The sequence below is a fragment of the Triticum urartu genome, chromosome 1 (assembly GCF_003073215.2).
Source record: "Triticum urartu cultivar G1812 chromosome 1, Tu2.1, whole genome shotgun sequence".
NCBI lineage: Eukaryota > Viridiplantae > Streptophyta > Magnoliopsida > Poales > Poaceae > Triticum > Triticum urartu.
Genome location: NC_053022.1, coordinates 496,137,387 through 496,208,928, shown reverse-complemented (window position 1 = coordinate 496,208,928; position 71,542 = coordinate 496,137,387). Strand labels below are relative to the sequence as shown.

The window sequence follows — 71,542 nt, the reverse complement described above, 5'->3', positions numbered from 1 at the left end:
CACGGCTCCTGTGTTTTGGTGCCTTACGTTCCGCTTTACCGGCTAAGGTAGCACCAGGAGAACTACTGCGATTGTGCCCTGGTTCATCCGGACGAGCACCTCAGTAGAGAAAGCCGAAAACTGACTGTCATGATATAGCGTGAGACTGGTCAACCACTCGATGACCTGTTGGAATGTTAGAATTCCTCCGCCTTAACGAAGGGCCGTTTTCCGGCCAGGCATGTATGCACCCCGGGATCGGGAGAGTGCGGAGCCACCAGGGGCTATCTAGTAGCCCCACTGTCAAACTCCTATGGCTAAGTGAAAGTGCTAAAGCATTATAGTCCGGTTGCCTCGCTCGCTCCGCTATCACCTCCTTAATAGGACCAAGACGTTGGGTTAAGTGTGAACGCATGTTTTTTGCGAGCACCTCCGCATTATATGCGTGGGGGTTGAAGCCGACAGCTGCAATCTTTCAGGTTATACACATGTATACATAAACGGCCGCCCAGGAGGCATCATATTACTTTCAGGCAAAAGTATAAAAATAGCCTTATAAAAATTCATAAAAGCGTTTCTCTTACAATGAGATTACATATCACTCAAACATAATATTTTTTGAGCACTGGGTCTCTATGAAACGAGCACCCTCAAGGACTTCTTCAAAGTAGTGCTCAGCAGCCATTCGACCTATGGTCGAATCCCGCGCCGCAACAGTGGTAGCATCCATCTCCGCCCAGTATGCTTTAACACGGGCAAAGGCCATCCGTGAGCCCTCTATGCACGCCGGCCTCTTCATCGCATTAATGCGCGGCACCACGTCAAGGAACTGCTGCACCAAGCTGAAATAGTTGTTCGGTTTCGGCCTTTTCGGCCATAGCTGATCCACAACAGACCTCATGGCGAGTCCGGACAACCTATTCAGTTCGACCCATTCGGCTAGTTGGTCAGTCAGTGAAAGCGGACGCTCGGGAGAATGGAATTGTGTCCAAAACAGCTGGTCCACTTCACGGTCCGTCTGACCCTGGAAGTACTTGGCCGCATCGGCAGCGCTCGCCGCCAAATCCATATACACATCCTCCGAACTCCACAGCCGATCCAGAGAGGCATACCGTGGATCTCCGAACTTCCTCCGCAACATAAAGGACTTCCCAGCTACAATATCCCCAGCTTCCCGCAGCTCCTCCTTCGCCCTCATAGCAGAACGGATGTCTTTTCTCGTCGCAGCAGCCTTCTCAAGGTCCGATGCCTTTGCTAGGTTTTCCTTTTCATGAACCCGGCAATGGTCGGCGGCGGCTTTTAATTCTATGGCCATCTTGGACATCTTATCTCGGCTCTCGCCATGCGCGGCCTTCTCGGCTTTCAACTCTTCGGTCGCCTTCAAAGCAGCCGCATTATCAAACCTCGCTTGTTCCTTGGCTCAGGCAAGTTCTGCCCGCAAGGCTTCCACAGTGCCAGCTCCATCTGCAGTCACAACATATTAAAGATACTGGCATCATGATGCTCTTACTATGTGGCGTTTACTAGATAATGACACTTACCCTGTGCCTCGTCAAGCCTTTTGTTAACAAGCTCGATGTCGGCGTCTGCCGCATCCAACTGCCATTTTAAATGGGCAAACTCGCTAGTCCGGCTAGCCACCGGAGCTTCCATCACCTGCACATAGAGGCGGTATGGTTATTACCTGGGAATATGATCCTCTGTTCGTCGTCGTTTCCGACGACAACCAGAGTCTCAGGGGCTACTATCTACACAGGGCACACCTAGCATGTGCAGGACTATCATACATTATTTTACATACCTCAAAGCCTGTCAGTAGACTCATAAAAGCTTCATGCAATCCGCTTTCGGCAGACGAGATTCTCTCCATCACCGTATTCATCAGCACACGGTGTTCATTTGAGATGGCTGCTCGCCCCACCAACTCCCTCAGAACATCCGATCGCACACCAGATGGTGCCGGACTCTTTTTTTCGCTCTCTTCGGGAGCCGGACACTAGGAGCTTCGGGGGTCAATGGGATTATCTTCTGGCCTCACCGGACTCAGAGAGGCCCTCCGCGATGACACTTCGGGGTCGCCCGCTTCCGGAGCGGAGGAGTCCGGAGGAGGCATTTCGCTCTCCATCATCTCTGGAAGAAGATCCCCCGAAGACGAGCTCATTTGAGAGGGGCTAAGACCCGAACTGCAAAGATATATGCGGTGGTTATTTTCTCAAAAGAAAACGATGGCATACATGTACTATTAAAGTATTTCGGGTCACTTACGACTCGCTGGAGAATTGATCCCCCCACAGACTTTGTGCGGCAAAAGCACCCCCCGAGGTAAGACCCTCTGTGGGAGACATCTTCTCCCGTTTGGAAGCTTCGGCTTCCGAATCCCTGGGCGCAGTCCTTTTCCTCCTCCGGTCGTCTTCCTTCATGGAGACGCTCGCTCCCTCGGTTAGAATGGGCAGCATTGGGGGCCCGCGTCCGCCTGTATTATCCTCCCCCAGTATCTTCCTTCGAGGGCTTCGGGCAAGGTGCGACCTGGAGCATCTTTTCCAATACCGGATTGTCCAAACCCTCAGGGAGGGGGGCCGAACACCGAATCAACTTCGCCTTTGTTAGCCAGTCCTGGTCAAAAAGTGAATTCTCAGAAATAACTTCGTAACAAATGAGAGATAGTATGTTCGGCCGGAAGATTCCTTACCTGTTCGGCGACGCCGTTGCTGCTCAGGCCCACTTCCTCGGTGATTTCCGGACACTCTACCTGAGGTCCGAAGAACGACTTGTACATCTCCTCGTGCGTCAGGCCGAGGAAATTTTGAATGACACGCGGTCCCTCGGGATTGAACTCCCACAAGCGAAGAGGCCGGCGTTTGCAAGGCTGGACTTGACGAACCAGCATAACTTGTATTACCGCAACCAAACTAAAATCTCCATTGAAGAGATCTCGAATGCGGCTTTGCAGCACAGGCACGTCCTTGGCTGGACCCCAGCTCAGACCTCTGCTGATCCATGACATCAGTTGTGGTGGAGGGCCCGAGCGGAAAACAGGGGCGGCCGCCCACTTGGCACTTCTGGGAGCCGTGATGTAGAACCACTCATGTTGCCACAATTCAGACACCTCTGGAATGGAACCTTTGGGCCATGGAGCTCCCGTCATCTTGCATATTGAGGCACCTCCACACGCTGCGTGTTGCCCCTGGATCATCTTTGGCTTTACTTCAAAGGTCTTGAGCCACAGGCCAAAGTGAGGGGTAACCCGGAGGAAGGCCTCACACACGACAATAAATGTCGTGATAAGGAGAAAGGAGTCCGGAGTTAGATCATGGAAATCTAGCCCGTAATAAAACATCAAACCCCTGACGAAAGGATCCAGAGCAAGGCCTAGACCTCTGAGGAAGTGGGAGACAAACACGACGTTCTCATTGGGTTCGGGGGAGGGTATGGCCTGCCCTCGGGCAGGCAGCCGATGCAAAATCTCGGCGGTCAGATATCTGGCCTCCCTCAACTTTTTGATGTCTTCTTCCGTGATGGAGGAAGGCACCCATCGGCCTTGAAGGCTAGATCCGGACATGATTGAAGGTTCGGAGCACCTGACCTAAACTTTGAGTGTTTGAGCTTGAGGTGGGGGGAAGAATTCGATTGAGCACGGGAGGGAAGAAATAAAGGCCTTGTCCCTTTATAAAGAAGGTGAATATCAAGTGTCCTCTCCGTGGCCGTTTGGACTTGCCTATAGTCTAGGAGTCCTAGAAGCGGTTGGGTTACCCACGCCCGTATTGATGAGAATCCCGGAATAAGGGGACACGATCTCTGCTTTAACAAGATGTGCCAAAGAAACCGCCTCACATGACACGCTGAGGTGGGACAATAAAACGATTCGAATAAAGGCTTGGCCGTGGTGCGTCACACTACGGGATACGTCAGCAGATTAGATTTGTGTAAATATTATTCTCTCTATGGCAATATGTGGAAACTTATTTTGCAGAGCCGGACACTATCTTTGTGTTCAAAATCTTCTATGAAGTACTTGGAGGAGGAACCCGCCTTGCAATGCCGAAGTCAATCTGCGCGCCGGACTCATCGTCATTGAAGCCTGGTTCAGGGGCTACTGAGGGAGTCCTGGATTAGGGGGTGTCCGGATGGCCGGACTATACCTTCAGCCGGACTCCTGGACTATGAAGATACAAGATTGAAGACTTCGTCCCGTGTCCGGAAGGGACTTTCCTTGGCGTGGAAGGCAAGCTTGGCGATACGGATATGTAGATCTCCTACCATTGTAACCGACTTTGTGTAACCCTAACCCTCTCCAGTGTCTATATAAACCGGAGGGTTTTAGTCCGTAGGACAACATACAGAACAACAATCATACCATATGCTAGCTTCTAGGGTTTAGCCTCTCCGATCTCGTGGTAGATCTACTCTTGTACTACCCATATTATCAATATTAATCAAGCAGGACGTAGGGTTTTACCTCCATCAAGAGGGCCCGAACCTGGGTAAAACTTCGTGTCCCTTGCCTCTTGTTACCATCCAGCTTAGACGCACAGTTCGGGACCCCCTACCTGAGATCCGCCGGTTTTGACACTGACAACGCCCCTGCTGGTTCCTCCCCTCGTGTCCCCGAGCTCGCAGACCCCGCGCGCCCCTGCGGGTAAGTTCGCCGGAGACCCACCAGGCCGATGCTCCCCTGCCTCATCCTCGGCGCCTCGTCCCTGAGCTCCGAGTTTGCCTGCCTTGCCTCCTCCCTCTCCACTCCCTGTTTTTCCTTCCTCACCTCACATGTCCCTTCCCCTCTTTCTCTAACAGGAGCCCCGACGCTGATGCCATGACTGCGCCGCTGCTGTCGAGATCCCTCACCCTGGACTTATCCATTTTTGGCGTGCGCTCGCGCGGCCGTCAACCGCGTCGCCGGAGGTCCTCGTCGGCTCCCCATGCTGTTCCTGCAAGGCCTGCAACTGTTTTTGGCCTACTTTTCCTCGGCCTCGACCAAGAACGAGCATTGCTGCTGCCTGCTCGATTCGCACGCACGCACGACTTCCACGTTGACCGGGTCTCCGCGCGTGGCCAGACGGCCATGCCAGGCCCAGCCGCTGGCTTGAACCCCTTTTGTTGGCCGCCAAGACCGCCTGGGGCTGCCTTGTTCTGGTTCACCAGGTTCTGCACCGAAACATCTTCACGGTCAACTAAGTTTTGCTGTCCCGACCAGGACCATCAAGTACCACGACGTCCGTCGATCGCCATGTACCCCTTCGGATACGCAAGTCCCTCGGAGGTCCACCGATGTCTAGTATGTCTCAAGACCCGGATCGACAAGTACCACGACGACAAGTGTGACCCTTCGGATGCGCCAAGTTCGTCTACACAAAAACGCCTCATGTCGGCAAGACCCACAAGTCAGACCCCGAACGATCGACGTCTCGTGGACCGTGTACAACTACCGTCTCCCCGAAGACGTTGGAGTCATCAAGTACCTCTCTGAAATGAACGTGAACGACTACCGCCGCAAGAACGGGACCGGAAAGTCCAAAGACCCCAAGTACCACAACACCGATGACATGAACGTCTACGGAAACTTGTGCAACGATAAACATGTACCACTACCGTCGCCGAGATCGCGAGAACCTCTACTGTCGACCCTAGAGCGTGCGAGAACGACTACTTCCACTACCGCCGTCGCGAGAACGTCTACTTCCTCTACCGTGCACCGAATGAGAACTATCCCGCTTGCACGCTTCGAAGGTATAACCTCGAGACAACATCCGTGAACCAATGCTTGCGATGTTTGAGATGCTCGTGTTTGCACCGTGTCCAAATTGCCACTCGTTTTCTTTGTCGGCAACTCGTGGGACACCCGGAATCCGGGAGCGCCCCACCATCTTTTGCACGCATCCGCACACTTCTCCTTTGCATCGGTATCTCAATTGAGTTACCGGAACCGGAACGCTGCCGTGGCACCGTTTTTGTTATCGTTGCCGTGGCACCCCTTTCCTTTCCACCACGGTGACAAATGCTTCATAATGCTCTTGTCAACTTTTAATAAAAAAATTCATAAACTTGTTCCTGTCATCCGCATCATGATAACAACAATTAAAATGTTTAAAATTGTTGTTGCACCAAATTGCTAATGCATACGGGGATTTACCGGATTTGTTGTTGGTTATATTCGGCCCCATTTAAATTATTTAGACGGTATAGTTTTGTTATGCTTCACTTCTTGCCATGCTAACCAACACTTAATTTTGTTGGGTACATAAACGTGATGGGTTTCGTAGTAATTTCAAAAAATTTCCTACGCACACGCAAGATCATGGTGATGCATAGAACCGAGAGGGGAGAGTATGATCTACGTACCCTTGTAGATCGACAACGGAAGCGTTTGGTTGATGTAGTCGTACGTCTCCACGGCCCGACCGATCAAGCACCGAAACTACGGCACCTCCGAGTTCTAGCACACGCTCAGCTCGATGACGATCCCCGGAATCCGATCCAGCAAAGTGTCGGGGAAGAGTTCCGTCAGCACGACGGCGTGGTGATGATCTTGATGTACTACCGTCGCAGGGCTTCGCCTAAGCACCACTACAATATTATCGAGGACTATGGTGGAAGGGGGCACCGCACACGGCTAAGAATATGATCACGTGGATCAACTTGTGTCTCTAGGGGGTGCCCCTGCCTCCGTATATAAAGGTTCAAGGGAGGGGGGCCGGCCGGCCAGGAGAGGCGCGCCAGGAGGGAGTAGGACTCCCCCCCTTTCCTAGTTGGAATAGGATTCGTGAGGTGGGAAAAGAGAGAGAGAGAAGGGGGGGGGGCGACGGCCCCCTCTCTCCTTGTCCTATTCGGACTAGGGGTGGAGGGGCGCGCGGCCCAGCCCTGGCTGCCTCTTCTCTTCTTCCACTAAGGCCCACTAAGGCCCATATACCTCCCGGGGGGTTCCGGTAACCTCCCGGTACTCCGGTAAAATCCCGATTTCACCCGGAACACTTCCGATATCCAAACATAGGCTTCCGATATATCAATCTTTATGTCTCGACCATTTCGAGACTCCTCGTCATGTCCGTGATCACATCCGGGACTCCGAACAACCTTCGGTACATCAAAATGCATAAACTCATAATATAAATGTCATCGTAACCTTAAGCGTGCGGACCCTGCGGGTTCGAGAACAATGTAGACATGACCGAGACACGTCTCCGGTCAATAACCAATAGCGGAACCTGGATGCTCATATTGGTTCCTACATATTCTACGAAGATCTTTTATTGGTCAGACCGCATAACAACATACGTTGTTCCCTTTGTCATCGGTATGTTACTTTCCCGAGATTCGATCGTCGGTATCCAATACCTAGTTCAATCTCGTTACTGGCAAGTCTCTTTACTCGTTCCGTAATACATCATCCCGCAACTAACTCATTAGTTGCAATGCTTGCAAGGCTTCAGTGATGTGCATTTACCGAGAGGGCCCAGAGATACCTCTCCGACAATCGGAGTGACAAATCCTAATCTCGAAATACGCCAACCCAACATGTACCTTTGGAGACACCTGTAGAGCTCCTTTATAATCACCCAATTAGGTTGTGACGTTTGGTAGCACACAAAGTGTTCCTCCGGCAAACGGGAGTTGCATAATCTCATAGTCATAGGAACATGTATAAGTCATGAAGAAAGCAATAGCAACATACTAAACGATCGGGTGCTAAGCTAATGGAATGGGTCATGTCAATCAGATCATTCAACTAATGATGTGATCCCGTTAATCAAATGACAACTCTTTGTCCATGGTTAGGAAACATAACCATCTTTGATTAACGAGCTAGTCAAGTAGAGGCATACTAGTGACACTCTGTTTGTCTATGTATTCACACATGTATTATGTTTCCGGTTAATACAATTCTAGCATGAATAATAAACTTTTATCATGATATAAGGAAATAAATAATAACTTTATTATTGCCTCTAGGGCATATTTCCTTCAGTCTCCCACTTGCACTAGAGTCAATAATCTAGTTTCACATCGCCATGTGATTTAATAGCAATAGTTCACATCACCATATGATTAACACCCATAGTCCACATCGATATGTGACCAACACCCAAAGGGTTTACTAGAGTCAGTAATCTAGTTCACATCGCTATGTGATTAACACCCAAAGAGTACTAAGGTGTGATCATGTTTTGCTTGTGAGATAATTTTAGTCACCGGGTCTGTTATATTCAGATCCGTAAGTATTTTGCAAATATTTATGTCAACGATGCTCTGCACAGAGCTACTCTAGCTAATTGCTCCCACTTTCAATAGGTATCTAGACTTAGATTCATCTAGATTAGTGTCAAAACTTGCATCGGCGTAACCCTTTACGATGAACCTTTTTTCACTTCCATAATCGAGAAACATATCCTTATTCCACTAAGGATAATTTTGACCGCTGTCCAGTGATCTACTCCTAGATCACTATTGTACTCAGTGGTATGGTATACAATAGATCTGGTACACAGCATGGCATACTTTATAGAACCTATGACCAAGGCATAGGGAATGACATTCATTCTCTTTCTATCTTCTGCCGTGGTCGGGCTTTGAGTCCTACTCAATTTCACACCTTGTAACATAGGCAAGAAACTCTTTCTTTGACTGTTCCATTTTGAACTACTTCAAAATCTTGTCAAGGTATGTATTTATTGAAAAACCTTATCAAGCGTCTTGATCTATCTCTATAGATCTTGATGCTCAATATGTAAGCAACTTCACCGAGGTCTTTCTTTGAAAAACTCCTTTCAAACACTCCTTTATGCTTTGCAGAATAATTCTACATTATTTCCGATCAACAATATGTCATTCACATATACTTATCAGAAATGCTGTAGTGCTCCCACTCACTTTTTTGTAAATACAGGCTTCTCCAAAAGTCTGTATAAAACCAAATGCTTTGATCACACTATCAAAGCGTTTATTCCAACTCCGAGAGGCTTGCACCAGTCCATAAATGGATCGCTGGAGCTTGCACACTTTGTTAGCTCCCTTTGGATTGACAAAACCTTCCGGTTGCATCATATACAACTCTTCTCCCAGAAATCTATTCAGGAATGCAGTTTTGACATCCATCTGCCAAATTTCATAATCATAAAATGCGGTAATTGCTAACATGATTCGGACAGACTTAAGCATCGCTACGGGTGAGAAGGTCTCATCGTAGTCAACCCCTTGAACTTGTCGAAACCCTTTTGCGACAAGTCGAGCTTTGTAGACAGTAATATTACCGTCGGCGTCAGTCTTCTTCTTGAAGATCCATTTATTCTCAATTGCTTGTCGATCATTGGGCAAGTCAACCAAAGTCCATACTTTGTTCTCATACATGGATCCCATCTCAGATTTCATGGCCTCAAGCCATTTTGCGGAATCTGGGCTCATCATCGCTTCCTCATAGTTTGCAAGTTCGTCATGGTCTAGTAACATGACTTCCAGAAAAGGATTACCATACTACTCTGGTGCGGATCTCACTCTGGTTTACCTAAGAGATTCGGTAGTAACTTGATCTGAAGTTACATGATCATCATCATTAGCTTCCTCACTAATTGGTGTAGTAGTCACAAGAACAGATTTCTGTGATGAACTATTTTCCAATAAGGGAGAAGGTACAATTACCTTATCAAGTTTTCTACTTTCCTCCCACTCACTTCTTTCGATAAAAACTCCTTCTCTAGAAAGGATCCATTTTTAGCAACGAATGTCTTGCCTTCGGATCTGTGATAGAAGGTGTACCCAATAGTCTCCTTTGGGTATCCTATGAAGACATATTTCTCTGATTTGGGTTTGAGCTTATCAGGATGAAACTTTTTCATATAAGCATCACAATCCCAAACTTTAAGAAACGACAACTTTGGTTTCTTGCCAAACCACAGTTCAGATTGTGTCGTCTCAACGGACTTAGATGGTGCCCTTTTAAACGTGAATGCAGCTGTCTTTAATGCATAACCCCAAAACGATAGTGGTAGATCGGTAAGAGATATCATAGATCGCACCATATCTAATAAAGTACGGTTATGATGTTCGGACACACCATTACACTGTGGTGTTCCAGGTGGCGTGAGTAGTGAAACTATTTCACATTGTTTTTAACTGAAGGCCAAACTCGTAACTCAAATATTTTACTTCTGCGATCATATCGTAGAAACTTTTTATTTTGTTACGATGATTCTCCACTTCACTCTGAAATTCTTTGAACTTTTCAAATGTTTCAGACTTGTGTTTCATCAAGTAGATATACCCATATCTGCTCAAATCATCTGTGAAGTTCAGAAAATAACGATACTTGCCGTGAGCCGTAACACTCATCGGACCACATACATCAGTATGTATTATTTCTAATAAGTCAGTTGCTTGCTCCGGAGAACGGAGTCTTAGTCATCTTGCCCATGAGGCATGGTTCGCAAGCATCAAGTGATTCATAATCAAGTGATTCCAAAATCCCATCAGCATGGAGTTTCTTCATGCGCTTTACACCAATATGACCTAAACGGCAGTGCTACAAATAAGTTGCACTATCATTATTAACTTTGCATCTTTTGGCTTCAATATTATGAATATGTGTATCACTACAATCGAGATCCAACAAACCATTTTCCTTGGTGTGTATGACCATAGAAGGTTTTATTCATGTAAACAGAACAACAATTGTTCTCTAACTTAAATGAATAACCGTATTGCAATAAACATGATCAAATCATATTCATGCTCGACACAAACACCAAATAACACTTATTTAGGTTCAACACTAATCTCGAAAGTATAGGGAGTCTGCGGTGATGATCATATCAATCTTGGAACCACTTCCAACACACATCATCACTTCACCCTTAACTAGTCTTTGTTTATTCTGCAACTCCCGTTTCGAGTTACTAATCTTAGCAACTGAACTAGTATCAAATACTGAGGGGTTTCTATAAACACTAGTAAAGTACACATCAATAACATGTATATCAAATATACTTATGTTCACTTTGCCATCCTTCTTATCTGCCAATCACTTGGGGTAGTTCCGCTTCCAGTGACCAGTCCCTTTGCAGTAGAAACACTTAGTCTCAGGCTTAGGACCAGACTTGGGCTTCTTCACTTTAGCAGCAACTTGCTTGCCGTTCTTCTTGAAGTTCTCCTTCTTCCCTTTGCCCTTTTATTGAAACTAGTGGTCTTGTCTACCATCAACACTTGATGCTCTTTCTTGATTTCTACCTTCATCGATTTCATCATCATGAAAAGCTCGGGAGTCGTTTTCGTCATCCCTTGCATACTATAGTTCATCACAAAGTTCTACTAACTTGGTGATGGTGACTAGAGAATTCTGTCAATCACTATCTTATCTGGAAGATTAACTCCCACTTGATTCAAGCGATTGTAGTACTCAGACAATCTGAGCACATGCTCACTAGTTGAGCGATTCTCCTCCATCTTTTGGCTATAGAACTTGTTGGAGACTTCATATCTCTCAACTCGAGTATTTGCTTGAAATATTAACTTCAACTCCTGGAACATCTCATATGGTCCATGACGTTCAAAACGTCTTTGAAGTCCCGATTCTAAGCCATTAAGCATGGTGCACTAAACTATCAAGTAGTCATCATATTGAGCTAGCCAAACGTTCATAGCGTATGCATCTGCTCCTGCAATAGGTCCGTCACCTAGCGGTGCATCAAGGACATAATTCTTTTGTGCAGCAATGAGGAAAAACCTCAGATCACGGATCCAATCCGCATCATTGCTACTAACATCTTTCAACACAATTTTCTCTAGGAACATATCAAAATAAACACAGGGAAGCAACAATGCGAGCTATTGATCTACAACATAATTTGCAAAATACTACCAGGACTAAGTTCACGATAAATTTAAGTTCAATTAATCATATTACTTAAGAACTCCCACTTTAGATAGACATCCCTCTAATCCTCTAAGTGATTACGTGATCCAAATCAACTAAACCATGTCCGATCATCACATGAGATGGAGTAGTTTCATTGGTGAACATCGCTATGTTGATCATATCTGCTATATGATTCACGCTCGACCTTTCGGTCTCTTATCTGTATATGCTTGGCTCGTCAAGTATAACCTGAGTATTCCGCGTGTGCAACTGTTTTGCACCCGTTGTATTTGAACGTAGAGCCTATCACACCCGATCATCACGTAGTGTCTCAGCACGAAGAACTTTCGCAACGGTGCATACTCAAGGAGAACACTTCTTGATAATTAGTGAGAGATCATCTTATAATGCTACCGTCAATCAAAGCAAGATAAGATGCATAAAAGATAAACATCACATGCAATCAATATAAGTCATATGATATGGCCACCACCATCTTGTGCTTGTGATCTCCATCTTCGAAGCACCGTCATGATCACCATCGTCACCGGCGCGACACCTTGATCTCCATCATAGCATCGTTGTCGTCTCGCCAATCTTATGCTTCCACGACTATCGCTACCGCTTAGTGATAAAGTAAAGCATTACAGCGCGATTGCATTGCATACAATAAAGCGACAACCATATGGCTCCTGCCAGTTGTTGATAACTCGGTTACAAAACATGATCATATCATACAATAAAATTTAGCATCATGTCTTGACCATATCACATCACAACATGCCCTGCAAAAACAAGTTAGACATCCTCTACTTTGTTGTTGCATGTTTTACATGGCTGCTACGGGCTTAAGCAAGAACCAATCTTACCTACGCATCAAAACGACAACGATAGTTTGTCAAGTTGGTGCTGTTTTAACCTTCACAAGGACCGGGCGTAGCCACACTCGGTTCAACTAAAGTTGGAGAAACTGTCACCCGCAAGCCACCTATGTGCAAAGCACGTCGGGAGAACTAGTCTCGCGTAAGCGTACGCGTAATGTCGGTCTGGGCCGCTTCGTCCAACAATACCGCCGAACCAAAGTATGACATGCTGGTAAGCAGTATGACTTATATCGCCCACAGCTCACTTGTGTTCTACTCGTGCATATAACATCAACATATAAAACCTAGGCTCTGATACCACTGATGGGTTCCGTAGTAATTTCAAAAAAATTCGTACGCACACGCAAGATCATGGTGATGCATAGCAACGAGAGGGAAGAGTATGATCTACGTACCCTTGTAGATCGACAACGGAAGCGTTTGGTTGATGTAGTCGTACGTCTCCACGGCCTGACCGATCAAGCACCGAAACTACGGCACCTCCGAGTTATAGCACACGTTCAGCTCGATGACGATCCCCGGACTCCGATCCAGCAAAGTGTCGGGGAAGAGTTCTGTCAGCACGATGGCGTGGTGACGATCTTGATGTACTACCGTCGCAGGGCTTCACCTAAGCACCGCTACAATATTATCGAGGACTATGGTGGAAGGGGGCACCGCACACGGCTAAGAATATGATCACGTGGATCAACTTGTGTCTCTAGGGGGTGCCCCTGCCTCCGTATATAAAGGTTCAAGGGAGGGGGGCCGGCCGGCCAGGAGAGGCGCGCCAGGAGGAGTCCTACTCCCTCTGGGAGTAGGACTCCCCCCGTTTCCTAGTTGGAATAGGATTCGTGAGGTGGGAAAAGAGAGAGAGAGAAGGAGGGGGGCACCGCCCGCCTCTCTCCTTGTCCTATTCGGACTAGGGGTGGAGGGGCGCGCGGCCTAGCCCTGGCTGCCTCTTCTCTTCTTCCACTAAGGCACACTAAGGCCCATATACCTCCCGGGGGGTTCCGGTAACCTCCCGGTACTCCGGTAAAATCCCGATTTCACCCGGAACACTTCCGATATCCAAACATAGGCTTCCAATATATCAATCTTTATGTCTCGACCATTTCGAGACTCCTCGTCATGTCCGTGATCACATCCGGGACTCCGAACAACCTTCGGTACATCAAAATGCATAAACTCATAATATAACTGTCATCGTAACCTTAAGCATGCGGACCCTACGGGTTCGAGAACAATGTAGACATGATCGAGACACATCTCCGGTCAATAACCAATAGCGGAACCTGGATGCTCATATTGGTTCCTACATATTCTACGAAGATCTTTTATTGGTCAGACCGCATAACAACATACGTTGTTCCCTTTGTCATCGGTATGTTACTTGCCCGAGATTCGATCGTCGGTATCCAATACCTAGTTCAATCTCGTTACCGGCAAGTCTCTTTACTCGTTCCGTAATACATCATCCCACAACTAACTCATTAGTTGCAATGCTTGCAAGGCTTCAGTGATGTGCATTTACCGAGAGGGCCCAGAGATACCTCTCCGACAATCGGAGTGACAAATCCTAATCTCGAAATACGCCAACCCAACATGTACCTTTGGAGACACCTGTAGAGCTCCTTTATAATCACCTAGTTACGTTGTGACGTTTGGTAGCACACAAAGTGTTCCTCCAGCAAACGGGAGTTGCATAATCTCATGGTCATAGGAACATGTATAAGTCATGAAGAAAGCAATAGCAACATACTAAACGATCGGGTGCTAAGCTAATGGAATGGGTCATGTTAATCAGATCATTCAACTAATGATGTGATCCCGTTAATCAAATGACAACTCTTTTTCCATGGTTAGGAAACATAACCATCTTTGATTAACGAGCTAGTCAAGTAGAGGCATACTAGTGACACTCTGTTTGTCTATGTATTCACACATGTATTATGTTTCCGGTTAATACAATTCTAGCATGAATAATAAACTTTTATCATGATATAAGGAAATAAATAATAACTTTATTATTGCCTCTAGGGCATATTTCCTTCAAAACGAGAGAGAACTAAATAAGTCATGTGGTGTTTTCTTCAAAATGCAACTCCGTTGCATATTGAGCTCCACTTAATTTGTAGAATTGTTTGTGCATTTTGCCATGCCATGCTTCATTAAACCGGTCATGCATCATACTCAATTGTGCATCATGCCATGTTGATGTGGTGGTTGTTTACTATGTTGTTTGCTTCTTCCGGTGTGCTTCTTCGGGTTGGTTCCGATAACGTCGCGTTTGTGAGGATCCGTTCGATGTCATCTGTTTGTCTTCTTCATGGACTCGTTCTTCTTCCTTGCGGGATCTCAGGCAAGATGACCATACCCTCGAAATCACTTCTATCTTTGCTTGCTAGTTGCTCGCTCTTTTGCTTTGCCTATGCCGCAATACCTACCACATGCTTTACCATGCCTCCCATATTGCCATGTCAAGCCTCTAACCCACCTTGTCCTAGCAAACTGTTGTGTGGCTATGTTACCGCTTTGCTCAGCCCCTCATATAGCGTTTCTAGTTGCATGTGAAGATTGGAGTTTGTTCCTTGTTGGAACATGGATTTGTTGGGATATCACAATATCTCTTATTTAACTAATGCATCTATATACTTGGTAAAGGGTGGAAGGCTCGGCCTTATGCCTGGTATTTTGTTCCACTCTTGCCGCCCTAGTTTCTGTCATACCGGTGTTATGTTCCTTGATTTTGCGTTCCTTACACGGTTGGGTTATAATGGGAACCCCTTGACAGTTCGCCTTAAATAAAACTCCTCTAGCAAGGTCCAACCTTGGTTTTACCATTCGCCTACCTACCACCATATACCTTCCCTTGGGTTCTACAGACTCAAGGGTCATCTTATTTTAAACCCCCCCCCCCCCGGGTCAGTGCTCCTCTGAGTGTTGGTCCGAAACGGGCAGCCTGCGGGGCCACCTCAGGGCAACTCGAGGGTTGGTTTTACTCGTAGCTTGACCTATCCGGTGTGCCTTGAGAACGAGATACGTGCGACTCCTATCGGGATTTGTCGGCACATCGGGCGGCTTTGCTGGTCTTGTTTTACCATTGTCGAAATGTCTTGCAACCGGGATTCCGAGTCTGATCGGGTCTTCCTGGGAGAAGGAATATCCTCCGTTGACAGTGAGAGCTTGTGATGGGCTTAGTTGGGACACCCCTGCAGGGTTTTGAACTTTCGAAAGCCGTGCCCGCGGTTATGGGCAGATGGGAATTTGTTAATGTCCGGTTGTAGAAAACCTAAAACTTATCTTAATTAAAATGCATCAACCGTGTGTGTAGCTGTGATGGTCTCTTTCCGGCGGTGTCCGGGAAGTAAACACGGTGTTGGAGTTATGCTTGAACGTAAGTAGTCTAGGATCACTTCTTGATCATAGATTCTCGAACGTGCTTTGCCTTCTCTTCTCGCTCTCATTTGCGTAAGTTAGCCACCATATATGCTAGTGCTTGCTGCAGCTCCACCTCATACCTTTTCCCTACCCATAAGCTTAAATAGTCTTGATCGCGAGGGTGTGAGATTCCCGAGTCCCCGTGACTCACAGATTACTTCCAAAACCAGTTTGCAGGTGCCGATGATAACCGTGCAAGTGATGTAACCGAGATCAAGGAGGAGCTCGATGAAGATTATGTTTGTTGTGTTGTTTCGTTTCAGTTGATCAGTAGTGGAGCCCAGTCGGGGCGATCGGGGATCTGTAGCATTAGGGGTGGTCTTCTTTTATTTTGGTTCCGTAGTCGGACCTTGATTGTATCTGGATGTTGTAATGCTATATTCATGTATTGTGTGAAGTGGCGATTGTAAGCCAACTCTGTACCTCTTTCTTATTCAGTACATGGGATGTGTAAAGATTACCCCTCTTGCGACATTGCCTACAATGTGGTTATGCCTCTAAGTCGTGCTCCGACACGTGGGAGATATAGCCGCATCGTGGGTGTTACAGCAGATTCCTCCATCTCCTCGTCCGAGTCCCGAGCATCGTCAAAGTCTTGCACCATGTCTGCGGTCCCGGTACCATGCTCGTCGGTGCGACGACGAACCTCGGCTCTGGCACGTTGGGCAGACTCACCATGTAATGTCCAGACCGTGTAACCAGGCGTAAAACCAAACTTCTGCAGGTCTTTACTCATTTCAAGCTCGTCCCTCTTTTTATAGTTGTCGCAACGGGAACAGGGGCACCAGCTAAATTCCTGGCCATTTGCAAATGCGGTTCTAGCAAACCCCTTGGTTTTTGTTAACCATTCCTCGGTCCAAACTTTCTGACTAGTGTAACCGGTGTAGATCCATGCACGATCACTCATATTGACTTCCTACTGGACACACAAGCAATATATACATAATTAAGCAAAGCATATCCATCAGTTAATGGAGTTTGTTATTTTTATTACGTCCATGCAACCTACATGCTAATAGGTAAAGATAGGTCCTAATCCCACCCTAGTATGTGTAGATCGGGTTCGTTTTCCCATATGCTCAGCTCTGGATCCGATGCAGAATTTCGTCAGTGCCTCCCTGTTGTTCTCCGGGTACACATACTCGGGTTGTCCATGGATAACGTTGGACAATTCGAAAGAATCACCATTATAAATATGTAAATGCATGCATATTTATAGATGTAACCCTTTTGAATGGGAGACGCATAGTGGTTACGCATACTGATGATTGACACCTATAGCTAGCAAGTTTCATCGGGAGATGTCATTTGTGCTCACCAATGAACGTAGGGGCGGAGCTCGTCGAACACTAGACCCTCGCAGCGACGAAATAACTGCACATTCAAATCCAAAGATGAGTAACATAGCAATTTTGTTTCTTCCTCAACCTAACTAAATATTGACAACAGGATGAGCGGGTTAGGGGGTCCTTGGCGTCGATGGAACCCTAAATAGCAAGTATCATCGGTGCGAGATACATGTGGCGCTCAGCGTTGAACACTAGATCCACATTCCACAAGTGAAGTCGGTGCCCGGCGTCCCGCAACAATAGTTCTGGTGGCCGATGACGGTCGAACACCATCGCGAATTTGTTTGGCAGCCTCTGCGATGAGGATTAAAGCCAAGTTTTGAAATTTCAAACAACCAAACCGAATTGAGTCAGTTTGGGTGTTTCAAGTTTCAACACTTGCCTTTTAATCATCATCGCAGAGGCTGCCAGACAAATTCGCGATGGTGTTCGACCGCCATCGACACCGAGAACATTTGCTTTGGGACGCTGGACGTCGGCGTCACTTGTGGGACATGGATGTAGTGTTCCACACTGATGGCCACATGTATCTCGCACCGACGATATACTTGCTATTTAGGGTTCCATCGACACCGAGGAACCCCCTAATTAAACCGCTCATCCCTGGGCGCCCCCTTTTCCTACTTCTTTTTTCATCTTCAACTTCTACTTCTTTTTTTCATCATCTTCTTCTTGTACTACTTATTGTTCTTTTTTCTTCTTCTTCCTCTTCTTCTCTTTCTTTTTCTTTCATTTTTCTTGATTATTCTTAAAAACAGGAAAAAAAACCTAAACAAAACTATAAACTAAATGTAACCTAAAATAAACTAAATTAACCTAAACTAACCTAAATAACCTAAACTAACCTAAACTAAACTAACCTAATTAACCTAAACTAAACAAAAATAAACTAAATCTAAAAATAAGAAGAAGAAAACTCACCACGATGAGGGGCAGGGCGGCGACGGGGCGGGGCCGGGCTGGGCGGTGCGGTGCGGCCGGGTGGCGGCGGCTCGGGACGGGGGCGGGGCGGTGTGGGGCGGTCAGCAACTCGGTACGGCGGCGGCGGCGCGGCCGGGCGGCGACGGCTCGGGATGGGGTCGGGGCGGTGCGGGACTGCCCGCGACGGGGGTGGCGCGGGGCGGCGGCGGCTCATGCATGGGGCTGGGGCGGGGTGGCCGGCGATGGGGGTGGCGCGGGGCGGCCGGTGACGGGGGTGGCGGCGCGGGTTAGGGGCGGCGGCAGGGGTGAGGGGTGGTGGTGGCTCGGGAAGGGGACGGACAAATCAGAGAGGGGGGCACGGGCGCGGGCGCGGCCCCTTTTCTGCAAGTAGGTCACACCTCTTTGTCGTCTGCTAGCAGACAGCAAAGAGTGTACCTAGTGGGTGGGGCCGGGGAAACGGACAACCTAACGTCCATTTTCTTTGCTATCCACTAGCGGACGGCAAAGAAGTTTTGCCGTCCGCCAGCCGACGGCAAAGAAAATGGCTGTTAGGTCGTCCTCGTAAGCCCGCCACCCATCCTCTTTGCTATCCACTAGCGGACGGCAAAGATATGCTGATGGCAAAGCCTTCCATTGCCGTCCGCTGCCTCTTTGCCGTCCATTTTCCGGTGGCTGATGGCAAAGCCTTTCTTTGCCATCCGCTAGCTGACGGCAAAGTGTCGGCAGACGGCAAATCTGCTGATTCCGGTAGTGTAGACCTATGTTTTTGCGTATGCATTTGACTGATATGCTTAAAATGAATCCTTATGCTAAATATATGAAGGAAATTGTTACAAATAAAAGAAAGATACCGGAAGCTGAAATTTCCACCATGCTTGCTAATTACAGTTTTAAGGGTGGAATGCCAAAGAAACTTGGAGATCCAGGAGTACCAACTATACCATGCTCCATTAAAAGAAACTATGTTAAAACTGCTTTATGTGATCTTGGAGCCGGTGTTAGTGTTATGCCTCTCTCTTTATATCATAGACTTGATTTGAATAAGTTGACACCTACTGAAATATCTTTGCAAATGGCTGACAAATCAACTGCTATACCTGTCGGTATTTGTGAGGATGTGCCTGTTGTGGTTGCAAACGTTACTATTTTAACGGACTTTGTTATTCTTGATATTCTCGAGGACGATAGTATGTCTATTATTCTTGGAAGACCCTTTTTGAATACTGCAGGGGCTGTTATTGATTGCACCAAAGGCAATGTCACTTTTCATGTTAATGGTAATGAGCATACGGTACACTTTCCGAGGAAACAACCTCAAGTCCACAGTATCAATTCTATTGGAAAAATTTCAACAATTACTATTGGAGGTTTTGAATTTCCTCTTCCTACTGTCAAGAAGAAATATGATATTCTTATTGTTGGGGACGTGCATATCCCCGTTGAGGTAACCTAGTGCTATTCGAAAATTCTCCGGTTTCATGCAATTCAGAATGAGTTTGTTAACAAGACTTGATCAACCTTGTTAGTGGATTCCTTTTGATGAGCATGAGATGGATGAAGTTAGAAAACACAACTCTCTATACCCTCCTTTTACTTTCTGTTATTTATATTAAATAAAGCAAAAATAGTATTTCATGTCTATTTTTTGAATCATCCATGCAATGAAAAATACCCCGAAAATAAAAGTTCTCCAAATGCCCTGAAAATTAAATATGATTTTTTCTAGAATATTTGAGAATATCTGGCACTGAGAACACAACAGGGGGAGCAAGCACCTGGCCACGAGGGTCCAGGGCGCACCCCCTGCCTCGTGGGCCCATGGTGGCTCCCCTCCACTTATTCCAGCTACCACACACACCTTCTTCCTCCCAAAAAAATCACCATCCAGCTCAAGCACGAGTTCTAGCTCATCTTGCTGCCATTTTCGATCTCCTAGCTCAAAGCTCCATTCACAAAACCGTTTTGGGGGATTGTTCTTTGATATGTGACTCCTTCAATGGTCCAATTAGTTTTTGTTCTAGTGCTTTATTCATTGCAAATTTTTGCTGCTTAGGTGACCTTGTTCTTGAGCTTGCATGTCAAATTTATATGGTCAAAAATAGTTTTAATGCATGATATATCCTCTAGCAACTTGTAGGAGTAGTTGCTATCAATTTTGTTGAGTTTGGTTCACTTTTATTTTGAGTTACTAAAAATTTCAGAAATTTTTCAGAGAAAGAAATATGTTTAGGAAAATGTACCAAGGTGGTTCTTCAAGGAAGTAAGGACCCAGACCCGCAATACGCGATGCGAACGAGGAACCACCAAGAGAAGCTCAAGTGCGGCCTTGTGAATGGCCGTCAGAGGATTTCATGGTCCAAGCAGGAATCAGGCAATTGCCGCTGCATCTCAGTACGACCCTAGCTACAACTTTGGATATCCGCCAGGCCAGCCGTGGCCATAGACCAACTTAGGCCAAAATCCTAAACTTGGGGGAGTACGTATCTCTCACCGACATTACATTCATGCTCACACACTCATGCTAGTTGTCGGTGCTCATACTTTTTCATTGTAATATCCATGCTAGTTTATTTCCCTTTTTTATGCTTTCTTCTAATGTGTTTGATAAACTTTAGAAAAAACCAAAAAAATTAGTTGTAGCTTTTAGTTAGTTTACTTTCCATGCCTGTAGTAGTAATAATTAAAAGAAAACCCAAAAAGATTTCTTGTTCTTCTTTTGCTTGTTGGGAGCTTTCCCGTGTAAATAGTTTTGTTTCTTTTCTTTGGGGGTCGAGAGGAGAAGACCATAATGAAAATGTTGAGTGGCTCTTATATGCATTATTGTTGATCTAACAAAGAGCCCATATTACATTGTCTTCTCTCTTGAATTGAATGCTCGCAGATTCCAGCTTAGTCCAATGCAAGTGCACTATTATTATTATCCACACCATTCGGTCGTGCAAGTGAAAGACAATAATGATGATTATATGATGAACTTATTGAGATGAGAAAAGCTGGTATGAACTCAACCTCTCTTGTTTTTGTAAATATGATTAGTTCATCGTTCCTGATTCAGCCTATTATGAATAAACATGTTTGCAATGACAATTAGAGATTATAGTTGCTTATGCCATGCTTAATTAGCTAGGAGCTTATAATGGTTTACCTTGCGTGCCAACATGCTATTAAAATGGTTGTGATGTGGTATGATAGGGTGGTATCCTCTTTTGAATGATTCGAGTGGCTTGACTTGGCACATGTTCACACATGTAGTTGAAACAAAATCAACATAGCCTCTATGATATTTATGTTCATGGTGCATTATATCCTACTCATGCTTGCATTCTGTGTTGATTAATTTTAATGCATGTTCATGACTGTTGTCGCTCTCTAGCTGGTCGCTTCCCAGTCTTTTTCTAGCCTTCACTTGTACTAAGCGGGAATACTGCTTGTGCATCCAATTCCATAAACCCCAAAGTTATTCCATATGAGTCCACTATACCTACCTATATACGGTATCTACCTGCCTTTCCAAGTAAATTTGTATGTGCCAAACACTAAACCTTTAAATAAACATTCTGTTTTGTATGCTCGAATAGCTCATGTATCAACTAGGGATGTCTGTATCTTCCATGCTAGGTGGGTTATTCTCAAGAGGAGTGGACTCCACTCCTCACTCACGAGAAAATGGCTGGTCAGCGGGATGCCCAGTCCCATGCTTTATGCAAATCAAATCAAAATAACTACAAACAAAACTCCCCCGGGACTCTTGTTAGTTGGAGGCACTCGTTGTTTCGAGCAAGCCATGGATTGATGCTTGTTGGTGGAGGGGGAGGGGGTATAAACTTTACCATTCTCTTTGGGAACTGCCTATAATGTGTGTAGCATGGAAGATATCGAGATCTCTCGGTTGTTATGTTGACAATGAAAGTATAACGCTCAAAATATTATTCATATCTCTTTCAAAACCGAGCTCTGGCACCTCTACAAATCCCCGCTTCCCTCTGCGAAGGGCCTATCTATTTACTTTTATGTTGAGTCATCATCCTCTTATTAAAAAGCACCAGTTGGAGAGCACCGCTATCATTTGCATCCATTACTGTTAGTTTACATTGAGTATGACTTGACTGGATCTCTTTTACCATGAATCATAATGTCTAGTCAGTCCTTGATCTTTAAAGGTGCTATGCATTTATGTTTTGTGGTCTCAGAAAGGGCTAGCAAGATACCATCTTGTTATATCATATTATGATTATTTTGAGAAAGTGTCGTCATCCGAGATTTATTATTATTGCTCGCTAGTTGATTATGCCATTGATATGAGTAAACATGAGACCTAAGTGTTATTGTGAATATGGTTAGTTCATAATATTTGCTGAAAATTTGAATGCTGGCTTTACATATTTACAACAACAAGAGCAAACAGAGTTTGTAAAAGTTTTTCTTTATCACTTTCAGTTTATCAACTGAATTGCTTGAGGACAAGCAAGGGTTTAAGCTTGGGGGAGTTGATACGTCTCCGTCGTATCTACTTTTCCAAACACTTTTGCCCTTGTTTTGGACTCTAACTTGCATGATTTGAATGGAACTAACCCGGACTGACGCTGTTTTCAGCAGAATTGCCATGGTGTTATTTTTGTGCAGAAATAAAAGTTCTCGGAATGACCTGAAAATCAACGGAGAATTATTTTGGAATATATAAAAAATACTAGAAGAAAGATCCACGTCAGGGGGGCCCACACCCTGTCCACGAGGGTGGGGGCGCGCCCTATCCCCATGGGCGCGCCCCTGCCTCGTGGGCCCCCTAACACTCCACCGACCTCAACCTTGACTCCATATATTCACTTTCGGGGAGGAAAAAAATCACAGAGAAGGATTCATCGTGTTTTATGATATGAAGCCGCCGCCAAGCCCTAAACTCTCTCGGGAGGGCTGATCTGGAGTCCGTTCGGGGCTCCGGAGAGGGGAATCCGTCGCCATCGTCATCATCAACCTTCCTCCATCACCAATTTCATGATGCTCACCGCCGTGCGTGAGTAATTCCATCGTTGGCTTGCTGGACGGTGATGGGTTGGATGAGATTTATCATGTAATCAAGTTAGTTTTGTTAGGGTTTGATCCCTAGTATCCACTATGTTCTGAGATTGATGTTGCTATGACTTTGCTATGCTTAATGCTTGTCACTAGGGCCCGAGTGCCATGATTTCAGATCTGAACCTATTATGTTTTCATCAATATATGAGAGTTCTTGATCCTAGCTTGCAAGTCTATAGTCACCTATTATGTGTTATGATTCGTTAACCCCGAAGTGACAATAATCGGGATACTTACCGGTGATGACTGTAGTTTGAGGAGTTCATGTATTCACTATGTGTTAATGCTTTGGTCCGGTACTCTATTAAAAGGAGGCCTTAATATCCCTTAGTTTCCATTAGGACCCCGCTGCCACAGGAGGGTAGGACAAAAGATGTCATGCAAGTTCTTTTCCATAAGCACGTATGACTATATTCGGAATACATGCCTACATTATATTGATGAACTGGGGCTAGTTCTGTGTCACCCTATGTTATGACTGTTACATGATCGATCGCATCCGGCATAATTCTCCATTACCGATCCAATGCCTACGAGCTTTTCCTATATTGTTCTTCGCTTATTTAATTTTCCGCTGCTACTGTTACAATCACTACAAAACCCAAAAATGTTACTTTTTCTACCATTACGTTTGCTATCGTTACCACTACTATCATATTACTTTGCTACAGATATTAAGTTTCCAGGTGTGGTTGAATTGACAACTCAGCTGCTAATAATTGAGAATATTCTTTGGCTCCCCTTGCGTCGAGTCAATAAATTTGGGTTGAATACTCTACCCTCGAAAACTGTTGCGATCCCCTATACTTGTGGGTTATCAGTGATCCGTCATTCTTTTCTTCAGTGGCTGCTATGGTGGTGCCGGAGGCAGGTGACGGGCTCAGAGATGCTCTACTATCTTTTCAGTTTTGTCATGTCGGTCCTTAGGTCACTTGTACTTTGTTCTTTATGATATGAATGAGACATGTATTATCATGCAAAAAAAAAGTCACTAGCTTGATGGGCCCAACGTGAGCAACCACGTTCCCGCAAAAAAAGTGAGCAACCACGTTGGCCTCTCTATTAGTAACATAATAAAGTAACTGAAAGCTAGTGAACTCGTGCGAAATTGTAGAGTTGCATAAGTTAACAATAGCTCGAGTATCGCTCTTGAGCATAATATGATCAAATCCTAGGTCAGCACTCAATAGCCAGCTGGGGACCATCTCTGTTGCATAAGTTTTCATTTTACGTATGTTCAGAAAAAATTCATTTTACGTGCGTTGGGTATGAACTCATGCCATCTCTATGTGCTCTCACTGGCATTCCAGCATGGTTGCGAACTGCCAGCCCCGTACCCCCATGTCTTGCTTGCTCTGAAACATTGTGCATCAACATTTTTTAAGGGTTTGTGCATCAACATCTAGTTTGAGCACATTCTGGTCAGGTGGCTGCCATCTTTATGTTGTTTTGGGCATTTTTGCTTTCTTCTCACTTCCCATGTTTGCAATACCAATTGCCCATTTAACAGACTATATTGCACTCATACATTTCTTTCACCGTGTCTTCTAGCATTTCTTCACTCCACACAACCCAACAACCACATAGAATAACACCCAACTTGTACCCTTTTGCACAGACTTATGGTCGATCAAGTCAAACTCCACAAATCGTTCCAGCGAGCTCCCTCCACCACCATCAATGTGGGCAATGGTGCCGCCCCCCTTATCTATGAAGCATACGCAAAGAAAAGCATCGAGGTGAGGGAGGCACTTCAGGCTAGTTTGGTTCGCTCCCTGGGCTCCTTGCCTAGAAAATTTCCATGCCTGGTGTCGGCCTGGTGAGGTGAACTTTTTGTGCCTGTCCAGGCTAGCCTGGCATCCGGGTGTTTGGTTTGTCCCTGGCATGCTGCTGCCCTGCTGTGCGTCATATAGCAATTAAAAAACCTTAAGTGGGAGCCAGGCATGCTGCGGCATGGTCCAGGCGAAAGAATTGGACGCTTGGGACCAGGCTAATCCCACTGCCTGGGTCATGCATGTTTTCCTCTCTTTTTTTTATTCCACTTGACCAGGCTAATCACAACTCTCCACCAGCCAGACCAGGCATGCACTCTTTCTCTCAGGACACAAACAAAACAAGTACCAGGCATATTTCAGGCAGCGTCCAGGCTAGGCGTGAGATGGCATGGATGCGAGGCAAACATCCTCTTCATGCGGGTGCTTGGGTCTCCAAGATCAAGATCACCGTCAACTTCTCCATGGTTCACCTCTAGCAATTCATTGCCCTTTCGTCTCTCATCTGGGATTTCCATCTCAATGAGCATGGCGAAGATGACATTTGGAAACTCACAGAGCGTGGTCTATACTCGGCGGCAACTGCTTACTCGGCACAATTTATGGGCACCTTGTACTCTCCTATGGATCACATGGTTTGGAAGGTGTGGGCTCCGCCCAAAGTCAAATTCTTTGCTTGGTTGGCCATCCAAGATAGAATTTGGACCGTCGACCACTTGGCCAAGTGTGGGTGGCCAAATTGCGGCCTTTGCCCTCTTTGTAAGAGAGAACAAGAGTCTGGAATACACCTCTTCTTCAATTGTCGTCTCACCCTCCGTCTTTCGAACCTCGCTAATGAGTGGCCGCACTTGGAAAACATTGACACCTCCTCTTGGCACCTAGAGAGCTCCATCAAAGATTGGTGCATCAACCTTTCTGGCAACAATACCCCAAACGTAAAGCAATGGCATCACTCACAATGCTCATTAGTTGGACCATTTGGAACAAGATAAATGCACACATGCTCCGTCAAAAGAGCAAGCCACTGACCATCTTGCTCAAGGCCATCAAAGACGAGACCAAGTTTTGGGTCTCGGCGGGTGCAAAAAAAATTGGGAGCCATTGTACCCAGGAAGTATTTTCATGCTTATTGTCGGCGGGCCTCGTGGCCTTGTAATACAAACTCTATTCTCTTCTTAATTAATAGATGAGGCAAATATTTTGCCTCTGTTTCAAGAAAAAACTGCCCAACTGTTTGTGTGCAAATCTGGGACTTTGACTGGTGTAAGCTCCCTTTAGCTCTTCCCAAAACAACCGATCGAAAGTGCATTTCGAAAAAGCGTGTACAATGGTCTCATCTTCTCCGCATGCTTCATGAAAGGGAATCCTCTCAATATGTCAAAGAACGGCCTGAGACGGTACAAACTTGTAAATCACCCTCTACCATAAGTTTCTCACTTTGGGGACCTGTAAATGCCATAACTCCTTCCACACCTTGCCCATGCCAGTGCCTAAGCTGCTTGGTTGATCATCGTGTAATTGATTAGCAACCAGGAGCTTATAGGCAGACCGAACTGTAAAGTTATATAATTTCTCGGCATTCCATGCACATGAATCTTCCATTGCAATATTAGTTGGTATCTTGCAGATGGCATCAACATCCGGTGTGACTAAGTTCTCAATGACACTATCTCTGTCCAACCCCAACTCTTCGGATCAATTAATTCTTCAACTAAAACAACATTAGCATTCGGGATCTTCACTAGGGGAGATATTGATTCACACTTATGCATGCCCTCGTGAGGCATGGCTCCGTGGTCCTTAGTAGGCATGACAAGATTTGAACCAGTGGCATTTTACCAAAATGAAACACTCTACTAAGTTTCGCCGCATGCCTTCTCTAAATTGGTGTTCAATACCAATGTGCACAATTCATCTCTTCTTTTCCTCGTAAATTATCTTTCTATTCTTTCCATGTAGAATCCTCCTGTTTTTTTTAATATTCACCAATGAGGGGAAAGGCTCCTCACACGGATATATTTCACAGATTACACGGAATCACACCAAAGACAGACGCAAGGGAGATTTAAGCCTATGCGACCATAGAGTTAGGTCAAAGCAAATATTATGGATAGTCGATGAAACGTCAGCATCAACATCTTGAAAAACTTTCTGATTTCTTGCGCCCCATATTTTCATTAAAATCCTCCTATCATTTCTTATTTTTGTCTCATATAATCAAAAGAATTGTACACATATTTTCTTGACAAAAAAGCACATCGAGAATATTTTACTATACCCGAGAACAAATAAGGCCTTGTACGACGCAAAGTGCTTATGGAATGCTTAGTACAATAAACAAAGTTTTGCTTAAGCACTGGTGCTTATCTTTATAGGAGGAGAGATGTCTAATTGCGCATATACCCTCTACAAATAAGTACTCCCTCCGTCCCATAATATAATAACATTTTTTACACTGATGTAGTGTCAACGCTTTTATATTATGGGACGGAGGGAGTACATATGCTTAAAAAATGGTTTCTTTCACTAAGCACTCACATTGTACAAGGTTATGTACTCCAATGATAGTTGAAGGTTATATACTCCCATGATAGTTGATGAATGGTTGAACGTTTTTTTCCAAAAAAAAAAGACTAGGCAAGGACATATGCCCGTACATTACAAAGAGGTCCCCCGCATAAAAAAATATAGAAAATATTGTGCACCCTAGATTTTTTTTTGAGCGGTCGAAGCACTTTATTATTCATTCAAAAAATGTTGGAAGAAATTACAATAAGGTCTGGTCTATTGCCTCGCAAAACCTAAAGTAGCAGAAGCTCTTGCCAGGTTTGTGTGCTTCAACATTTGACTCTCCTTTCTCATGAATGATTTGAACTGATTCAAAACCTTCACGTTTCGCCTTGATTCAAAACATTTGTGCAGCCCACGTTAAGACGAAGCTGACGCATCGCGGAATGGGCCCCTGCCCAGCCCAGCCCAGCCCAGCCCTCGTAGTCTAACCCGACTTGCTGGTCCGACGCAGTCAGCCGGCTGCCTCCCTGGTTCGAGTCCGACGCGCACGCCTCCGCCCCGCAAACACAGCTCGTGCCCGTCCGTCCCGGCGGCTCTCTCAAACCCACACTCCCCACCTTCTTGCGGCACAAGCCGGAGCCGACGATCCCCCCGCCCGCGCCGCCGTCGACGCGGCCTCTTCCGCTCGCCGGGATCGGTAAGCGCCCCCGTCCCCCCGCCCCATCGCGCTCACCGCTACAGTCTGTCGTAGAATCGCTCGCTGCGCGGTTGAAATTCGGCCGAAACCTTGTTCGTCCCCCTCCTATGTTAGGTCCGCTCCTGGAGCCACCAGCGGCAACTAGCCGTATCTGTAGCGTTGCAGTGTAGACCGCATCCTGGTACCAGGGGAATTCCAGGTTTTCACATAGGCAGGCAGCGTTTTTTCTTAAAGCTGTAGGCAGGTAGCTTCATTAGCAAATGTGCAACAGACCTCGGATTGGTTTGCAATACAAGGTTCACTAATCACTAGGCATCTTACAACTCCGCCAAAATGCCTCGCGTAGTACATCTGTCTGAAATCTGAACGATTCCTGCATATGCTTGTTCCCCGATGCAGTGATGCTTGTCCTGCTTATTCTTAACATGATTGTCGTGATCTCTTTTTTTCAGGAGAGAACTGTATAAACGGTTCGGTGATTGAAGCGACTTAAGTCTTAACCATGAGTAGCATAGGAACCGGGTATGATCTGTCCGTCACCACTTTCTCCCCGGACGGCCGTGTCTTCCAGGTCGAGTATGCTGGCAAGGCCGTCGACAACAGCGGGTGTGACCTAGCTCCCTCCCCTGTTTTCCTGACCTTCTCTGTCTGTGCAACTTCATGATGAAACTTTGGATGATTCTGTGTAGGACGATTGTTGGGATCAAGTGCAAAGATGGAGTTGTCCTCGTAAGTGGTTATTTGCTGTATTTCCTTTTACCCGGATGGGGTGGTACTCTGTGCTTCTTTTGTGTGATAACCTTTTAATATATTGGTCTATAGGGTGTGGAGAAGCTGATAACATCGAAGATGATACTTGCCGGGTCGAATCGGAGACTTCACTCTGTTCACCGGAACTCTGGCTTGGTAATCTCTCTTCCTTTTTTGTTACGTACAGGCTGGTCTCTCTCTGCGAATGCACCAATTATTTAGGATATATATCCTGCAGTGTTCCCTTTCATGTCTCTTTATAATTGCCTTTCTTCTTACTGTAATGGATTGCATTTGGTAATGAAGTTAATTCCTGTTCTCTTTTTCAGGCTGTGGCTGGGTTAGCAGCAGACGGTAGGCAGGTGGTCTCCAGAGCAAAGTCAGAAGCTGCCAATTATGAAAAGTGAGAATTAGTGAGACTTTTGATTTTCATACCAAATGTTTGTAGAACTGTAACCTAAAGCTGTAATCCACCAGGGTATACGGAGAACCCATGCCTGTGAAGGAATTAGCTGATCGTGTAGCTAGCTACGTTCATCTGTGTACACTCTACTGGTGGCTCAGGTAAGGCAGTTAAGATGTTCTTCTTGTTCAAGAAGGTGGTTGCCTCCAACATGTTACGTGATAGTTTGATACACTTTATACTCCTGTCTCAGGCCTTTTGGCTGTGGAGTTATTCTTGGAGGTTATGATAGGGATGGGCCACAGCTCTACATGATCGAACCTTCAGGGCTCTCATATGTGAGTTCTCAATCTAAGACATGGTAGTTCTTCTATTTTGCCATTATTTATTAGGACCGAGCAAGGTATAAGTTGGCTAGATAACACATATTTATATTTCCTGTCAGTGACCGGGCAAGTTTAATTTCATAGTAAACAGATAACTTTATGTACATGGATTAAGATGTGCAGTGCTGCTTTTAGTAGCAGTAGACGCATTTGGAATTTATGACTTAATGGTTGAATTTTGACAGAAATATTTTGGTGCTGCTCTGGGTAAAGGAAGACAGGCTGCAAAAACGTAAGCCAATCAAGTTTTCACTAATTTTTTTCTGTTGTATGATTCCTGTAGTGGCCATTTTCTGTTTTGTTGCAAACCACTAGCACGGCTAAAGCATGGCACATTCATGAATCGTTTTTATAAATACCATTTTAATTTTTCAAAGTAGATCTTTAGGAATAAGGAAGTAAACATGCTGTTGATATTCTTAAAGCTGCTCATCAAATGATCATCCACATTTAGCGTTTATGCAGGTAGTAGTTTAGCCGTTCCATATTCAACGGGCGAAATACTTATTGCTTATGTTAGGTTTGCCACTAGCAGAACACAGCTTAGGTGGTGTTTTATTGCTTACCACAGTTTGCTACATACGAGTTAGGCAGGTTTGGGTTAAGCTCGTATTTATTTCTTTGACAAATTTTGATGCGCCACATTTTCTTAAAACTGCATCAGTGCACCCTACACGTCAGATACATCTATTGTGAAATCTTGGCACACCTGTGATGAAAAGTTTGCTGAGCAATAAATTGTGACTTGTCACACTTCTCGCACAAAATTTAGGAAAAAAAAAAGCACTGCAACTAACCAAACAGACCCTCAGTTTAGCATTTTGATAAATAACCACTTCTTTACAGCCATAACAGAAATATTGTACCAGAACTGGTATGTGTAATCCTTTGAATTGTCTAGCTTCCGCAGTTAAGGCCCACAATACCAAACTGACCATTGATGTTAACGTACTTTAGATCATAGATGCACATCATTTACATAGTCTAAATACATTGACCGTTTATCTCTTTGTCCTTTTATTGGTCTTTCCGTTGATTTAGTTTTCAGTGGAAGAGTTGTTAATTAACTAAAACTTGATCTGTATTTACTTTCCCCTTGCAGCTTTGTAGCCATTGATGTGTATGTTTTCAGATACATTATGACATTGAGAGCTTTATATTACAAAGAACTTGTGCGATTCAAAATTTTGTAGAATGTCCCTTTTTACTGTTCGCAGCGGCTGTCAAATGCATCTGCACAAAATACTTATGATGATGTTTACTATGTATTTTTATTGGCCACAAACAGTGGTTCTCCATTCTAATTGATCTATCTTAATCTTGTCATACAGGGAGATAGAGAAATTGAAGCTTTCTGAGCTAACCTGCAGGGAAGGCATTGTTGAGGTTGCCAAGATGTATGTCCTAAATCTTTTGCCATCCTACTGCAAGTTTCATCTTTAGGATATACCACCTAGATTTCTGTCATGAATGGCCTGAAAGCTTGTTAGTCATGTACATTTACTTGCTCAAGCATGAAGATGGCCAGTAATTACTAGTCACAACAAATATTGATTTTCTCTCAGAAGGAACAACATTGCTGATCCTCCATATCATGGTTTTACTCCCACAAGGAGTATTTGTGGCTGCAATACTCTAGTACAAATTGCCATACCCGAAATAATTACTAGGCTGACTTTTTTTCCTGTACATGTAGAATTTATGGTGTACACGATGAAGCGAAAGACAAATCTTTTGAGCTGGAACTGAGCTGGGTGTGCGATGAATCTAACCGTCAGCATGAGAAGGTGATAAACGGCCACTCATAAAAAAAATACCCCCTCCCTTGGAACTCCACAGCTACCGTACATAGGCCACAGAGTTGCCCTTTGTTGAATTCCTTGCTAACTTTTCATACCTCGTGTAGGTTCCAAATGATCTTCTGGAGCAGGCCAAGGCAGCAGCGCAGGCAGCGTTGGAAGAGATGGACGCCGACTAAGAAGAGACCATGAGCTCTGCTCCCCATTTACTTTCACATGCTCGCGTAACAGATACCGGACTGGAGCGGTTCGTTTTCAGTGCAAAAAACTACCTTCAGGCGTTGTTGCTTACGGTTCCATGATTCCATCCCAGTTGAGGTAGCAAGCAGGTTCTCGTGTTTTGGGGGGTTGTAGCGAATCGTGTTCTGCTTGCTGTTGGTCACACACTGAATCTTAATCCATTGAAATCCGAACATGTTTGTCACAGATCTTAATCCATTGAAGATTTCAGTTTTACTCCTTTAACCGGCACCTAGCTGATCTCCTAAACCAGTTAGAGGAGTAAATTTTTTTACTCCGCCTGTTTTACTCCTCTAACTGGCACCTAGCTGATCTCCTAAACCAGTTAGAGGAGCAAAAAAATTTACTCCGCCTGGAGGCGGCCGAGTATCCCCTCGCCCTCCCTTTGATGCTGAATTCGCCGCCGCGGCTGCGTCCCAGCCCCCCGTCCCTGTGGAAGGTGGCGAAGCTCCTGCACATCTCTCATTGTTCGTCTCAAAGAACAGGCGGCGATGAGGGTGGCGTGGAGGTTTAAATGAAGTCGGAGCAGCGGAGCCGCCGCAGCGGTGACACTGGCATGGGCAGCGCCAAGCCGTCCATGGAGGGGCGCGGGTCATACAATGCGCTTCCATGGGTGTCGTAGGTAAATCTGAAAATGATTTCATGCTTGAACCATACTCGTACATGTATCTCTCAGAATCATACTTGAACTATACCCGTTTAATGCCATTTTCAGCCCAACCAAAACTAAACCCTCTATTTTTTTCCACCTAAACTAATTTAAACTCAATACATAACCGTGAGTTTAAACCCAATACATAACTATGTGTTTGCTTCAATGTATATATGATTGCACAAATCGACATGTTAAGAAGCAAATGACATAGAAAAGGCATAAGTGTATCTACAACAGTTTGGGAATAAAGTTATCGTTGAGATACAATCAACACACAATAAGAGTCAAAAAGACAATGCCCACAACTGAAAAGCTTACTGGCAAGTGTATTAAAACCAATTGCTTAGCAAAAGCACAAGCAAATACATTCGATTTGCATGTGGTGTTTCCTCATAATACAGAATTACATAGTGTATCGCAGCATGTACGCGGATCAAAGATACTCGTTATCGATGCGTCCTTACTTATTGCACATAACCAATGCCCAGAAACCGGTTTGGACCCATAGTTTATAGCCGTTAATAACCAAATTGTTTAAGCCCATAACCAACTATATCCAAATTGGTTTCTTCACATGCCCAAACCAAAACCAAACTAAAAAAGATTCGGCCTAATAAAACCTGAACCAATCAAACCCAAAGTAAGAACCAAACCGTTTCACCCAGTTTTTTAATAACCATTCTCAGGTTTAGTCGTAGGAGCTCAGGGACCGGGAGTGTCCTCGCTGCGAGACAGACTCTTGCCCAGGCCTTCGACTGCAATCTTTCTGGCCTGCTTGATAACCCATCAGTTCCGGTTAGTGTGATTGGCAGGTTTGTTCGAAGTGCCATGAACCTGGCAAGTCTTGTTGAGGATTTTATCAAGTGTGGTAAGACCATCCCTGTTCGCTTTAAAGGGCTTCTTTTTCTGGCCAGTCCTTGGATTGCTAAATCTAGCGTTGACAGCTGCGTCATCAACATCACTGCCGCTGGTTTTGTGCCGACGCTTGTTGTTCTTGTTGCGCCTAGGCCTTCTGTTTCTGTCGCGTACTTCCGAGGTGCCGACCTCATTGCTCTGAGTGCTACGAGCCAGCCAGCTATCGTCGCTCGTGTGGTATCGGGTCATCAAAGAGGTAAGGGCTGCCATGGTTCTCGTCTTATCTTGTTCAAACTGTCGTGCAAGCCACTCGTCTCGGATGCTATGCCTGAAAGCAGCGATCGCTTCTGCGTCAGGACAATCTACTATTTGATTCTTTTTAGTTAAGAACCAATTACAGAATTTTCTAGCGGACTCGCGAGGCTACTGAATGATGTGGCTTAGGTCATCGGCATCTGGGGGGCGAACATAGGTACCTCGGAAGTTCGTCCTAAAGGCGTCCTCGAGCTGCTACGAGCTCCCGATAGAGTTTTCGGGCAAGCTATTGAGACAATACCTTGCCAGTCCTTTAAGTTTCAGCGGTAGGTACTTGATGGCACGCACATCATCTCCTTGAGCCATATGGATGTGGAGAAGTCTTCAACCCACACAGCCGGGTCAGTAGTTCCATCGCACTGTTCGATATTAACGGGTTTAAACCCTTAAGGGAACTGGTGCTCCATGACCTCGTCCGTGAAACATATTGGGTGAGCAGGCCCTCGAAAACGAGCCGCTTCATGCTAGATATCCATTGGCATCCGAGCATGTGTCTGCTCTCGAGCCTTCCCATGCATGTCCAACCAGGCCTCATAGCTGACCTGCCCAGCAGGGCGCATGTCCTCTTGATCCATATGTGGATCTAAAGCTGGGGCAGGGTTTGCCGTTAATCTCCTTCGCAAATCGTATGACTCAGGGTATTGGAGTGGGTCCTGGCCTTCATGGCGAGGTATTGTGAGGGGATTTCTATTTTCCCCTGTTGGCATGTCCCGTCCCCGAGGAGGACGGCCTGGTTGATCAACTCGTTCGTGCTTGAATGGCACGTTTTCGGCGACTTCGTCATCGAATGCTGGAAGTAAACACCGTCATGGGTAGGATTTAACTTGTTCCTCACTCCGTGAATCAAAGTTTTGTTCGACTTCGAGGACCTCTCTACCCACTTATCATTGAGCGTGTTTTGATCAACTTGAAGTTGTTGATGTTTCTTTTTCAAGCTTCGAGCGGCTGCAATGAATCGCCGTCGAAACCTTTCTTGCTCGAATGGGTCCTCAGGGACGATGAAATCTGGCGGGGTCTGAGACTGACCTCCTCCTCGGATTCGGGGAGATAGTTACTTTCCTCCTCATCCTCGGGATCTTCGGGGTTCTCATCATCGGACATCCTTGTATGCCCGTTAAGTTGGTCAGGTGTGGCATTATCACCGTCACCCTGATCCTCAACGTCATTCGGGGGGGGGCATTATCCGTGGCATCTGTATTTTTTTTGGCTCTGCTTGCCCCTACCAACGCCCCTGGATCACCTACGTCGGCGCTTGGGAGAGTCTTTTTGCTTTTTCCCATCCTTCTTGGGGGTGTCTACCATATAAACATCATAGGTAGAGGTTGTGGGCCAGTTGCCGGTATGGGATATGGCCATTGGTGAGTTTGCTCCTGATGTGCCAACGACATCCTCATCCATGTCGGTTGCCTCATCGGAGGCGTAGTTCAGTGCGTCGGTTAAATCTTCGACCGTAGCGACTGGGTGGGTGGTGGGTGAGACGTAAATTTCCCTATCATCGGCTTTACATCCGATTTGGTCGTAGACTGAGGACGAAATTATGAGATTCCGAATTTGGTCTAGCATCTCGTTTAAGTGCGAGAGATCTGCTGGGTTCATCACTTGACTGTAGGTCGGGCTAACTTGCAGTATGCTCAGTGGACCGCTTGACGCAACCTCGGAGCTTTGGCCATCCATGGTTAATTCCTGGTCTGCTGGCGAAGAGATCGGATCCGAGCTTAACACCGGTTCCAAGGGCGGACTTGGCTCGAGGTCGAGACCCGATGAGATAGTAGTCGGATCGACACTTCAGGTTGGGCCCGATGTGACGATGATCGGATCCGCACTTGGAGTTGAGTCTGGTGCGAGATCTGGCCCGAGGCTTGGGTTAGAGGTCGACTCTGGGTTAAGGCCACGGTGCCTGAAGGGTTCTCGAGCCGAGCGTGATCGCCACGGGAGTCAGCGGTATATTCCAAACTCCCAAACATAATGACTTGGTTCGGGACGAAGCTCTCGACATGGTCCAAATGGCCGGTCGAGTTGGCATGGAGAACGACGCTGCCGAATGTAAAAAGCAGGACTGGGGACGAAGATGTCACCACAACCAATATTGTTGTTGATCTGAAGACGAGACATTGATCCTTTTTGACCACACAGCGGGACCTGCATGGGCCACCAATGTCGGTACTAAAACCGGATGATCTCGGATAGGGGGTCTCGAACTGTGGATATAGGAACAATGGGTAACAGGAGATAAGGGAGACGATGTTTACCCAGGTTCCCTCTCGAAGAGGTAAAACCCTACGTCCTACTCTGATTATATTGATGTGCTTGAGTATCGAGTACAAGATGGTCTACCTCGAGATCGTATATTGTGTTCTAAACCCTAAGGCTTGTAATCGTGTCTCTACAAACTAAACCCCTCAGCTTATATAGGCACCGACGGTATCTAGGTTACATATGGTCGGTTGCCGACTAGGAATAAACACGTTGACCATTAGAGTTGTCCTTGAAGTATACGCCAAGTCTTTGACGGCTTTCGTCTTGATCACACCATGATTCAAAGCTTCTGGAGTCCTTCCTTATGGAGGTTGGCGGGCTGTAAGCTCGGCCCATGGACTATGGGTCGCCTAGGTTGGTACCCCCTAGTGTAGGACACCGTCAGTAGCAACTTCTAATTTTTCAACTAAAGTGTATCAAATATGGTAGTTTATATATTTGACGAAGTCTATGGTTTGTGCTCTTATTTGTGCAAAATAAATCCAAACATATGGGAGCATGGCGATAAAAATGGACGTTGATACGACATTTGAATTATATAGAACATTTTTTTTGCGGGGTAAGTTTCTCCTTATTGAGCACATAATTTATTGCTCATTGCTTAACACACAAATTGGAGCTTAAGTTTTTGCTTGATGCCATTTAAGTAGCCTACTACATTGAGGGGCAGGTTGGAAGAAAGAAATATTTGCTTATGTTCATCAAGCAATCTCTGTGTTTTTTTCGTTATTTCCTTATATGTTCATCAAGCAATCCCTGTGTTTTTTCGTTGTCGATAGATTCCGCTTGCATTGTGTACAGAAAGGTCGATTGGTACTGTATACATCAAGCTCCCCCGTGAGTCTAGCATGTTTTGGTTTACTATGTTTGCTCGGGTGAGCGCGCTGCCTCGTCGGCTTGCCATCTCCCCTTTTCCTCGGTAGTAAGTGCCACCTCATCTCGCCGTGCAACAAAACAAGCCCGAGAAAACGCCGAGACCCACCCACCCCCACCCCCGCCACCACCCACTTCCCTTCCTCGGACTCCGCGCTACTCCGGTCTCTTTCTCGCGGCGCCAGGTGGTGGCGCCGGGCCCATGCCGCCACGCGCACGCGGGCACCACGGCCGTCCGATCCGCGGCCGACGCGCGGGATGCGGCCACCCCCGCGACCTCCGACCAGAGAGGAGCCCCGGCCCCGATTAATAAACCAGTCGCCGCGCACCCGTCCCACACCCACACAGTGGGCGGCGCCCTCTCCTTCTCTTCGTTTCGACCAAACCGCCGTCAGAGAGATCGCTCGCTCGCTGTCGGCGGCGGCGGCGGCCACTCTCCGTTCCTCTCCCTTCGTCCCGAGAGGCTCAGGTAGCGTCTCCATCCTCGGCTCCTCTCCCTCCCGAGTCCCGACGCATGCATGCCCGCACGGCCCCGCCGAGCCGCGCCCATTTCTCGATTGAGGGTGGACTCCGCGCGGCCTCGCGGCGAACCGGAACACGTTTTCTTATCTTCTCCCCGTCCGTCCCGAGAGGACGCGTGATCGGGGCTTCCCCGTCGGGCCGGATACTGCTTTCTCCCCTCTCCATTCCGATGGCCTAAGGACGGGCATTCATATTGACCGCCAGGGCATGTAAAGACCATGTCAAATTCTAGGGCTCCGATAACCACGGAACTTAGGATTCATATACAGAGGGGGAGTGAGTGGGCGAATAGATAGGAACTTCTGAAAAAAAAAAAGAATGTTGGCCATGAGTGTTGAGTGTTGACACAAGTTCATGGATTGGAACTCCGGGCTCTGTTCCTACTTATTATAGGTAGAAAGTGAAAGTTTTTGCGCTACTTATTTGTACCAAGATAAAAAAAACCTTTGCTATAGATGGACTCATCTCATTTGCTGTACATAGGTGGACTGATTTCAATGAAAATTTGGTTCTTGAAATGTACTTTCCCAATGCTACCTGTACACCCATTTTCGTTGTGCAACAAATAAATAATACAACCAACTATTTACATCAGCTAGGAAAAAGGAAAAACTGTTTTCAACAGTCTGCCAAGTGCCAATCCATAATGACAGAGGGGTAACTAGCTGTTTCTTCACCTTATACTTAAGAAAGGTAGCATCTGCAACAAAGCCAGACCTCCAAGCTCTAAAAGCCGTCCTGGAACCTTTCGAAATGTGGCCATTGCGCTGCTTCCAAATGTGCGAGGGAGCCAAATTACATTCTCCTTGAAGCAAGGACCAGCTAAATGTCAACAAGCCCACAGGATTGAAATGGCTAAGCTCCCTAGGGCTCAAGCAACAGGGAGGCAGGTCCATACCATTGTGCTGAAACTGCACTGGAAGAATAGGTGCTGCCAATCCTCTTTAGCTCTGAAAGGGCATATCATAAATGATCATCACCAGACACATGCTAATGCCTACGTTTTAGCATATCCCTGGTGTAAATTCTATCATTGAGGATCAGCCAGGCAAATGCTTTATGTTTTAATTTGCCAAATTCGGCTCTAAATCTGTTTTATTTTTTTTCTTTGATATTTTCACCAGGAGGGAGTGAATCCCCACCTGAATATATTTCAAAGAAGCTCGTGTGCAGAGTGCTAGCGAGAGGATAGATAGTCCCGCCACAAACCGCAAGGGCTTTTTCATCAGCTGCTTTTAGCCTTTTTTACCACTGAGTGAGGTCATCGACTATGTTCCTTGATACATCCACCGCAGATAGTGAGAGCTGCCGAAACACGTTAGCATTCCTGGCATCCAAGATTTACCACAGTATAACTAGGAAGGACGAAAAGAGTGAGCGTGGCAGGCAGACCCAGTGGAGTGCACGTTTCCCATATTCGTTTGAAGGGGGAGACACAGGGTGGATTGCTAGCAGCTGCCAGATGCGTGACGCAAGAGGGCATCGGACTATGTGCCTCCACTTCTTTTCTTTTTCATGATGCATCTCCACTTCTTGGCTGATATTCACCTGAACTTCCATACCGTTCGTGCTAATCTAGTACTGATGGCAGGCCCCAATCCTGGTCCTTCAATTATCAAGTATTCCTATCTTCCAAGTTCTTCCCTTGCTCGTCCTCACTCTTGTAAGAGCAATCCACAGTGGCGGTGGCAGAGAAAAGATATAATTTGGGTCAGACATATACTTTAAATAAGAGAAACACTTTAAATGTGAGCATAACAGCTATATTGTCCTAGCGGTAAAGGTTTTGTGTCCCAAGCCCATCAACCCATGCTTTCTTTCTCATTTTCATATCATGCATTCCTCCAATAGCTGCAAGAAACAAGGAAATGCTGAATTGACGAATCGAACAGACGACCTCCCATTTCAAACACAAATGAGACTTTGTTTTGACGAAAAGACAGCCCTAGGGCTGTATTTCATTGATGAAGTAGGATCATAAGAGGTTCAAATACAAATGCGCCAGCTTACTTATGTTCAATTACAAATGTGGCGGCTGCTAATCCACCAAATGAACCAGTCAAGCACCCCACGGTTGGTCGTTGTGACTTCGGTTGGCCAGTTTCCTACAGCGCCAGCTTACATATGTTCAATTTCCATTTTGTTGTGACTCTAGTCCTGCTGGGCCCCCTCCCTCTGTGACCGGCAATCGATGGAAAGAGTATAGTGTCACTGATTTAGTTTGGATGGCAATATTAATCTGCATGGCTTGAGTTGTGCTTGTGTGTTGATATTGAATTCATAAAACTAATATAAGCCAACTTATTACATCTCATATGGCTCTTGCATTTGGTGGCTACTCTACCCTTGATACTTGTTATTATAGTAAGTTTACATATATATTTTTTAGTGTTTCTTGGTGTCCTAGCAATTCTTCCATTATCAATGCTACTGATATATACTACTGTTTTACCCTTGTACCAATGGTTCAATGCTACGTCTTGTTTAGTACTCAGAAGGAAATGCTTCATCTAGTTGATAACTGCAATGATCCAATGTACTCCCTCCGTTCCTAAATATTTGTCTTTCTAGAGGTTTTAAATGGTGACTACATACGGAACAAAATGAGTGAATCTACACTCTAAAATATGTCTATATACATCCGTATGTGGTGACCATTTGAAATCTCTAGAAAGACAAATATTTAGGAACGGAGGGAATAGTTCTCAAAGGGCACCCATCAATTCTTGTAGTTCACTATAGGTGGTTTCTGTTTTGCTTTGGAAAAGATCAAAGGAGTAACAAAAGCAGGTGAGATTTTAGCTTGGTGTTTTACTTTCATGCTGGTTGTAGAGTCACATGCAGTACTTTTTTCAAGGATGCAACCATGCTTCAGGATTCACCAAGCGCTGCTTACTCCTTTGTGATTTTGTAACTGTATAGTCCACTAAGGTTTTTCCTTCCTTGTGCAGGAATTCTTGGTTGATTTAACATGGACAGGGCTAGGAATTTCATGCCTGGCCCTAATCAGGAGCTTCTGGATGCCAAGCCATTAAGATCTTTAGCTCCAATGTTCCCTGCACCCATGGGAGTCAACATTAACCAGTCAAGCACCCCACCGTTGGTCGTTGTGACTCCGGTTGGCCAGTTTCCTACAGGATTTGGTGCTGGGAGCCTTCCTGCCGTTGGATCACTCGCCACCTTCAGTGCTACTGCGAATGCTTTTTCGCCTGCAGGCACAAGTGCTAATGTGCCCATTGATGTTACCCCTGTCTCAGCATACAAGACGAGATCATCTGGGGTTACACCACGTAATGATGACGGCGAACCTTATTCGGTTAGTCAGACTTCGGCATCTGAACGTCAGACTAAGAGGTCAGCTGGTTTGGCTGCTGAGGGTTCAAATGGAGTTAAGGTCAAGCGCCCTAAGCCTATCTACAGGAATCATGTTTCTGGCAAGCTGCTTGCTTTTCTGCCCACTTCAGATAGTACTCCCAGGGAGGCTGTGGAAGCAGTTCATATGACCTTTGAGGCACTCAGGCGTAGACATCTTCAGATGGATGAAACGCTAGATGCTAGCAGACGTGCAGACCTGAAAGCTGGCGCTATCATGCTGGCCAGTGATATCAGGGCCAATGTGGGAAAGAGGGTAGGGACTGTTCCTGGTGTTGAAATAGGCGATATTTTCTATTTCAGGATGGAGCTATGCATCATCGGGTTGCACGCGCCTAGCATGAGTGGCATTGATTACATGAGTGCTAACTTTGGAAATGGCGAGGATTCTGTAGCAATATGTATTGTCGCGGCAGGTGGTTATGAGAATGATGATGATGACACAGACACGCTGGTGTACAGTGGTTCAGGGGGTAACAGTAGGAATACCGAGGAGAGGCATGACCAGAAGCTTGAGAGGGGCAACCTTGCTCTCGAGAGGAGTTTGCACAGGAAGAATGAGATAAGGGTCGTGCGGGGATTCAGAGATCCAGCTACGATAACTGGCAAAATCTACATATACGATGGCCTCTATAAAATCCAAGAGTCCTGGAAGGAGAGAACAAAGTTTGGCATCAACTGCTTCAAGTACAGGCTGCAGCGTGAACCTGGACAGCGTGATGGAGCTGCGATATGGAAGAGGACGCAGCGATGGATACAAAATGCATCAACAAGAGGCAGGGTTATACAACATGACCTATCATCTGGGGCTGAAACGTTCCCAGTTTGTGTCGTCAATGAGATAGACCATGAGAAAGGACCTGGGCATTTTACCTATACTACTGAGGTCAAATACCCGAGACCCCTCAGCTCCATGAAAGCCTTGCAGGGTTGCGGTTGCCAGAGTGTTTGCCTACCCGGTGATGCAAACTGTGCTTGTGGGCAACATAATGGAGGTGATCTACCGTACAGCTCAGCAGGAGTGTTGGTGTGCCGCAAGCCAGTAATATATGAATGTGGTGAAGCTTGCCATTGCAGCCTGAATTGTCGGAACAGAGTGTGCCAAAAGGGGATCAGGTACCACTTTGAGGTCTTCAGGACCACAAATCGAGGCTGGGGTCTTCGCTGTTGGGATCCTATTCGTGCTGGTGCATTTATTTGCGAGTATGCTGGGGAGGTTATTGATGAGCTTCAAGTTAATTTGGATGATAGTGAAGATGATTACATTTTTCAGACCATGTGTCCTGGTGAGAAGACGCTAAAATGGAACTCTGGGCCTGAATTGATAGGCAAGGAAAGCACATATGTATCACCTGATGAATTTCAGCCGCTGCCCATCAAGATAAGTGCAAAACAGATTGGAAATGTCTCGCGTTTCATGAACCACAGTTGCTCCCCAAATGCCTTCTGGCAACCAGTGCAATACGACCATGGAGATGACAAGCACCCACGTATAATGTTCTTTGCACTTAATCACATCCCTCCCATGACGGAGTTAACTTATGACTATGGTGTGGTTGGAGCCGGGACCAGTCGGAGCAAGACCTGCCTGTGTGGATCATTAACCTGTCGCGGGTTATTTTGATTCACATTAGGGCTCATGTATATTGTGGTGGATCAACATGCAGGCCAATATGCTAGGTATCTTCTCTGCCAGATTGGGTTTATGTATTGCCGGTGTGTTCATCCATTTACTGTATTACTCAAGTATGCATCTATTGCACCTGATGCTGAATCGCTATATTTCTGGAGTGACTAGTCATGTGATCTACTAGCATAGTACTGTAGCAATTTGCACGTTTGTATCATCGAATTTGGCATTTTATCTTCCTCTAGCACTAATATTCTTGTTCGAACAAACTGCTGTAGTTACTTGGCACCGCATATGTATGATGATGATAGGCAAGCGCAGCTCTTGGTAGTCTTGAAATGCTGCACATCACATGCTATTTACCCATAGCTAAGCTGCATCTGTGTTTATACGTGATACAGCAGAAGAAAGGCTTCGCTTTCTGCGTCTCTAAAGTATTTAAAGCTAGATGTTAGTATGTTTATCACCTTTTAGCTTTACTTGTGGGTCTATATACCATCTTATTTGTTTGGATAGGAACATATACCATCTTTTGAGCATTTGCTCTACTCACTACCTGTCTGCTCACCTTGCAGATGTTTGTGCTGCTACCGATTCTACCAATGTTAGATTGGCTCCTGGGAAGATGATTAATAATCGGTCGTTCGGAACCGCGAAGACTTTAAGCTATCTTCGAGCTGTAGAATGCCCATGTCGTGTCAATGCCGCACTTGGCCTCTGTTCTGCCGGATGGTGGCTTTGTGCCCACCATTTGTTCGGATACTTGGTGGATGCGTGTGTCGATGCATGTCCTGCTGCTAATCTGTCTTCCCTTCTCCTTGCCATCCGTTCCTGTGTAGGCTAGCGTCAGTTCTTAACTGGACCCCTGGCTGTTAGCTGCGACTTGTCAAGACCCGGTGCTGTAAAAACATGTGGCTTAGCCTCGTCTCGCGTTCGGCTCAGATTTTTACCTGTGTCCTGTTCCGTTCACCGTCCCAAATTCTATATTTTCCGCGTCTCCATCCTCGCTAGGGAGCCAGCTAAAACATATGGAAGCCTGGATGGAACGCCAAATAGGTAAGCGGTCCATTGAGCGTTCCGTAAGCAATGACCTAAGCGTATGGAAAGAGTACTTACCAGTTACCACTTACTACCAGGGGAGGTATTAACAACATAACCAGGCTGCGCCGCCGCACCGTGTGCTAAGTGGGAGCACGTGGCCACACTTTAGTGCAATTGGCTGCGTCCTACAAACCTGTCTCTACTTTATATGATCGTCAGTCACCAGTGGACAAAGGTCTTACCTCCTTTGATGTAACCTTCTAATAAAATGTTATGCCGGCCGAATCCAGATGAATCCATCGGAGGCGAAACGCGGACTGGATCCAAGCAGATCCACAGAAGACCAACATTGATCGAATCCTGGGAGGGATCCACTGGAGACGAAACACAGATTGGATCCAAACAGATCCATCGAAGACCAAAGTCGACCAAATCCTAGGAGAGATCCGTCAGAGACACACATTCACATTCCCTCCATCGGCGCTAGACACACCGCTGGGACGGGATGATATCTGAAAGACATTATTTCTACTATGGAAAGTCATCGTCGCCTCGCAGCCCCCCAAAAGATGCTAAAACTACCTAAAACAAGAATGTGATCCCTCCCACCGGCAAGGGACCGGGTTCCTCCGCACCTCCAAGAACCAAGGGCCATCGGAGGCGGGGCGGACCAAAACCCTAGTCACCTTATTATGTTGCCCCGTGTGGAGAAAGGGAACAGTCCTAGGTGTTTATACTTTCGAAGAACCTCAAAACAATAATCTTCTTATTTTAGAAGGCTTGTATTTCTTTTCACCGTCAAATGCACACGCAAAGTATGATCAAGAATGGGGAAAAGAATATACTTTTTTTAGTAAAGGTCACTTTTATTAATTCATAACGTCACATTAAAAACATATAAGCAAAGTGATTGCACACTCAGTCTCTGCATTGTTAGGATGCACACAACTGCCACATTTTTAGAAAATACTTTTATTTCTCCTGACATTTGCGCTGACTAGGGATGCACATAACCTTTAAAAGTACGAGTATCAAGATTTTTATCTTAATCGGTCGAGTAGTGCACACATTCGCCTGATATTCATGAAAATAAGTAGGAAAACGTGCATCAGATGATCAGAGTCAATTATAGCAAACTGAACTTGGTGGTCAGGTTGTACAGCTAGCCAACTATACTTTGTCTGTTTGATATTGCTTTTACCATGCTTGCCCGCTTGGTAGATAGTCAACTATTACATGGGTAAGTACTATGTATGCGAAAAATGTTCTTTAAAACGGAAATGTTAACACCCACATGTGTGGACGTTGACTATCTTGACCACACGCATCCATCACCGTCCAGTACTATATGCACGAATCTTGACATAATCTGGCTGATTTTCTGTGCCACGTAGGACAAGGCGTGTGTGTGGTGTGTGACATAGTTCGCCCACACATCCGTTTTACCACACGGAAGGGCCGGTGTGTGGGCGTTTAGCAGTTCACCCACACACCAGTTTTCAGTCACGCACAAGGGCTGGTGTGTGGGCATTTGCCATCTCGCCCACACGCCCGTCTCCTCTCCCACACGTAAGCTGCTAGTTGCCATGTGTTTTTGCAGCGCACATGACAACTGCCTCTAGTGTGCTTTATAAGCAGGTGGCAACTCTTTTTTTTTACCCGAGTTGCCATATGTTTTTGCAGGGTACACGACAACTGCCTAGTGTGCACGTAAGCAGATGGCAACTGTTTTTTACCGAGTTGCCATGTGTTTTTGCATGGTACATAGCAACTGCCCCAACGTGCACGTACATGGCAACTGCCCTAACGTGCACGTAAGCAGATGGCAACTCTTCCTTTTTACATGGCAACTGCCCTAGCATGCTTGTGAGCACATGACAACTCTCTCAACTGCCTAGTGTTAGTATGTGGCAACTCCTAAAGTTATGAAATCATGGCAACTACATTAGATCAGACTATACATGGCAATTGCAGTTGAGCAACCATGGCAACTGCAGTTGTCCGACATGGCAACCGTAGTTCAGCGACATGGCAACTGCAGATAAACGAACATGGACGAGGGTCTGGACCATGACAACTGCGAGCGCGCGGTGGGCGTCACGCGTCGCGTGCGGGACCAGAAGGGTACGAGGCCTGACATACGGGCGTGTGGGCGTTATCAACTTCGGCCACACGCACGCGTGTGAGAGGGTTCAGGAGGAAAAAAAAGATGTGTGTGGGCATTAGTTGTTTTGCCCACACGTAGATGTGTGGGCTGGTTGCTGTCCATGTCACACGAGGAGTGTGGCACAACTACCCGATACACCACACGTGTGACAGTTATCGGGACCCTAAAAAAATATTTACTCCCTTCGATTTGTTGCTGACTTAGTACAATTATTATGGATAAAAGCGAGTATTAGTTTACCACAAGAATGCAATAAGTTGCATTTGATGGCGAAATAATCGACCGGCCTTTTTTATAACAAGCAGACGGTTGTTGTTGTTGTTGTTGTTGCGGGTGAAGCAGACGATTGTTCAAAGGTAAAGTGAAAGAAGTTGTGCCGATTTGTCCAGTCTTGAGCTTTGAAAGTTCCATAGTGTTACAACAAGCAGATACGTCCTCGGGCTCTTTACCCTCTCTTGCGACGATGAATCTGTCAAGGGCACATGTTTAAGGAGCGGCGGCTTTGATAAAAAATAATCAATCAGGGCACCCATCCGCTACAGAATGATCTGCGCACGAGGCCACACAAGTCATGAGATGGCCTACATCTATATATACCGCTTGCCACTCTTGAACTAGAGCACACATCTGACCTGCTCACTTGGCTGTGCACCGGAGAGCAACCGGCCAGACCAAACCGAGAGCGCGTTGGCATCATGGCCGCCGCAGACGCCGCCGGTGACCTCGGCCGGGCCGATTTCGACGTGATCGTGGTGGGCGCGGGCATCATGGGCAGCTGCGCGGCGCACGCGGCGGCGTCCCGCGGCGCCCGGACCCTCCTCCTCGAGCGCTTCGACCTGCTCCACGACCTCGGCTCCTCGCACGGCCACTCCCGCACCATCCGCGACGCCTACCCGAAGGCGCGCTACCCGCCCATGGTCCGCCTCGCCCGCCGCCTCTGGGGCGACGCCCAGGCCGACGCCGGCTACCGCGTGCTCACCCCGTCGCCGCACCTCGCCATGGGCCCGCGCAGCAACGCCGCGCTCCTCGCCGCCGTCGGGAACGGGGGCGGCGCGGAGGTGGATCTGGCCGGGAGGTGGGGCGGCGGCGTGTTCCGCGTCCCCGACGGGTGGGTGACGGCCGTGAGCGAGCTCGGCGGCGGCGTGCTGGACGCCACCAAGGCCGTCGCCATGTTCCAGGCGCTGGCCGTCAAGAAGGGCGCCGTCGTCAGGGACAACAAGGAGGTCGTCGGCATCGTCAAGGAGGAGGGAGGGGCCGGTGTCCGGGTGACGACGAGCGACGGCGAGGAGTTCCACGGCGCCAAATGCATCGTCACCGTCGGCGCATGGACGAGCAAGCTGGTCGGGTCCGTCGCCGGCCTGGAGCTGCCCATCCAGCCGCTGCACATGCTCACCCTGTACTGGAAGATCAGGCCAGGCCACGAGCACGAGCTCACTGCGGCGGCCGGGTTCCCGACGTTCTCCAGCTACGGGGACCCCCACGTGTACAGCACGCCGTCGCTGGAGCTCCCGGGCCTCATCAAAATCAACTACGACGGCGGGCCGCCGTGCGACCCCAACAGCCGGGACTGGGTCTCCGGTGGTGGCGACGCCGCCGATCGGGTCGCGCGGTGGATCGAGGAGTTCATGCCGGGACACGTGGTGACCGACGGCGGGCCGGTCGTTCGGCAGTCATGCATGTACTCCATGACTCCGGACAAAGACTTCGTGATCGACTTCCTCGGCGGGGAGTTCGGCCAGGACGTGGTGCTCGGGGCCGGGTTCTCTGGGCATGGGTTCAAGATGGGGCCGGCGGTGGGGATGATCCTCGCCGAGCTGGCCATCGACGGCGAGGCCAGGACCGCGGCAGAGGCCGGGGTTGAGCTCCGGCACTTTAAAATCAACCAGTTTAAGGGCAATCCCATGGGTAACAGCAAGGATGATTAAATCAGTTTGCTAATTCAATTATGTGAGGCTTTCATAAATCTCAGTTATACCTAAATAAGATTACATTCCGAGTGATCTCATACTTCTAATTATCTCAAAATGTGTGCTTCAACTTCATCGAAATTATTATGGTCGTTACATTTTCTAGCTTCATCCATTAGCATTTTGACCCCAAAAAAGTTCATTGCATTTTAGTGTGACTTGCGGAACTTTTTTGGTTAAGATCTTTATTGGTTATGCAAATAATTCTCACAAAGTTAAAATCATAATGACTGCATTAGTATTCTACATAATATTTAGAAACTATATATTCAATTTTACAGCAATGTGTGAGGTATAGTATAGTTATTATTAGTAAGTTTAAACTACTCTTGACACCCACAAAAAAAGTAGTGTGTATAATTTAAGAACAAGAATGCTACACGAGCGGAGGATTACGAACAAAATTGACTTACAACACTACCGGAAAACGGGCATACACCGACGGCCAAAGCTATGCCTACGGCTGCCGTTGGCCTAGTTCGAGATATGCCGACAGCCCAGTCCTGTCCGTCGGCTTAAACTGGCCGTCGGGTTACGTGGACCTATGCCGACGGCCGCCGTCGGCACAGAACGGCCGTCGACCTAGCCACAGACATGCCGACAGCAGCCGTCGACATAAATCGACCGTCGGTATAACTGTGGGCCCGGCGACCCCGCCCGTGACTAGTGGCTAACGCCGTCAAACCTATGCCGACGGTCTGGACGGGCGGCCGTCGGCATATCTCCGCATGCCACGTCACCGATCCGCGGCGTAGGTATGCCGACGGTAGCCGTCGACATATCTGCCACGTCACCGATCCGCGGCACGGCGCCCACCAGAACTCTGCCGTATCTATGCCGACGGCTTTGCCGTCGGCATAGCTATTTTTTTACATACTTTTTTGCATATGTTTTAATGCTTTTTTACATACGTTTTTTTGCATATGTTTTTATGCTTTTAAAAAAATATGTGTTCATGCTTTTTTATGTATTATATGAATATATATGTAGTTTGTAATTTTTTCCATAGATTATGAATATATATATATATATAGTTTGTATTTTTTTCGAGCACATTAATAATATGCTGTCATGTTCTTTTGAATATAGGTCCTTAAATTTTATTAAAATCAAAAACAGCTATGCGATAGAAGTTGAGTGGCGGTTGCAAACGCCCGGCACCCGTCTCCGGAGTGTGACCCCCTCACGTCTGCGGTGTGCCCCCTCACGGACGGCGCCGCCGCCAGCATTTGGAGGGCGGAAACAGCCGCATCGGGTCTATACGGAGGGGACGTTGCTCTCAAGTGTTTCTATGAGATGACCTAACACAACCGGGTGGTGCGGGGGCCCTGGGGGTAGCAATGCCACCGGAGCGTCGCACCGGGCCCTCATACTTGCGGGGTGGTGTGGTGGCATGTCCGAAGAGGCGGCACGCGTCTCCGGGGCGTGCCCCTCACGGACGGCGATGACACGGTAGTAGACGTTCTGCGGTAACGATGCGGCGTGAATATTAAATACTCGGAGCGCGTAAAATCATGAGTTTTTTTGCACGACGTGGGCACATGTGCTATAGGAACGATGGTATTTTTTCATAATTTTTGGTGATGGAGAAGTATCCGAAAAATTCCCTCTACGCGGATTGCCCTTCGCGCGTCTACGGCTGTGGCCGGCGGCCTCCGGGGGCTAGCATGCCGCCAAATCTTGCGTAGGCGGCCTCTCACAAGTCTGGAAGTGTTGTGGCGGTTGCAAACGCCCGGCACGCGTGTCCGGGGTGTGCCCCCCTCACGGACGGCGCCGCCGCCGGCACCTGGAGGGGGGAAACGGACGCGTGGGGTCTACACGGAGGGGATCTTGCTGTGGGTCTGGCCCGGATGTTGCTCCAAAGTGTTCCTATGGGCTGACCTAACACAACCGAGGGGGAGGTCGCTGGTCAAAGCCCGTCCGTGCAAAGTCAAAGCTAGATCCCGTGGTCAAACGCTACAGGGTTAGGCGGGACGGGCCTGGGTAGCAATGCCACCGGAGCATCGCACCGGGCCCTCATACATGCGGGGTGGTGTGGTGGCATGTCCGAAGAGGCGGCACGCGTCTCCGGGGCGTGGCCCCCCCTCACGGACGGCGATGACACGGTAGTAGACGTTCTGCGGTAACGATGCGGCGTGAATATTATTAAATACTCGGAGCGCGATAAAATCATGAGTTTTTTTGCACGACGTGGGCACATGTGCTATAGGAACGATGGTATTTTTTCATAATTTTTGGTGATGGAGAAGTATCCGAAAAATTCACTCTACGCGGATTGCCCTTCGCGCGTCTACGGCTGTGGCCGGCGGCCTCCGGGGGCTAGCATGCCGCCAAATCTTGCGTAGGCGGCCTCTCACAAGTCTGGAAGTGTTGTGGCGGTTGCAAACGCCCGGCACGCGTGTCCGGGGTGTGCCCCCCCTCACGGACGGCGCCGCCGCCGGCACCTGGAGGGGGGAAACGGACGCGTCGGGTCTACACAGAGGGGATCTTGCTGTGGGTCTTCGCCCGGTTGTTGCTCCAAAGTGTTCCTATGGGCTGACCTAACACAACCGGGCGGGGAGGTCCGCTGGTCAAAGCCCGTCCGTGCAAAGTCAAATGGCTAGATCCCGTGGTCAAACGCTACAGGGTTAGGCGGGACGGGGGCCCTGGGGGGTAGCAATGCCACCGGAGCGTCGCACCGGGCCCTCATACATGCGGGGTGGTGTGGTGGCATGTCCGAAGAGGCGGCACGCGTCTCCGGGGCGTGGCCCCCCCTCACGGACGGCGATGACACGGTAGTAGACGTTCTGCGGTAACGATGCGGCGTAATATCTAAATACTCGGAGCGCGATAAAATCATGAGTTTTTTTGCACGACGTGGGCACATGTGCTATAGGAACGATGGTATTTTTTCATAATTTTTGGTGATGGAGAAGTATCCGAAAAATTCCCTCTACGCGGATTGCCCTTCGCGCGTCTACGGCTGTGGCCGGCGGCCTCCGGGGGCTAGCATGCCGCCAAATCTTGCGTAGGCGGCCTCTCACAAGTCTGGAAGTGTTGTGGCGGTTGCAAACGCCCGGCACGCGTGTCCGGGGTGTGCCCCCCTCACGGACGGCGCCGCCGCCGGCACCTGGAGGGGGGAAACGGACGCGTCGGGTCTACACGGAGGGGATCTTGCTGTGGGTCTGGCCCGGTTGTTGCTCCAAAGTGTTCCTATGGGCTGACAAACACAACCGGGCGGGGAGGTCCGCTGGTCAAAGCCCGTCCGTGCAAAGTCAAAGGGCTAGATCCTGTGGTCAAACGCTACAGGGTTAGGCGGGACGGGGGCCCTCGGGGGGTAGCAATGCCACCGGAGCGTCGCGAGGCCCTCATACTTGCGGGGGGTGTGGTGGCATGTCCGAAGAGGCGGCACGCGTCTCCGGGGCGTGGCCCCCCCTCACGGACGGCGATGACACATTAGTAGACGTTCTGCGGTAACGATGCGGCGTGAAATTATTAAATACTCGGAGCGCGATAAAATCATGAGTTTTTTTGCACAACGTGGGCACATGTGCTATAGGAACGATGGTATTTTTTCATAATTTTTGGTGATGGAGAAGTATCCGAAAAATTCCCTCTACGCGGATTGCCCTTCGCGCGTCTACGGCTGTGGCCGGCGGCCTCCGGGGGCTAGCATGCCGCCAAATCTTGCGTAGGCGGCCTCTCACAAGTCTGGAAGTGTTGTGGCGGTTGCAAACGCCCGGCACGCGTGTCCGGGGTGTGCCCCCCCTCACGGACGGCGCCGCCGCCGGCACCTGGAGGGGGAAACGGACGCGTCGGGTCTACACGGAGGGGATCTTGCTGTGGGTCTAGCCCGGTTGTTGCTCCAAAGTGTTCCTATGGGCTGACCTAACACAACCGGGCGGGGAGGTCCGCTGGTCAAAGCCCGTCCGTGCAAAGTCAAATGGCTAGATCCCGTGGTCAAACGCTACAGGGTTAGGCGGGACGGGGGCCCTGGGGGGTAGCAATGCCACCGGAGCGTCGCACCGGGCCCTCATACATGCGGGGTGCTGTGGTGGCATGTCCGAAGAGGCGGCACGCGTCTCCGGGGCGTGGCCCCCCCTCACGGACGGCGATGACACGGTAGTAGACGTTCTGCGGTAACGATGCGGCGTGTATATTAAATACTCGGAGCGCGATAAAATCATGAGTTTTTTTGCACGACGTGGGCACATGTGCTATAGGAACGATGGTATTTTTTCATAATTTTTGGTGATGGAGAAGTATCCGAAAAATTCCCTCTACGCGGATTGCCCTTCGCGTCGACGGCTGTGGCCGGCGGCCTCCGGGGGCTAGCATGCCGCCAAATCTGTGCGTAGGCGGCCTCTCACAAGTCTGGAAGTGTTGTGGCGGTTGTAAACGCCCGGCACGCGTGTCCGGGGTGTGCCCCACTCACGGACGGTGCCGCCGCCGGCACCTGGAGGGGGGAAACGGACGCGTCGGGTCTACACGGAGGGGATCTTGCTGTGGGTCTTGCCCGGTTGTTGCTTCAAAGTGTTCCTATGGGCTGACATACACAACCGGGCGGGGAGGTCCGCTGGTCAAAGTCCGTCCGTGCAAAGTCAAAGGGCTAGATCCCGTGGTCAAACGCTACAGGGTTAGGCGGGACGGGGCCTGGGGGGTAGCAATGCCACCGGAGCGTCGCACCGGGCCCTCATACTTGCGGGGTGGTGTGGTGGCATGTCCGAAGAGGCGGCACGCGTCTCCGGGGCGTGGCCCCCCCTCACGGACGGCGATGACACGGTAGTAGACGTTCTGCGGTAATGATGCGGGATGAATATTATTAAATACTCGGAGCGCGATAAAATCATGAGTTTTTTTGCACGACGTGGGCACATGTGCTATAGGAATGATGGTATTTTTTCATAATTTTTGGTGATGGAGAAGTATCCGAAAAATTCCCTCTACGCGGATTGCCCTTCGCGCGTCTACGGCTGTGGCCGGCGGCCTCCGGAGGCTAGCATGCCGCCAAACCTTGCGTAGGCGGCCTCTCACAAGTCTGGAAGTGTTGTGGCTGTTGCAAACGCCCGGCACGCGTGTCCGGGGTGTGCCCCCCCCCTCACGGACGGCGCCGCCGCCGGCACCTGGAGGGAAACGGACGCGTCGGGTCTACACGGAGGGGATCTTGCTGTGGGTCTGGCCCGGTTGTTGCTCCAAAGTGTTCCTATGGGCTGACCAAACACAACCGGGCGGGGAGGTCCGCTGGTCAAAGCCCGTCCGTGCAAAGTCAAAGGGCTAGATCCTGTGGTCAAACGCTACAGGGTTAGGCGGGACGGGGCCTCGGGGGTAGCAATGCCACCGGAGCGTCGCACCGGGCCCTCATACTTGCGGGGGGTGTGGTGGCATGTCCGACGAGGCGGCACGCGTCTCCGGGGCGTGGCCCCCCCTCACGGACGGCGATGACACATTAGTACATTTCTGCTGTAACGATGCGGCGTGAAATTATTAAATACTCGGAGCGCGATAAAATCATGAGTTTTTTTGCACGACGTGGGCACATGTGCTATAGGAACGATGGTATTTTTTCATAATTTTTTGTGATGGAGAAGTATCCGAAAAATTCCCTCTACGCGGATTGCCCTTCGCGCGTCTACGGCTGTGGCCGGCGGCCTCCGGGGGCTAGCATGCCGCCAAATCTTGCGTAGCGGCCTCTCACAAGTCTGGAAGTGTTGTGGCGGTTGCAAACGCCCGGCACGCGTGTCGGGTGTGCCCCCCTCACGGACGGCGCCGCCGCCGGCACCTGGAGGGGGGAAACGGACGCGTCGGGTCTACACGGAGGGGATCTTGCTGTGGGTCTAGCCCGGTTGTTGCTCCAAAGTGTTCCTATGGGCTGACCTAACACAACCGGGCGGGGAGGTCCGCTGGTCAAAGCCCGTCCGTGCAAAGTCAAATGGCTAGATCCCGTGGTCAAACGCTACAGGGTTAGGCGGGACGGGGGCCCTGGGGGGTAGCAATGCCACCGGAGCGTCGCACCGGGCCCTCATACATGCGGGGTGGTGTGGTGGCATGTCCGAAGAGGCGGCACGCGTCTCAGCAATGCCACCGGAGCGTCGCACCGGGCCCTCATACATGCGGGGTGGTGTGGTGGCATGTCCGAAGAGGCGGCACGCGTCTCCGGGGCGTTGCCCCCCCTCACGGACGGTGAGTCGGCGGCCATGCGCTCCCAGACCCGCGACCAGGCCACGGCCTCGGCGGACGAAGCTACTCGAGTTCGGCGCCTCCCCTCCCCTCTGTGTGGTTCCGGGAGAGGAGAGGGCTGAGCGGTTAAAAAAACATTAAAAATCCATATGAAATAATAATACATAAAAACATAAAAAAGAAAAAAATGTAACTATAAAAAACATTAAAAAATCTATATGAAATAAAAAACATAAAGAAGGAAAAATATGAACTACTAAAAATATTTAAAAAATGAAAAATATGAACTACTAAAAACATTAAAAAAATGAAAAATATAACTATGCCGACGGCAAAGCCGTCGGCATAGCTGCGGCCATAGGGGACATGTCACGCGGACCGGTGGCGTGGCATCTATGCTAACGGCAGCCGTCGGCATAGTTTGCCTTATCCCCTCGCGTTGACCCTCATCCACTCAATCTCTCCCACTCCCCGTGACCCCGCCCCCTGCTGCCGTCGCCGCACTCGCCCCCTGCCGCGGCCGCTGCACTCGCTGCCGCCCCCTGCCGCCGCCGCCGCACTCGCCCCCTGCCGCCGCCACCACACTCGCCTACTGCCTCGCCCGTGCCCCCTGCCGCCCCCACCCGCATCGCCGCCGCCCCATCCCACCGCACCCGCGTCGCATGCCGCCGCTCCTCCCTCGCTCCAGCCGGCGCCGGCCTCGCTCCAGCCGCCCCTGCCCCTCCCTCGCTCCAGCCGCCCCCGCCCCTCCCTCCTCGACCCCGGCCCTCCCTGCGTGGACGCCGCCCCAGCCGGCCCACGGCCTAGCCTGGCCGGCCCCCTGCTGGTCCGACCAGCCGGCCCCTCCGGCGACTGCCCCCTGTCGCTCCGGTGGTCGTCCCCTGCCCCGACCGGCCGCCCCCCTGCTTCGGTGGTCGCCCCCTCATCCGTAGGTAAGATTTTTTTTACCTTTTTTGTGTAGTAATGTTGTAGATGAATGCATATATATATATATATATAGTAATAGATGATTAGATAGATGGATGTTAGATAGATGAATGAAATGAAAGATAGTATAGATGTGAAAAAAATTAAGTGCACAATGTGAGATAGATAGATGGTAAATGAATGGATATTTGTGTAGTTTTACTATGTTTTTAGATACATACTCAATATTATAGATATATGTATTGTGAAGATGAGATGAGAGGGAAGAGTAATTTTTTTGTGAAGATAGATAGACGAAAGTTAAAATTTGGATATGATGAGTGGTTACTTCATCAAGTTGGTCTTGCTAAAACAAGTTTGTGATATGATGTGATGTGTGATGATGCTTTATATGTGATGTGATGACCTAATTTTTTTCATTTGGTGGAATTTAGAGGATTTCTGGTGTTTCCTCCGGTGGAGTGATCATTGACGTTGGAGCTCTTGGTCTTTGATTGTCCCTTCGCTGATCGACTACATCATCTACATCCGAGGGTGAGCTACAAATCCACAACCTCATACGTTCTTTTAATCATGTCACTAGATTAAATTTTAACATCAAGTCGCGTAACCTAGGTCTCCCGTCCGAAAGGGTTGCATCGATAAATATGCATTCAATTGCATATTTATCACCGCAGCTCTTTCGGATTGTCCAGCGCTTTCCACGGACAGCTCGAGGATGTGTAGATTGGGTACGTTGTTCATGCTCTACCCCGTTCCGAGACAGGATTTCGGCGGCGCCTCCCTGTTGTTCTCCGGATGCACATTCTCTCGGCATTTTGCTGAGACGTGTATTTGGAGAACAGCGGGGAGGTGCTGCCGAAATTTTGTCTCAGAATGGGGTAGAGCATGGACAACGTACTCAATCTACACATTGTCGGAGTAAATAACCATGGGTAGCCTAGCCGGCTCCCCTTGGCCCTTCTGAAAAAATTACGAGCTGATTCGGCCCTCAAGAATCCAAGACGCAGGGACGCCTTCCCCTTGCCGGCTATCGAAAGGCGGCCCGACTTCAGCCCTCATGAAGAGAAGCCGCGGGAGGGCCGGCTCCGAGAAGCCGGCCGCGAGAAGGCCGACTCCAAGAAGCCGGCTCCCATAAAGCGGTCAAGATCGTACCCTCGAAGTCTGCATCCACATAATGGCGATGTGACGGGGCGTGGCTACAGTGAAGCCTGCCACCCCCGAATCCCGGAGCACGCCTGGCACAGTGCGCTGTACGGGTGGCCATGACCCGTCCGACGCAGCACTGTTGCCACGTTGACCCTGATGTCATCCACGACGGACTACCAGTACGGCCCACGGGCGGTGGGCCCCTTCGGGCAGAGAGACACCCGAAGGCGGCCAGACCTCGCCCAGTCGGCCCAAGATAGAGCCGGCTCCCCACAGCCGGCTTGCCACCTCCCTCGAAGAAGACGCCCCATTAAGGAGACAAGATGCGGTGGGGCTACAGTGATCGCCCACCGGGCAGCGGCACTGTAGCCACGCCCACTTCGGCGAAGCCTTCGCCACCAAGATTGAGCAACAATAACCAGCCGCCGACAAGGCCCTGCCAGTGGGGCCTGCCTGTCGACCAAGGAGCCGGCGGCCGGCGGGACCCACTAGCCGGCGGGCCCCAGCAGCCGGCGCAGAAGCTGGAGAGAGTAGACACAGACGGCTGGGCCCCGCGCCCAGCCGGATTACCATTGTACCCCCGGGGGGTAGGCCTATATAAACCCCCCGGGGCATCCATGCAAAGAGAGATCAATCCCTGCTAGTCTCAGACACCACATAGGGAGGAGAAGAGAGCAAGCCGTGCCCTTCTTCCTTCTCTCGCCAACAGCTCAAGGAGCACCGTGTAGCTACTTGTTCATCTAGTGACCATGCGGAGACCCCGCAGAGCAGCAGTAGGGGTGTTATCTCCACGGAGAGCCCCGAAGCTGGGTAAGATTCGCCGGCGTGCATGTCTTCGCCTCATCCCGTTTCCAGGCACCAGCGACGTCTTACTGGCTCCCACAATGATAAGCCACTCATTGGCATATGTCGCACCTACCACCCGACATTTGGCGCCCACCGTGGGGCTAGGTGCACCGTCGTCCGGAGACCTGTTCTGGACGGGAACCCTCTTCCTCCCCCGCGAGCGTAGCCAGCCCGGCACGCCCGATGGCGCTTGCCACGACGTGCTACAAGGCATCACTAACATCTGTGCGGCGAGCAGCCTTGCCAATCTCCTTGACAAGACTCTCATCTCTGACGAGCTCGCCCCCGACGCGGGCACCGACCACCTCGTCAACCTCCTCGGCCAGCTCCACGTCTCCGGCGAGCCTGCCGTGGACTTGGAGTCGGTTGGCTCCACCGATCCGATGCCTGTCGACTCCGACACGGCCTCGCTCGACACGTTCCCCACCAACGTCGCGATCTACAACGACCCGCTTCCCCGGGCCGATGGCTGCGACGCTGTCACCACCGAGGTGATGGTCATCGGCCACGGCGGCGCTTCTGACGAGAGCGCCCATGACGCCCCGCACGCGGCGGTCCACGACTTGTCCATCCCCCTCCCGGCCGATGCCGATGCTGAAGCACTGGAAGCTCGCCGCCTCGCCCTCCTCACGGAGGGTCGGAAGTTGGTTTCCATGAGACGCCTCGCTGAGGCCCACCGACGCGAGGCCGACCGCGCCGCCTTTGGCATGCCGCCCCCAGGCGGGCCTAGCCGGGCCGGCGTTGTCAGACAGCGCGGCGCTGTCGTCGCCGATATGCTAGGAGTCGACCGCCCAGTCTACGCTACTCCACTCGAGAACCTGCGCGCCGCCCAGGCGGCCGTAGACGAGCTAGATGGACTGGGGGCCGAAGAGACCCGACGCATCCAGCAGCTGATCGATGCAGCCGTGCAGCGGCACGAAGCCGGCGCCTGCGCGGAAAGCCCTCCCCCGCGCCGAGATCACGGCGCGACGTCCCGGACACCGACTACGGGTAAAACCCGCGCGCGGCGCGGGAAAGAACCGGCTGCCAGCCGAAGCCGAACCCGAATCTCCATCGAGCGAGACGCAGAAGGCCACCCCCGGGCCGTGGAGTGGCGGGGCAACCTGTCTCCGCCCCGGCCCCGTGGAGAGAGATATCCCACCCCGCCGCCTGTTACGCATCCGACTCTCAGCGGCCGGCTAGGTCGCCGCGAAGGAGTCGGCGAGAACGACGCCCGCCATAGGATCGACCGCCTGGCGCGATCCCTGGCGCTAGAAGAAGAAGACGATGTCGGCCCGCCTTGCTTCGGCCCCCGCATCCGCGACGAGCCTTTACCCAAAGGGTTCTCGCTCCCAAGAGACACGCCCAAGTACAACGGCTCTGTGAAGCCGGAAGATTGGTTGATCGACTACTCCATGGCGGTTAGCCTGGCCAACGGCAACAGGCGCGTTGCCGTGAAGTACGTGCCCCTCATGCTGCAGGGCACGGCGCGGACCTGGCTCAACAGCCTCAAGCCATACAGCATCAACAGCTGGCTAGACTTCACAGAAGCCTTCGTCCGCAACTTCACCAGCACCTACAAGCGGGCTCCCAAGCCCAGACAGCTCTCCTTGTGCGTACAAGGCCCCGCCGAGTCCACTCGCGACTACCTCACGCGTTGGGCCGAGCTCCGCAACTCTTGCGAAGGGGTGCACGAGGTGCAAGCCATAGAATACTTCACTGCCGGGTGCCGAGAAGGCACCCTCCTCAAGCACAAGCTCCTCTGCGACGAGCCGACTACCCTCGACGAGCTTCTGATCATAGCGGACAAGTACGCCACCGCCGACTCCTTGATGAAGACCGAACTCCGGGTAGACGCGTCCAGAAAGGTACTCAACCCGTCGCCCAAGACGCCGGCTGGGGACTCCGGCCGACGCCCACACCAGAACGACCACAAGCGCAAGGGCCCGGTGCCGCCCTCCACCAGTCGGCAGGTGGCCACAGTCGAAGACGAGCAACCCGAAGCGTGGCCCGCACCCAAGAAGCAGAGGGGCGGCAAGCCGGCTTGGCAGCCGGCCTTCTCCTACGAGCGGACTCTCGACGCCTCGTGCAAGTTCCACAGCGGCGCGAAGCCGTCCAACCACACGACCCGGAAGTGCCACTGGCTCACCAGAATCTCTAAAGGCGAAGGGCTCGTGCCGCCTCCGCCTGCCGGTCCGCCGCCTCCGGCTCCGCAGCCGCCGGCCGCTCAGCCCGCAGTCGGAGCCATGCACGATGAGTTCCCCGACGAGGATGCCGCCTATATCATCTTTACAAGTTATCCCGAAGACCGGCGCAGCAAACGCCGAGAGCACCAAGAAGTCAGCATGGTTGCTGCCAACCCCGCCGAGCACATGCACTGGTCAGAAAAACCTATCAGCTGGAGCCGGACCGACCACCTAGAGGTGATGCCGTCTCCCTGCTCTTATGCGTTGGTTTTGGATGCCACCCTTGCAACGGATAGACGCGCTGCCCGATTCTCCCGCGTGCTGATAGACGGCGGGAGCAGCATCAACATCCTGTACCGTGACACCATGGAGAAGCTGAATGTCAAGACGAAGCAACTCATGCCTACTCGGACTGTGTTCCATGGCATCGTACCCGGCCTGTCCTGCGCCCCCATTGGCAAGATCAAGATTGATGTACTTTTTGGGGACAAGGAGCATTTCCGCCGGGAAGCGATCTGGTTTGAAGTGGTGGACCTGGAGAGCCCTTACCATGTATTGCTTGGCCGACCTGCCTTGGACAAGTTCATGGCAGTTCCCCACTATGCATACCTCAAGATGAAGATACCGAGCAACAAAGGCGTCATCACCATAGCCGGCGATTACAAGAAGTCCTCTGAGTGCGCAGCAGCCAGCAGTTGGCTGGCCGAGTCCCTTGTGATTGCCGAAGAAAAGAAGATGTTGGACCGAGTCGTGGCCATGGCCGGCAAGCAGTCGGCCTTGTCCCCCGATCCCAAGGAGCATGATGCTCAAGGATCTTTCCAGCCGGCCAAGGAGACGAAGAAGATACCTCTTGACCCCGAGCACCCAGAGAGGTTTGCCGTCATCGGGGCAAACCTAAATAGCAAATAGGAAGGCGAGCTCGCCGATTTCCTCCGTGAGAATCGAGACGTCTTTGCATGGTCCCCCAAGGACATGCCGGGCGTCCCGAAGGAATTCGCCGAGCACAAACTACATGTCCGAGAAGACGCAAAGCCAGTCAAACAACCCCTTCGCTGACTGTCGGAGGAGAAATGCAGGATTGTGGGAGAAGAGATAGCCCGGCTTCTGGCAGCCGGCTTCATTATGGAAGTTTTCTTTCCAGAGTGGCTCGCCAACCTGGTCCTCGTGCTAAAGAAAAACAACAAGTGGCGCATGTGTATAGACTACACGAGCCTCAACAAGGCCTGCCCCAAAGATCCCTTTGCCCTGCCAAGGATTGACCAAGTGATAGACTCCACGGCCGGATGCGAGCTGTTGAGTTTCTTGGATGCTTACTCAGGGTATCACCAGATAAAGTTAAATCCGGCAGACCGCCTGAAGACCGCCTTCATCACGCCATTCGGAGCCTTCTGCTACCTGACTATGACATTCGGCTTGAGAAATTCCGGTGCCACTTTTCAGCGTTGCATGCAGAAGTGCCTCCTCAAGCAACTCGGCAGAAATGCACACGTCTACGTAGACGACATTGTAGTGAAGACGGAGAAGCGCGACACCTTGCTGGAAGACCTCAAGGAAACATTTGAGAACCTACGCCAGTTCCAAATCAAGCTTAACCCCAAGAAATGCGTGTTCGGAGTGCCAGCCGGCCAGCTCCTAGGCTTCCTGGTCTCCGAACGCGGCATCGAATGCAACCCAGTAAAGATCAAGGCCATTGAGAGAATGGCGATTCCCACCAAACTTCGAGATGTCCAGAAGTTTACCGGATGCTTGGCCTCCCTGAACCGCTTCATCAGCCGGCTCGGAGAGAAAGCTCTTCCCCTCTACCGCCTCATGAAGAAGACCAACCACTTCGAGTGGAATGACCAAGCCGATCAAGCTTTTCACGAGCTAAAGAAGATGCTGGCCATGCCGCCTGTCCTGGCGGCACCGACTGAGAAAGAGCCCATGCTCCTCTACATTGCCGCAACCAGCCGGGTGGTCAGCACCATCATCGTAGTCCAACGCCCAGAAGAAGGCCGAGCCCAGCCGGTCCAGAGGCCGGTGTACTATTTGAGCGAGGTGCTGTCTACCTCGAAGCAGAACTACCCGCACTACCAGAAGATGTGCTACGGCGTGTACTTCGCCGCCAAGAAGCTGAAGCCCTACTTCCAAGAGCATCCCATCACGGTTGTATGCACCGCCCCGCTGGCCGAGATCATAGGCAGCCGGGATGCATCCGGCCGGGTGGCGAAATGGGCCATCGAGCTGGCCCCCTATACAATCTTCTACCAGCCTCGCACCGCCATCAAGTCCCAAGCATTGGCCGACTTCCTCGTCGACTGGGCCGAGACCCAGTACCTACCGCCGGCTCCCGACTCCACTCATTGGTGCATGCACTTCGATGGGTCCAAGATGCGCACCGGCTTGGGAGCCGGCGTCATCCTCACCTCTCCCAAAGGCGACAAGCTTAGATACATGCTGCAAATTCACTTTGCCGCCTCCAACAACGTGGCCGAGTATGAGGTGCTCATACACGGGCTCCGGCTTGCCAAAGAACTCGGCATTCGCCGGATCCTATGTTATGGCGACTCGGACTTGGTGGTCCAGCAATCATCCGGCGACTGGGATGCCAAGGACACAAATATGGCAAGCTACCGCTTCCTCGTTTAGCAGATCAGTGGGTATTTTGAAGGATGCGAGTTTCTCCACGTACCACGAGCCGACAACGAGCCAGCTGATGCCCTGGCTCGAATAGGCTCCACTCGGCAAGCAATACCAACCGGTGTCTCTCTACAACGCCTCCTCAAGCCGTCTATCAAGCCGTCTCCAGAGTCCGATTCCATCTTCGTGCCGCCTGACCCCGACGCAGCCGGCTCGAAGAACCAAGCAAGTGACCTGGGGACTTCGATAGTCAGCCAGGGGGTATCAGCAGGCGGCTTGGGGATTTCCGTAGTTACGCCCGACCCGGGGACTGCGGTAGTCGGCCCGGAGACTACACCAACACAACAGGCGGCGGCCGACTCCAGCATTTCACCGCCCAGCCCGCCCGCCCCGGTCGTAGTAGCCGTTCTGGCAATAGAAGAAGTCGCAGCTCCGTCATGGGCTCAATCCATCCTCAACTTCCTAATAAACCAAGATCTGCCGGCTGACGAAGTAGAGGCAAGACAAGTCCAACGCCGAGCCGGAGCATACACAATCGTCAACAGAGAACTCGTCAAGCGCAGTGTCACTGGAGTCCTCCAGTGATGCGTTGAGCAAGAGAAGGGCATTGCAATCCTCAGGGACATCCACCAAGGAGAATGCGGCCGCCATGCGGCCTCAAGATCACTCGTCGCCAAAGCTTTCCGCCATGGTTTCTTTTGGCCGACTGCTTTGGATGACGCCAAGAAGTTAGTTAAACATTGCAAAGGGTGCCAACTCTTCAGCTCCAAGCAACACATGTCGGCTTCAGCACTCAAGACCATTCCCCTCACTTGGCCCTTCGCCGTTTGGGGACTGGACATGGTGGGCCCATTCAAGACGGCGCGCGGTGGCATGACACATCTGCTTGTCGCCGTGGACAAATTCACCAAATGGATTGAGGCAAAGCCGATCAAGAAGCTGAATGGGCCGACTGCCGTGACATTTATCACAGATATAACAACTCGGTACGGCGTACCACACAGCATCATCACCGACAATAGCACGAATTTCGCCAAGGGAGCATTGGCATGTTTTTGCGCGACGCAAGGCATCCGGTTGGACCTAGCGTTCGTCGCCCACCCGCAGTCAAACGGCCAGGTCGAGCGAGCCAACGGCCTCATCCTTTCCGGCATCAAGCCCCGACTGATCGTACCACTGGAGCGTTCAGCCGGCTGTTGGCTCGATGAGCTGCCGGCTGTCCTCTGGAGTCTGCGCACTACACCAAACAAGTCAACCGGCCTCACTCCTTTCTTCCTCGTATATGGTGCCGAGGCGGTCATCCCAACTGACACCGAGTTCGACTCACCTCGGGTAACCATGTACACGGAAGCCGAGGCCAAGGAAGCACGAGAAGACGGCGTCGACCAACTGGAAGAAGGCCGGCTGTTAGCCCTCAGCCGGTCCGCCATCTATCAGCAGGGCCTGCGCCGCTACCATAGCCGAAAGGTTAAGCCAAGATCCTTCCAAGAGGGCGATCTTGTGCTCCGGCTGATCCAGCGAACAGCCGGCCAACACAAGCTCTCGGCCCCTTGGGAGGGCCCCTCCATCATCAGCAGAGCCTTAGGCAACGACTCCTACTACCTGATCGACGCGCAGAAGCCGAAGGCACGAAAGAGAGACGACTCCGGCAAGGAGTCGGAACGACCATGGAACGCCAACCTCCTCCAAAGGTTTTACAGTTGAAATGCAGTATGTATCACGCTAACTTTTGTACTAAGTTTGAGACAATAGGCCCCCCGAGGAGAGCTCGGGGACTGCCATCTTTTGTCTATGAAATGAAAAGTATCATGCTTATGGCCTTGTCATTGCATTCACTTTTTTCCGTCCGGCACCGGGTTCGACTAGTCGGCCCGGGGACTGGCCGCCTGGAGTTATATTAGAAGTCCTACCCGCAGTCAGACAAGTAGTGTGTCGGCTCCCAAGCTTTCTCTCGCCAAAAGTTGCAGTTCGAAGAACCGGCTGTCCGGCTGGCAAGAGTTAAGGGCAGGAACGGGTGCCCACACGAAAAACGGCTAGGGACTAACGGACTAATATAACAAAAGCCGGTTTTTCTCCCACCACCGACCGGCTACCAGAGTAGCTGGCCGGCCGGCTTCCATTCACCTCGCTCCAATCTAAGAAAGCTCGAGTACTTGCCTTCCCAGAAGTGGAAGGCGGCAAAGGAAACATCCTAAGGATAAAAAGCATACATGAATGGAAACCAAGTAGGCAATAATACTTACATAAAAGACCTTCAAAAGGCCAGCATTCGACATAGTTTGAATACATCCCCAGTGGGTGGAACTGCGCAAGTTTGATAAAATCGTTCAAAAGGCAACAAGCAGGAAAAAAGAAAGACGGCAGACTAAGCCAAGGGAGCGACTGGCGAGTCGGGCAGGTCGGTGGAGACGGCAGTGCCGTCTGGAGGAGTGGCCGGCTGGCAAACCTCGGCATGATCACCGCCTCCCGCAGAGGGCGCGCTAGCACGCGCCTCGTTGCTGGAGGCACGATCAGGCTGAGGCTGGCTGGCCGCTTCACCGGCCGGCTCAACGTCTTCGCCCTCCTCTCCTTCGTCGTCTTCGCCTTCATCGCTGGAGGCGATCTCCTCTGCCGAGTCTTCACCCGCTGCCGGGTCCAGCCCGAACCACTCCTCCGGCTGGGCAGCGCCGTCATCATTAATTTCAGGAGCGAAGACGCTGATGTCAGTACACTTGGCGATCATCGAAGCGCGCTGAGCGATAGCTGGTCGCACCTCCTCCAGCTCTTCGTCGGCCTCCAGCCGCCAGGTGCGCAGCTGGTCCAGGTTCAGCCCCGGATACCAAGCTCAGACGAACTCCAACGCCTGCCCAGCTCCAAGCCGGGTCGCTGATGCTTTCCAAGCCTCGAAGCGGCCAACCGCAACTTCCAGCCAGTCGGCAGTCCGACTCGGGGTGCGGGGAATCATCTCACTTGACCAGAGGGCGGCCAACACCTACGCCCCGGCGCGCTGGAGGCGGCGGAGCATACGATGAGCCGGCTGTAGCCGCGCTTGGACCGCCAAGAGTTGCTCCTCAAGCGTCCGACTCGCGTCCGGCGCGATGTCGGCCCCCGCCTGACGGCGCGCTTCGCGATGGGCCTCGATGGTTTGGGTAGCGAAGACGGAGTAGCCGGGAAAGTAGTCTGCACAGAGAATAAAAAGCAGCACAAGTCAGAACACAAATCAGGCGGCAAGGGGCATGCAAGGAGCGAGGAAGGCGGCTTACCGTCGATCAAATCCTCAATACGGCCGAAGCCTTCATTCAGCGCTTGCCTGGTCTCAGCCCAGCCCGCCGCTTCGGTCTCGAACTCGGCCTTCAGGGCGGCTTCGTTATCCTGCGCCTTCTTCAGGGCCGCCTTGTGGCTCTCCTCCTGGTCAGCCAGCTTCTTGGCCAGGCGGTCGCGCTCCAGGACCAAGGCGTCGTACTCAGTTTCCTTGGTGCGAAGGGCGGCCTGCGCCTCGCTGAGCTGCCCCCTCAAGTCGGCATTGGCTCCTGCAAGCATGAAGACAAAGGAAAAATTAATAAGGGGAAGTCGTCAAGGAAGATCCGACCCGGCTGCTCAGCAGTCGGCTCGAATCTCGGGGACTACACCCAGTGGGTGCGCTGACGCACCCCCACAGGAGATGAACGAGACAAACACGCACTTCAGCTGCTGGTCAGGTCCTCAGTTCTCCGGCCCAGCTCCTGAGCCTGGGAGTTGAAGGCGGCTGCGCGAAGGTTATGATACTCCTGGAAGATTATACAGGAGGCAAGGATAAGTTAAGTTGTCAGGACCTAGTAAGTTCCAAACCGCCTGCGCAGCAGCCGGCTTGGAACTCGGGGACTACACCCAGTGGGTGCGCTGACGCGCCCCCACGGAAGAAATCGAAAGAGAAAAATAACCAAGGACAGAAGACTCACCTGGATGACGGCCCGCGTCGAGAGAAACTCTTGAGTGTATCGCTGCAGCGAGGCGGCCTGAGCTTGAAGCCGGTTCCGGACCTCCTGGGCCGCCGCGTTCAGCTCGCTCGCCCCCCCGCTGGGAGTCCACTCGGACGTGCTGACGCTGGCCGTCTCCAGGGCCTCCGTCGTCTGGCTGGCGCCCGCTACTCGGTGCGTTTCCGGCGCGGAGGCACCACCCCCTGTGCACCGGTGCAATGCCGGCTGCACCTCGAGGTCGGCCCCTGCCGCCGACTCGCCCCTGGACGGCTGCTCTGGCGCCGCAGCTGATTGGCCGCTTTGGCCCGCTCCAGTTGGCGCCGTCTGTGACGCCCCCTCCACGAAGATCACGGGATCCACCCGCCTCTCCATCACCGGTGGGCCTTGGTCGACAGGGGCACGGGAACGTCGGGGTCCACGGCGCGGAGGGGAACAACGAGCAGCGGAGGCCGGTTGTGCGAAGCCTCCGCCTCCATCTCCGCGGCTGCCGGCTTCGCCCGGGCCTTGGCCGCCGCGTCGGCCTACTCCTTCGTCGCCTGGGCGGTCCTTCGCTCCGCCACCTCCCGCTCCTCCCGCACGTTCCGCTCCGTGGCCTCCTTAAGGTCGGCGCGGGGATCCATGCGGCGGGAGCTTGAGGACCCTCCAGTCGGCCCGACTACGGAGCCGCCAGGACCTCGCTCGAGAGAAAGCGGCGCCCTATCCGGCAAGAAAAGAAAGGTTTAGAAGAGTTTTGGACGAAGAAGACAAAAAATATATACGCAAGACATTCGACGACTTACACAGAGATCGCCTGCGGCTGCTTCACCGCCTTGCGGAAGCGGGCCGCCTTCGCGGCCGCCTCATCCCGCTTGGTCGCCGCCGTGGAGGCCTTGGATTTTTTCGGCTGGCTGCCGAAGAAGGTCGACACGGCCCGACGCTTCTGCGCGCCGCCACGGGCAGCCGACACGATAGACGAGCCCGCGCCTTGATGATCGGGCGCCGGCTGGCGGTGCGGGGCGACTTCGACCTCGTCGTCATCCGGCCAGTCCTCGAAGCTGGCCCCGAGTCCCGTGCCTCCGGCCTCGTCGCCTTCCCCCATGATGGCGTCTTCCATGGAGGCCGCTCCCAGGTCAGGATCGTCAACGTCGTCCACCTTGCGGTTGGGGAGGAGCTGGCGCTCTACCCCCGTGGCCCCGGCTGTCGGCGGGAGAAGAGGGTTCTGCAAAAGGCAAATGAACTGATCAAGAGTTGGCTATCATGAGGCCGGCTACAAAAAGGAAGAAAAGAAGAAAGAACTTACGGCAGGCGGAGGGTTGGCGCGGGAATACGGCTCCTTGCCGTATCGCCAATCCTCGACGAGCTTGCAGTTGGAGATATAATTCACCATGTAAGACACCTCTGCGTGAGGCATCTCCCTGGTGCTCAGCCGGCACCGGTCGAAGCGGCCGCTCATTTGGCAGATCATGTGAGGCCAGCCTTGGAGCGGAAGAACCCGGCGCTCCACGAAGGCGGCCACCAAGTCGGCTCCGGTCAGGCCCTCCAACTGGATCATCACCCGAAGCCGGGAGACGGGCGCGTTCCCGGCCTGAGACAGCGACCTGGCCCGGTAGCTCCACAAAGGCTGCCTCCCAGCCGGCGGGCTGGCTATGTAATCTGGCAGGTTGACGTAGTCGCCTTGCTGGGCAACGTTCTTCACGTAGAAATAAGACTTCTGCCAAAGCTTCACCAACTGGATCAGCGGAATGGACGGGAACGGATTGTTCTCGCTCGCCCGCCTCATGGCAATGAAGGCTCCACAGGGGGCGGGCACGCCCGCGACGACGGTGCCGAGCTTGCTTTGGAAGAACTCCCCCCAGAGCTCAAGCATGGGGAGAACTCCAAGAAAGCCCTCGCACAGGGTGACGAAGGCCGACAGCAGCATCACCGCGTTGGGCGTGAGGTGATGCGGCTGGAGGTGGTAGAACTCGAGGAAGGCTCGAAGGAATCCGCTCGCCGGGAGGCCGAAGCCACGCAGGCAGTGCGAGCGGAAGATCACCCGCTCGCCCTCCTCCGGTGCCGGCGAAATCTCCCTCGCCGGCGCTTGACGAACCCGCACAAGGTTCTCGCCGGGCAGACGCCGCGTCCGGCGGAGGAACTCGACGTGGTCCTCGTGGACGTTGGAGCCATCCCACGAGCTCGACAGCGCCATGGGAGCGATGCGGCGGGGAGCAAGACGAAGCGACGGCGGAACGGCGCGACAAAGAGTTGCTGCGGCGAAGAGAAGAAGGAGGGCGAGAAGGGGCGGAGTGAGGGAGAGCGCGCGAGCCTCTGCCGCCCCCCTCCTCCTACTACTTATAGACCGCGCGGCGGAGCCGAGGAGGTGCGGCGTGGGGGAACGTGGGGATAAACTACGCCGACTCCCCCAGGTCCCGCGATTATTGTGCCTTGATGGCAGAATAAAACCGCCGCGGGAAGGCGAGCGGTCCATGTGGGCCGCAGAAGATCCGCGCTTGGACCGAGGCCTGCGAGTGGCGGGCCCGGGCCTGCGGCGGCGTCCCGTCGCGCGCGTACGTTGGCAGGATTTCCTCGCCACGTGGCCCGCGTTCCCGCCTACGAGAAACGGAGCTTTTCCGAAGATGGCGCGCACGAGCAAAGCCGGCCCCTCGGGATAGGAAGCTGACCTAGCTTCTCGTCCCTTTGTCAGCCTCGAAGCTCGATCAGCTTCGGGGACTACTGTCGGAGTAAATAACCATGGGTAGCCTAGCCGGCTCCCCCTGGCCCTTCTGAAAAAATTACGAGCCGATTCGGCCCTCAAGAATCTAAGATGCAGGGCCGCCTTCCCCTTGCCGGCTGTCTCCAGGCCGGCTATCGAAAGGTGGCCCGACTTCAGCCCTCATGAAGAGAAGTCGCGGGAGGGCCGGCTCCGAGAAGCCGACCGCGAGAAGGCCGACTCCAAGAAGCCGGCTCCCATAAAGCGGTCAAGATCGTACCCTCGAAGTCTGCATCCACATAACGGCGATGTGATGGGGCGTGGCTATAGTGAAGCCTGCCACCCCCGAATCCCGGAGCACGCCTGGCACAGTGCGCTGTACGGGTGGCCATGACCCGTCCGGCGCAGCACTGTTGCCACATTGACCCTGATGTCATCCACGACGGGCTACCAGCACGGCCCACGGGCAGTGGGCTCCTTCGGGCAGAGAGACACCCAAAGGTGGCCAGACCTCCCCCAGTCGGCCCAAGATAGAGCCGGCTCCCCACAGCCAGCTTGCCACCTCCCTCGAAGAAGACGCCCCATTAAGGAGACAAGACGCGGTGGGGCTACAGTGATCGCCCACCAGGCAACGGCACTGTAGCCACGCCCACTTCGGCGAAGCCTTCGCCACCAAGATTGAGCAACAGTAACCAGCCGCCGACAAGGCCCTGCCAGTGGGGCCTGCCTGTCGACCAAGGAGCCGGCAGCCGGCGGGACCCACTAGCCGGCGGGCCCCAGCAGCCGACGCAGAAGCCGGAGAGAGTAGACACAGACGGCTGGGCCCTGCGCCCAGCCGGATTACCATTGTACCCCCAGGGGGTAGGCCTATATAAACCCCCCGGGGCATCCATGCAAAGAGAGATCAATCCCTGCTAGTCTCAGACACCACATAGGGAGGAGAAGAGAGCAAGCCGTGCCCTTCTTCCTCCTCTCGCCAACAGCTCAAGGAGCACCGTGTAGCTACTTGTTCATCTAGTGACCATGCGGAGACCCCGCAGAGCAGCAGTAGGGGTGTTATCTCCACGGAGAGCCCCGAAGCTGGGTAAGATTCGCCGGCGTGCATGTCTTCGCCTCATCCCGTTTCCAGGCACCGGCGACGTCTTACTGGCTCCCACAATGATAAGCCACTCGTTGGCATATGTCGCACCTACCACCCGACATTTGGCTCCCACCGTGGGGCTAGGTGCACCGTCGTCCGAAGACCTGTTCTGGACGGGAACCCTCTTCCTCCCCCGCGAGCGTAGCCAGCCCGGCACGCCCGATGGCGCTTGCCATGACATGCTACAAGGCGTCACTAACATCTGTGCGGCGAGCAGCCTTGCCAATCTCCTTGACAAGACTCTCATCTCTAATGAGCTCGCCCCCGACGCGGGCACCGACCACCTCGTCAACCTCCTCGGCCAGCTCCACGTCTCCGGCGAGCCTGCCGTGGACTTGGAGTCGGTTGGCTCCACCGATCCGATGCCTGTCGACTCCGACACGGCCTCGCTCGACACGTTCCCCACCAACGTCGCGATCTACAACGACCCGCTTCCCCGGGCCGATGGCTGCGACGCTGTCACCATCGAGGTGATGGTCATCGGCCACGGTGGCGCTTCTGACGAGAGCGCCCACGACGCCCCGCACGCCGCGGTCCACGACTTGTCCATCCCCCTCCCGGCCGATGCCGATGCTGAAGCACTGGAAGCTCGCCGCCTCACCCTCCTCACGGAGGGCCGGAAGTTGGTTTCCATGAGACGCCTCGCTGAAGCCCACCGACGCGAGGCCGACCGCGCCGCCTTTGGCACGCCGGCCCCAGGCGGGCCTAGCCGGGCCGGCGTTGTCAGATAGCGCGGCGCTGTCGTCGCCGATATGCTAGGAGTCGACCGCCCAGTCTACGCTACTCCAGTCGAGAACCTGCGCGCCGCCCAGGCGGCCGTAGACGAGCTAGATGGACTGGGGGCCGAAGAGCTCCCCCACATGACCCGACGCATCCAGCAGCTGATCGATGCAGCCGCGCAGCGGCACGAAGCCGACGCCCGCGCAGAAACCTTCGCATGCATGGATTTATGCCCAACTTTAATATGCCAATAAACTTTGCCCAGCAGGACCATGGTAGAGAGGATGTGATATGACAACGCGTCGCTGGTTATGAGGATGATGGGGTTAGAGACATGCTAGATGATGTCTTTGCTGCACAGCCGACACCTCCGTCACATTCAGCGAATGAACCAGAGGAAACCGCAAAGGCCTTCATGTAAATCTTGGCCTCGTCAAAGAAACCTCTCTATGAGGGTGCCAAGCTGTCTGTGCTGGATGCCATCTCGCAACAGATGGCAGTCAAGGCTGAGTACGGCTGTAGCCGAGGTTGCTTCAAAGCATTTCTGGGAGTATGGGCTAACAGCCTGCCTGAGGGCCATGAACTGCCGAAAACCATGTACGCTACGAAGAAAATCATGAAGGCGCTCTCCATGGACTATGAGAAAATACATGTTTATCCAAAGAATTACCTTTTGTTTAGGCATGAGTATGCGGATGACAAGTACTGTAGGAAGTGCGGTTCCTCTCGGTATATTGAGGTGGTCGATAAGCATGGTCAGAAGCAGCAGCTAAAAATCCCTGTGAAGGTTCTTCGGTATCTTGATTTTATAAAAAGACTGCAGCACCTTTTCATCACCAAGGAGTCTGCCAAAATGATGAAGTGGCACAAGGAAGGGAAAAGGTACAATCCAAAAAAAATTATACATCCATCAGGAGGTGAAGCATGGAAGTCATTCGATATAGAGTACCCGGAGGAAGAAGCCGAGGCTGGGAATGTCAGAATTGCTATAACAGGTGATGGGTTCATTCCATATGGTATGTCGTCTAATCCATACAACTGTTGGCCCGTATTTGTTATTCCGCTCAATCTCCCTCCCGGCGCCATAATGCAACGCAAGACCATGTTCCTGTCGCTTATAATTCCGGGGCCTGAATATCCGGGGAAGAATTTGAGTGTGTTTATGCAGCCGTTGGTGGATGATTTGCACCATTCTTGGTACTTCCCGAGGTTGACATACGACCGACATCTGCAGAAAAATTTCTTGATGAAAGTTTGGCTACAATATTGCATGCACGAATTTCCCGGTTATGCCCTGTTCTGCGGATGGTGTACAAGTGGAAAGATGCCTTGCCGAGTGTGCATGCAGGCCTTGATTTTCATTTGGCTGAAGAAGGGTGGAAAGTATGGTGCATTTGACCTGCATCGACAGTTCCTCCCTCCAGACCATCCTGATAGGGAAGACAAGAAGAACTTCACAAAAGGCAAAGTTGTCCATGAAGTAAACGAGATTCCAACGTTTTCTCATGCGGATGTGCTTGCTCAGCTGAAAGCTCTTAAG

The 71,542-nt window shown here is 50.6% G+C and overlaps 3 protein-coding genes across 3 annotated transcripts; all 3 read left to right on the top strand.

Annotated features, from left to right (window-relative positions):
- Positions 1–28,277: 28,277 nt before the first annotated feature.
- On the top strand, positions 28,278–32,209 carry LOC125522245 (proteasome subunit alpha type-3-like). The gene is made up of 11 exons (XM_048687329.1): positions 28,278–28,445; positions 28,898–29,051; positions 29,135–29,174; positions 29,268–29,351; positions 29,525–29,598; positions 29,673–29,759; positions 29,852–29,936; positions 30,170–30,216; positions 31,316–31,381; positions 31,681–31,771; positions 31,891–32,209. Exons 2-11 carry the CDS (start codon positions 28,948–28,950, stop codon positions 31,960–31,962), a joined length of 750 nt encoding a protein of 249 aa, XP_048543286.1. The 5' UTR covers positions 28,278–28,445; positions 28,898–28,947; the 3' UTR covers positions 31,963–32,209.
- A 5,115-nt stretch (positions 32,210–37,324) lies between these two features.
- LOC125522224 (histone-lysine N-methyltransferase, H3 lysine-9 specific SUVH1-like) lies at positions 37,325–43,462 on the top strand. The gene is made up of 3 exons (XM_048687312.1): positions 37,325–37,446; positions 40,451–42,551; positions 43,077–43,462. Exon 2 carries the CDS (start codon positions 40,471–40,473, stop codon positions 42,493–42,495), a length of 2,025 nt encoding a protein of 674 aa, XP_048543269.1. The 5' UTR covers positions 37,325–37,446; positions 40,451–40,470; the 3' UTR covers positions 42,496–42,551; positions 43,077–43,462.
- A 2,882-nt stretch (positions 43,463–46,344) lies between these two features.
- Positions 46,345–47,716, top strand: LOC125522234 (probable sarcosine oxidase). The gene has a single exon (XM_048687322.1). The coding sequence runs from the start codon at positions 46,405–46,407 to the stop codon at positions 47,632–47,634; it is 1,230 nt and encodes a 409-aa protein (XP_048543279.1). The 5' UTR covers positions 46,345–46,404; the 3' UTR covers positions 47,635–47,716.
- Positions 47,717–71,542: the final 23,826 nt, after the last annotated feature.

What these genes read in the sequence shown, in the direction of transcription:
- LOC125522245 (XM_048687329.1), top strand. Translation starts at nt 28,948, where the DNA reads ATGAGTAGCATAGGAACCGGGTATGATCTGTCCGTCACCACTTTCTCC. An exon ending in AACCTTCAGGGCTCTCATAT is followed by an intron (nt 29,937 to 30,169) that starts GTGAGTTCTCAA and finishes GAATTTTGACAG; the next exon opens with AAATATTTTGGTGCTGCTCT. An exon ending in ATTGTTGAGGTTGCCAAGAT is followed by an intron (nt 31,382 to 31,680) that starts GTATGTCCTAAA and finishes CTGTACATGTAG; the next exon opens with AATTTATGGTGTACACGATG.
- LOC125522224 (XM_048687312.1), top strand. Translation starts at nt 40,471, where the DNA reads ATGGACAGGGCTAGGAATTTCATGCCTGGCCCTAATCAGGAGCTTCTG.
- LOC125522234 (XM_048687322.1), top strand. Translation starts at nt 46,405, where the DNA reads ATGGCCGCCGCAGACGCCGCCGGTGACCTCGGCCGGGCCGATTTCGAC.